The sequence below is a fragment of the Aythya fuligula genome, chromosome 2 (genome assembly GCF_009819795.1).
Source record: "Aythya fuligula isolate bAytFul2 chromosome 2, bAytFul2.pri, whole genome shotgun sequence".
Taxonomy (NCBI): Eukaryota; Metazoa; Chordata; class Aves; order Anseriformes; family Anatidae; genus Aythya; species Aythya fuligula.
The window spans coordinates 49,865,599-49,937,687 of record NC_045560.1 but is presented as its reverse complement, the minus strand read 5'-3'; the positions used below and the strand labels follow the sequence as shown (position 1 = coordinate 49,937,687).

Below are 72,089 nucleotides of genomic sequence, written 5' to 3'. Positions count from 1 at the left end.
CTACTTAGAGGATTAGGGGCGCAGGTTGTGTTTGCCTCTGTCCTTCCGATAGGGGGGATAGAAGCTGAAAGGCGTGCTGTTCACATAAACTCGTGGCTTCGAGACTGGTGTGACCGGCAGAATTTTGGGTTCTTTGATCACAGGAAGGTCTATGCTACACCGGGCCTGATGGCACCGGATGGGATGCGCCTCTCTCGGAGAGGGGTAAGGATCTTTGGTCAGGAGTTGGCAGGGCTGATAGATAGGGCTTTAAACTAGAGTCGAAGGGGGAAAGGGCTAAAACCAGGCACGCCGGTGAAGACCTAAGGGATGGTACGCTAGAATCAGAGGGGCTGTGTGCCAGTGAGGTCCTTCGGTCAGATCCACAAGGTGCTGAGTGTAAGGAGACGCACCTGAAGTGCTTCTACACGAACGCACGCAGTATGAGGAATAAAATGGATGAGCTAGAAGTCCTGGCCCAGTCCCGCAACTACGACATCATCGGCATAAGCGAAACCTGGTGGGATGAGTCCTGTGACTGGGGTGTTGCGATAGATGGTTACAGGCTCTTCAGGAGGGACAGGCAGGGTAGGCGAGGTGGTGGGGTGGCGATGTATGTGAAGCAGGGGCTGGACTGTGTGGAACTTCAGGTCGGCAATGGCAAAGTTGAGAGCCTCTGGGTAAGGATCAAGGGACGAACGAATAAAGGGGATGTCGTTGTGGGAGTCTATTACAGACCGCCTGGCCAGGACGATAGCGCCGATAAATTATTCTTTACAGAACTAAGAGAGGCCTCGAGATTAACTCCCCTTGTCCTTATGGGGGACTTCAACTTGCCAGACGTTAACTGGGAGTGCCACACGGCTGACACGAGCAAGTCCAGGAGGTTCATGAAGCACCTAGATGATAACTTCTTGGTGCAGGTGCTAACGGAGCCAACTAGGAAAGGAGCCCTCCTAGACCTGTTGCTAGAAAACAGAGAGGGTCTGGTGGGAGATGTGGTGATTGGTGGCCGCCTTGGTCATAGCGACCATGAAGTGGTTGAGTTCAAAATTTACGGTGACAGAAGGAAAAGTGCCACCAAAACCTCATCCCTAGATATGGGGAAAGCGGACTTCAGGCTGCTCAGGGAACTAGTCAGCAAGGTCCCCTGGGAAACTGCTCTTGAAGGCCTCGATGTCCACCAGTGCTGGTCATTCTTTAAGCGATGCCTCCTAGAAGCACAAGATCAGGCAATTCCTAAATATCGCAAGTCAGGCAGGCGGGGCAGGAGGCCGGCGTGGCTGACCAGGAACATTCTAATGGAGATTAGGCAGAAACAGAGAGTGTTTCACTACTGGAAGGAGGGCCAGGCGTCATGGAAAGAATACAGGGATGCTGTTTGTGTTTGTAGGGAGAAAGTTCGTGTGGCCAAAGCACACCTAGAGTTGAAGCTGGCTGTGTCTGTGAGAGAAAATAAAAAGGGTTTTTTTAGATATGTGAATGGAAAAAGGAGAACTAAAGAATACATAGGGCCGCTCCTTGATAGGGAAGGTCTCCTCACAGACAATGGCATAGGCAAAGCAGAGACGCTTAACGCCTTCTTTGCCTCTGTCTTCAATGCCGATGATGGGCTTCGGGACCCAGGGTGCCCTGAGCTGGAGGACCGGGACGGTGGGGATGACAAACTCCCAACCGACCCTGAACGTGTGCGGGATTTGCTACTCCACCTGGATCCCTACAAGTCCATGGGTCCGGATGGGATTCATCCCCGGGTGCTGAAAGAGCTGGTGGACGTCATCGCAGAACCTCTCTCAATTATTTTTCAACGATCCTGGGAACTGGGAGAGGTCCCGGTAGACTGGAAGCTGGCAAATGTTGTGCCAATTTTCAAGAAGGGTCAGAAAGAAGACCCTAGCAATTACAGGCCTAACAGTCTCACGTCAGTGCCTGGTAAAATCATGGAGAAGATGGTTCTCGAGCTTATTGAGGCGCACCTGGGGGACAAAGCAGTCATTGGTCCCAGCCAGCATGGGTTTGTGAAGGGTAGGTCCTGCCTAACTAACCTGATTTCCTTTTATGATAAGATCACCCGTATGGTGGACCAAGGGAAACCAGCTGATGTGATTTTTTTGGACTTCAGCAAGGCTTTTGACACGATTTCCCATAGGATCCTACTGGACAAAATGTCCACCATACAGCTAAATAAAAACATCATACGATGGGTGAGCAATTGGCTAACGGGCAGGGCCCAAAGGGTTATGGTAAATGGGGCTGCATCAGGCTGGCGGGCGGTCACCAGTGGGGTCCCTCAAGGCTCCATTTTAGGGCCGGTACTTTTCAATATTTTTATAAACGATCTGGATGTAGGAATAGAAGGTATTTTGAGCAAGTTTGCTGATGACACCAAACTTGGAGGAGTTGTGGACTCGAATGAGGGTGTAAAGGCCTTGCAGAGGGATCTGGATAGGTTGGAGAGCTGGGCAATCACCAACCGCATGAAGTTCAATAAGAGCAAGTGCCGGGTCCTGCACCTGGGACGGGGAAACCCTGGCAATATGTACAGACTGGGCGATGAGACGCTGGAGAGCAGCCTAGAAGAGAGGGATCTGGGGGTCGTGGTAGACAGCAAGTTGAATATGAGCCAGCAGTGTGCCCTGGCAGCCAGGAGGGCCAACCGTGTCCTGGGGTGCATCAAGCACGGCATCGCTAGTAGGTCAAGGGAGGTGATTGTCCCGCTCTACTCTGCGCTGGTGCGGCCTCACCTCGAGTACTGTGTGCAGTTCTGAGCACCACAGTATAAAAAGGACATGAAACTGTTGGAAAGTATCCAGAGGAGGGCTACGAAGATGGTGAAAGGCCTGGAGGGGAAGACGTACGAAGAACGGCTGAGGTCACTGGGCCTGTTCAGCCTGGAGAAGAGGAGGCTGAGGGGAGACCTCATCACAGTCTACAACTTCCTCGTAAGGGGGTGTCGAGAGGCAGGAGACCTTTTCTCCATTAACACCAGTGACAGGACCCACGGGAACGGGGTTAAGCTGAGGCAGGGGAAATTTAGGCTTGACACCAGGAGGGGGTTCTTCACAGAGAGGGTGGTTGCACACTGGAACAGGCTCCCCAGGGAAGTGGTCACTGCACCGAGCCTGTCTGAATTTAAGAAGAGATTGGACTGTGCACTTAGTCACATGGTCTGAACTTTTGGGTAGACCTGTGCGGTGTCAAGAGTTGGACTTGATGATCCTTGAGGGTCCCTTCCAACTCAGGATATTCTATGATTCTATGATATGATGGTGTCTAATGTGAAGGCAAGGCCACAGCAGAAAGAAATCTCCCATTTCAGGAGTAATTTGAAAGTAATAGATGCTGTTTCAGGATACTCATATTATCTATGATGAATTCCATTAATGTTAGGGTTAATTAATTCACTTTGTGGCATGCCTGTAAATATTTTAATGACTACCTGTGTGAAGTGTCCAATTTAGACATTAGTTTCTGTTGATGAAACCTAATCCACATGCTCAAACTAGACAGCAGCCAGCAGAGGAGGCTGGATATTGTGAGAGAGAAAAGCTATTACAATAGCTGATTCCCAACGTACGGGAAAAACATGTGTCTATAATTTGATAGGGAGTGGAGGCCTAATGGTTAGCAGCTGTGCTCAGCAATGCCTGTTACATTTTTGAGCCTCAAGATTCTTCTGATTTTAAGGCCCTCTCAAGTGCTGAACCATATATAGAGACCCAAGTTTGGAGTGATTACTCTGTGTTGACAGTACAGAACATTAGGGTATCTCTAGGATATCTGACAGCATCTACATGGCAAGAAATACTAGCTGGCCTTGGGATATCACTTACTCCTTAAACCTTCAGTGCCCATCCTAACAAGGGCTATCTAGAAGTCACAGTATTCCTCTAGTGTCTGCAATGTGCTGACATTAGGACCCATAACCTATTGAATTCATATTGCTCACACTCTTCTAAAACAAGATGTCACCAGCAAGGTAGGGAAAGAAAGTTAAAAGAACGGGAGGAATCCTGATGGGCAAAGAGGACTAAGTTATATTCTAGACCATGCTACTTTAATACCAGAAACTGAGCCAGAAATCTCATGTAAAGATGCTGTCAACTTCTGTTTCACCATGTTATGGTAGTCATGGTTTTGCATAATGAGCAAGAAGTCAAAGAATGGCAACTAGAGAACAGCTACTTTTAAGGTGTGTTATTGTGGCATGCAAGGAAGGAGGGAAGGAAGGAAGGAAGGAAGGAAGGAAGGAAGGAAGGAAGGAAGGAAGGAAGGAAGGAAGGCAGGGAGGGAGGGAGGGAGGGAGGAATGTTGATTCCCCAAGACTTGTTAAAGTCTGGCTGTCAGATTCAACTGCAGGGAACACATCTTGCATTCTCTTAAAATTCCTAACTGATGGATTTATTTATTTATTTATTTATTTTAAATGACAGCAAAGTGACTGAGTATATTTGAGACAGGGAAGCAGAAGCTAATGTGGCTCTGTCGTTTTGCTGGTTGACATGAGAACTGAGACCCCAGAGACTTTTCTTGTGTCTGCTTCAGTGAACAATAAGATTTAGAAAAAAAATAAAGGTATCATAGATGGAATCATAAATTAGACTAGGGGAAAAACTAAAAGGGAAAACAGATAAGAAATGGAGATAGAGGGAAAGGAGCAGAGATGGCAAATAATAATGCAATATCAAGTTGTTAGAATACAAAACAAAACACAAACTTATCATGTAAAGCACATGCATAAAGGTCCTGAATTAAATTTTCCAGACCTATGTACTTTTTGCTTTTTCTAAATATTGATCACTCAAATTTAAAACCCCAATGCTTCTTTTTTAACCTTTCATTCAAATCTTTGTAGGAAGTTTACTATATATACTCAGTGTTAGCCAGCAAGTCTTAGCCAGATCCTGAATTGAATACTTCTGCAGAACTGAATGGTTGCCTGGTTTGGGTAGACTCTAGTTAAAGATTTTGATCTTTATAACTTATGTTAAGGTAATTATATAAGGAGGTGGAACAGGATAATTATAAAGATAATTATATATTTTTATATTTTTATATTTTTTATTATATTTTTAAATTTTTTTACCTTTTTTTTTTTTTTTTTTTTTTTTTCCAGCTCTGGGAAGCTGAAACACAGACTAAGTCCTCACTGACTTGGTCTATCTTTTGGCTAAGAAGAATGAAGATTTTCAGTTGAATACAATGACATATGAATGCAAATTTTTTCCTTTCAGCTTGTCATGGAAAGAAGAAACATATTCCCTTGCACAAATGATAACATATCAGTTCATACAATAGTAATACCAGTAATAGAACCAAACTTTTATCATTAAAAAAAATAGTTTCTTTCTCTGAAAATATCTCTCTTCTCTTTTGCATTTTGCTTTCAGCACCTGTCTATTATCCAGCCACAACACTCAATTTCATTGACATTATCTCCTAAATTGAATCATAAATGTGGGAGAGATCTGTAACATAATAGACAAATTGAGTATAACTTTGAGTGATTTGAAGTGGAATTTTGGTTCCTGTCTTTGCTGACTGTTTTGTTCATTAAAAAGGAAATGTAGCTCATGTATATATGTAGATCACTCTTCTGTGAGAGGTAAGGAGCACCAGATGTTTCCATGGCCACCTGAATACTTTCTGTTTAGGATATCTCAGTCCCACACTCTTGTGAACCTGACTGTTGAGCAGGTTTAATCTGTCCCCACTATGAACTCAGATCAGTTTATATCAGATTTACTGTTTTGGTGGTAAAAAATATCTACAGCACAATTTCACAGTATACTGGAAAGATTATCTTTGGTTTATCCCTTGTTCATACTTCGTCTAATGACTTAGCAAGAGTGCACTCCGGAAATTTTGTAACTCAGACATCACCAAGAAAAATGACAGTTATCTGGTTTTTGATACTTGGATACTTAAATAAAGGAACACTATAACCCATAAACTTGTGAATATATGTTACAGAATGATTTACAGTTCTTCATGGTGTTCCTAAATGTTATGCAAATCTCTGTATGATATTAGAACCATCTCCAAAACAAAGTTTTTCTTTATTACTTGCCATATATAATCCAATAAGCAAAAAGATATTCTTGAAGTCATACAACATTAATCCTCCATTAGGTTCCTTGATATATTGTCATTTGATTAGAAGATTTTGGTGAGTGAATTGTAGCTATTGAATTTTGGCAGCTCTAAGACTCATGTCATCAGTTTTGAGTTTGTCTGGTATTTTTCCCCTCGTCACTTTTTCTAGCTAAAGACTACATACCTCAGTCTACAATGCTGTTGAGTTGATTTGAGTTTCTTCAGAACACATCACAAATTCAAAACTTGCCTTGCTCATTCTGCTTTTTAGCTTTTGCTTATTGAGTGTTAAATGAATGCATAAGAATTAAGTGACAGTAGAGGAAACTGGGAGGAATTGAGTTCCAATTAAGGCACAAGAGGTGTTCTGCTCAACACAGACGATCTATATAACCTGTAGCCAAAGGATATTATGAATGTTAAATATTTAAAAGGAAGGTGAAAATGGACAAGTTCATGCAGCAGAACTCTACTGAGGTTTATCAAATACAAAGAAACTCCAGTTGGCTAAGGACATCTCAACTGAAAAAGTTTGGTAGATGAGAGAGCAATCAAGGTGAACATCATATATGCTTGCTCTCTTCTTATATTTTGTATAAAACTGTTCATGGGCACTGTTGGAAAGAGGGCAATGAACTACCTGACCCGTTGGTTTACCCAGTGTGGCTATTGATATTTCCCTAGGTATCCCTAGATAATGATCAATTGTCACTTTTAATAAAAAAAAAATCATTAATTAGCATAATAACTAAAGACAAGGTTCTCCCTTACAAACTCTTCATCTGGATAACATTATGCATTAAAAAGATAATTACAAAGCTCTGTCTTATCTATAGCTATGTCCCTTATTGCTAACATTATTACTCACTTTTTCTTTATTTGCCTCTATACCTGCAAATGGCATGAAATTCCTAGCTATACTTTTTATCTTCAAGCTGATATATAAAGGAAAATATGTGTGCACAGCTTTTACCTGCTTCTAAGAAACACGGAAGAAGCAAGGAAGCCAAAACTTACTTGAACATAAAGAACAAGTGTATGACAAGATGACCAGAGGGAAACAATACCACAAAAAAACATTAGCTTTGAGTTAGATTAGGAAACTGTTGTGAAGAAATACTGCATAATTTGTATGTACAGTTGTTTTGCCAAAGAAGGCTGCTTTGGATAAGGAGTCGGTCCAGCTGGAGAAACAAATCTGCATAAAAATGGCTGTGATATGGCTTGTCCTCATTGCCTGCTTTCTTCTGCAACTGTTGTCCTACTGTTCACACCAGCATACATCAGTGTTGGAGTTGAAGCTTTGACGACTCCTTAGCTGTAAGCATCTATCCTTTGACAAGTGGGTTTTAGAAAGCACATATTTTAAATTTTACGTAAGTGTACATTAACTCTCTGGCTAGTCTGACCTATCTGTGCTTGATGAAGGCATCATTTCAATTCCTATTTATTTTTTCAGAGAGAAAATGGCATGTTTCTGAATTCATATCCCCTTAATGTAGGAAGGGGAAGAGAAGGGGGAAGAGAGAGTACAATGGGATGCCCATGGCCTGTTACATGTTACAATGTACAGGTTTTCATAAAGACAAGTAACAAAATTTAAATATGCTCCAGGGCATCTCTTAACCTCCATTTTAAATACAACCTTCCTTCTCCTTTGCCTTGGGAACTACTGAGGGAAATCCAGGAGGTGGAAGGCATGTGAAAATCAAGCACGTATTTTATTCCCGCCCCCCCCCCCCTCCCCCCCCCCCCCCCCCCCCCCCGGCTGTGAAAGAAGACAGAAGCTTCATGCAGTTTTTATTGTTCCTCTGTGCTCAATTACAGCTCCTGTTTTCTCACACTCCAGGGACTGCCTTATAGTCATCTGTGATAAAGAGCCTTTAGAGGAAGTATCACCCCCTCCAGCCAAGCACTGTAAAGGAATACCCACCTCCAAAAGCTGATAGGCTGATCCTGCTTGCTCTGATGAATGGGTTTGTTGTCATGGTTAAGAAGATGAGATGGGTAAAGGACAAACACTAGAAAAATAGTTTGTCTTTTTGTGTCATACTCAGATGAGAGCCCTCTCTGGGGTCAACGCCATTACATTTCAGCTATTTTTCAAAATACCCCCTTGCCTTTCTTTAAAATGGAACATATCAAGTTTGGAATCAGATTGGCATGTGGGGAAATGCTGTTACAGTTTTTATTGCATATAACAATATATCTGTTTTATATTATCTTCAAGTCCAGTGTAGACCCAGAGCTCTGCTGGCCCCTAACCCTTATATCCACAGGGGAGAAGGAAGAAACTTGTTTTGAGTTGAGGAGGTGGAGCTACAGCTTTATACCACTGTACGACCATTTAGCAAAGAGAACAGTCCAAATGTGCTTCATGAACTCTGAAAAACAGCTGTTGACACTGTAATATCAAAGCACTATGTCACAATTAAAAGGAGCTTTGCTCTTACTTAGCTGGTCTGCGCAAAATCTGGCTTAATGCTGACGTGTTTTGAAACTGAGCAAGGTCTCATATATGGAGATGGAATTATTCCTGCTCAAAGCTCATAGTAGGCTTGTGGCTTCTGTTGTTACATTTGTAGACATATTGGCTCCAGGCCTGTTCACAAGGGTGGTAAAATACCCAAGGGTTTCAGCAGGATCAGACCAACTGTAAGAGCTAGAGAGCTAAAAGCAAAACAACCCACCCTCTCTCTCCCACAGAAAGAGCTTAAGCTATACCATGCAAATTGTCAATAAAAAAGACAAAACAATTATTTATTTTACACATAAACATTTCATCACATCCTTTCTGAACACCAATCATTGTGACAGTCCATGACAATATAAATAATGACATGACTGAGGTGTTCTAATACACCAGTTTGCACTGCTGTAGTTGTCAAATAAATAAATAAACCCCACAAAAACCTTTAACCCCACAAAAAATACCCACAAAATCTTTAACCAAAACAAAACTCTGTTATGCTACCAATGCTTTCTAAAAATGGCCATTCAACAAGCTAGGCTCCGTACCATGACTTCAAATTAAATCATATGTTCATTTATAAAATGAAAAGCTTCTGGGATGAACAAACACTGAAAATGAGGATCATGACTTCCAAGATGATTTTCCCTAAAGAAAACCTTGGGGTAATCAGTATACCCATCATACAACTCACTGGACACCTATGATACTGTACTGTGAATTTTGGCTTCCTCATAAAGGTCCTCTGTTTTGCAAAGAAGGGCTTAGTATGTGGACTGCCAGCTTGATTTTTTACATTTTGACATTTGTTAAAAACAAGCTATGACATAATCAGTCACAGAAACGTTGTGGGCATTGTGGGGAAAATCTCTAGCATTCTCAGCCTGCAGCTCATGCATTTCAGCAGAGTCCAGACTTACCCTGCCTGTGAGATGAGATGGTGGCAAGAGGTGCTTCATGGTAAAGGAAACAAACAAAACTTCTTTCAGCTTACAGACAAAGCTTTAATTATTTTTGGCTCTTTAATAAATAGAAATAATAAAACCTACACAGAATTACAAGGAGGGTAAATCAATACACAGAAATTTAAACAGTACATTACTTCAAGATCCACCAAAGTTAGAGGAGGAGTATTTCTCCTTCTGTCACCTTGGTTTTAGTGGGATTCAAGGCAGGGACAGATCCATGAAGACACCAGGGTGCTCTTTCCCTCTTTCACTGGTGAAATTACTAAATAAATATTTGGGTAGTCCTGCTTCAGTGGGGTCACTGGGTATACATGGTGGTAAGTCAAGCTACTGTTCTGGTTGGTGTTGGCATGGAGGCCAGCACGATGTTTGGCCAGTCTCAGGGAAAAGATTCTCTAAGACAAGGTGAACCAACAGCAGGCCCAAAGCCACAAACCAGGGACAGTTTCCTCCTGCTGCATCGCCAGCTTCGTTTAAATTTGCAGTTAAGCCTGCCTGGTGTTGTCATTGCCTGTGCCTGAACAGTTCAGAGAAGGTCAAAGTGGACCTTCTGGGTGTTGATGAGTTTTTTTTTCAATCATATTTTATCTTCATGAGTTAATCTGATCATGCAGGTAAAAGGCGAGATGTCACTGGAAGACTGTCATGCAATGGTGGAAGTATGCAGTATATGGATGTCCTGAAGAAGTGGATCCCTTTATGTTACCTTTTTCCTAGACCATCCTCTAGCCCTCTACCTAGCCGTCTTGCCCATCATATCTCTATCTTGGACCTGTTTCCTATTCCCCCTATGCCTCCAGCCCCAGCAACTTGCAAAACAGGGCAAGCTCTGAGAATTAAAAATTCAGCTGCCAGAGAACAAGGTAGAAAAACATTGAGGAGATTGAGGAGCATGGAGCAGACCTGGGAGGGACTTCACAGGCTGGCTGGAAGCATGGCACTGAAGCAGTGGTGTCACAGATGACAAGATAGCACTGCTATTTAAGTTTGCTCTTACTTGATATTGCCTGCAGTTAGACTCATGACACTGCAGTGGTTTGAAGATAATGTACACCTGTGATGAAGGATAGACAGAAAGCACTCGACAGCATGAGGGAAAAGAAAAACGTGCTCACTTTCTGATCCACCTTGCAGTTTACAAGTGCTATTCTAGGCAGTTTGAGGCCAAATTTAGCAATGACAATAAATTCCCTTTTCATGATTGCCCCTCCCCTCTTCTATCATGCTGTGATGTCCTTACAGAATATTATCCATATTGCCTTCACAAAAATAAATTGCATATATCGTTGCTATATGCTACAGAAATGGAAGGGTGGTGCAAACTATCCTAACCTTAATACTTTTCACTTCTAACAAGGTGCTCACTGAGATGGCAAATGCTGTAGGATGTGTTTGTAGCTCACTCTCTGTGTTTCATATGATAATGGCTGGCAGAGTGTTTGACTTTTTCTTGCTTAGCTGATTCTTTCTACCATGCCAGAATTTCCCTAGCCTCAGGGCTGCTCTGGTTTCTGACTGGCTTCTCATGACCTTGAAGGCCCATTTGTGTTGTGTTTTCTTGGAGACAGCACATCCATACACTTCAGTCTGAGTGCTTGGGTGGCTGAAGAATTAAGATGAGAGCCCTGTAACGTACATAGATTCATCAGCCTTCATTAAAAAAAAAATGGGTAAGCATGCTTCTGTACCATGAGGATAAACTTGTGAGCATTTGTGAAAAGCAGACACTCTTCTGCTAGGAAGAGTGTCTGCTTTCTCAGACTAGGAAGCTGAGCAGAGAACAGCAGAGGCACAGCAAGCATTTGAATGCAATCCTCCACAAGTTGTTTACTTGCTGATTGGTGCTACAGAGTGGTGGTAGGAAACAGATTTGTTTTTTCAAAACCAGAACGTGCTGCTGTGGCAAGCCTGCCTGACCCCTCCACGAGGTGAAGTTTCCTCACCCCGCATCACGTGGCTGCACAGGTTCACCGGGGACTGCAGCTGACTCACCGTCTGGGAATTTAGAGTAGGCATGGACTTTGTAAAAAGCCGTCCTAAAAAACTCACTGTGCAAGATAAACAGGGAAAACATGCTACTTGGCACACGTAGAGTTCAGATGTTGACCATTGTGTTCCCTGGCAGTTAATCATCACAGGCCAGCCGTGCCTTTGCAGTGGGAGGTGTGCTCCACTGCTCGCTCAATGCTAAGGAAGCAGGTGCAGCAACAGCTCATTGTTATAAGTGTTTTGCAAATTGGGAAACCTGATTTATTTTTATTTTATTTTTATTTTTATTTTACCTCAGGTTAGCAGGGGCCATGCTGGACAACGGGTGCAGGTGGCATGGTCAGATGTAGGGCGGTGGGGCATGGGTGAGCATACGTGACCACCTCACCTAGTCACCTGATGTTTTTCCTTGCACCATCCCCCCCACAGTACTGCCCTGGAGGCTGACCTTCCCCTTGGAGGGAAAGGCCCTCTTCTGCCTAGCATGGTCACCTGGGTCTGCCAGCTTGGGGCCACCACCATGGTGGTTAGCCCTTCCTCTAATTACAGGCTCAACAGCTGGGAAATGTCCTAAAAATTACCTTTAGGAGGTATTGAGACAGGATGTCTCACAGACAGACTTTTTGTTTTATTTCTCCTTCTCCCCTTCTATTCCTCAGTCCTTTCATGTATTGAAGTTTCTCTAGCCAACTAGCTAATTACAGTCAGTTTATTAGGCCCAAGCTTCTGTTGGTTTTTCCCTTGAAGCACTGGTTGAGGGAAGGGGCTCGTCATCAGATTTTTACCCCTTTTGGTCTTGGTTTGCAGAAGCTGAAGGTGACAATAATCTGATAACTGCTCTTTGGCCTACCTGAAACAGACATGTTATTTTTCATTGTAATTTCTAAGGGATAGATGGGTGTGTTATGGGTGTGTTATGTTAGTTCCATTGCTACTTTTGCTAATCGAGCTGGCAGAAGGTTAGGGAAGTAATTGGATATGGAACTTATCACACAGGGATAAAATGGGAGGACTGATATGTTGATTACCTGCTCTGATCCTGTTCTGTGGTTGTAGGAAAGGCTTTGTTTCTCAGAGCTGCTCTTCTTGTGCTTTTATACAATGACAACATTTCAAGAAAGGGAAAAGAAGACAATAGAAGATAGCTTTTCAGCATTTTATGGATTTTGTTTTCTTTTATCAAGATTATTAGCTATTTTGTCCTTGCTTCCTTGCCAAGATAGTAAAGTCTGTGTGTATATATACACACACATACATATTTGTATTAGAGGAATTTCTGGAAAATTTAGTATGTGTAACTAGAGCAAAAAGTCTATATTAACTTCAAAAGCTTTGGGGATTGGGATTGTAGTAACTTTATATTCAGAGGGTAATTTCTTCAGCATCTCTCCTCACAGTAGGTCAAGAAAAGTCCTTTATATAAGGCTTTAATGTCTGTGGCTAATGTCACTGCCTTAGTAAATTAAAGAATAAATGTGGTAGTAAGATTAATGTAAAACTATGAGCTGAATATCATGGAATATCAGGAATGGTTGGTAATATAATACTACATCCTCAAAAAAAAAAAAAAAAGGTCATGGATGGATGGTCCCGTGGGATTTTTCTGTTGTCTTTCATGGAAGAAGATGTAGAACATTTTCTGCTGAATTACTTGCTGTACTGGCAGTACTGTACCAGCTACCTCTACTACCAGCTCTTTTCTGAGTATCCATCTAACTGCAATTTCTTCAGAGACTTTTAGGTGGTACTCAGAATGAATAACGATGACTTCTACATACCTACTTTTCTTTCAGACCTTATATTGTTGAGTTAGTTCAGACAGACTTATAAAGGACCTGAAAATTAAGGTAAAAGCTTGTCCCATGAAACACTAAACCTTGTTAGGAGTAACAGCCTTAGAGGTTGCAAAGTTTGTGTTAAAAACTAAGTTTCAGCACTAAAGAGTAAGCAAGGTGGAGGAATCAAGTTTCTTAGTTCCGTTAAAATAAAGTGTGTTTTTTTTTTGTTTGTTTGTTTGTTTGTTTTAAGAGGTTTCAGGGATATAATTTCTGTAGATACAACAAATGCTAGATGCTATAGAAAAAGCAAATGCTCTCTAGGTTCACCTGTCCATTTTGAACATGGAGCCATCTAGAAATCTGGAATTAGGTTAAGATCCTCACTGTAAGAGGGACAGCAAAACCAGTGAGCACAGAAGTGTGGAATATGGCAACACCTTTTATGGATAAAGGAGAAGCAGTAAATTTTCTGTTAGATCCAAATTCTCAGAGCTACAAAGTGCCAGCATCTTCAGCCCACTTAGCAACACTGTGGATGCTCAGGATGTGGCCCTTTGCAATCAATTCCACTTGTATTTTTTTTGTGCAGACTGAAGATCATTCGCTTTGTTTTCCAGTATTAGATTTTCCTTTTTCCATCCTATGTGGATTGAGGTGTCTAAGTTTAAACAAACTCAAAAGTCTCAGATGGGGCTTATTCACTGAAATAAACTACACTAACTTTTTGTTTTCAATGCATGGCCATTTAAGCAATTGGAATTTTACTGCAAAGTGATCCACATTAAATTGAGAAGATGTTAGCTGGTTAAGATCACTAAACAGGCTTTTTAAAGTAAAACTTGTTTAAAAGCAGAGAAGGCTGAAGAGTCTAATCCTTCAGGTTTGTCTGTAGGTGTAAATCAAAGCTTGACACTGGTAAGACAGAAATTGTGTTTATAAATGCTTATTAAACTTAAACAAGATTTTACCTGCTTCCCTGTTGTTTATTCATTTGGGGTTCTGCAGTCTGGACTGAGGGAAGCCTGTTTTTGTAATAGAGTTCTGAAGTTCTTTCATTCTTCTTTGATAAAAATTACACAGCCTTCTGAAGGATATTTTAATCTAATATTTTGATAAAAAAATAACATCTGAAGAAGCTGAGCTTGTCACAGAGAAAGAAGTATGGTGTAAATATAGATCTCATAAAGACATGGCAGATTTGGCAGATGTATATCTGTGAAAACTGGCAGAGAAAACATGTATCCAAGTATGAAAATGAGGAGTTCTTTCTCCCTAAGTTTCAGAGAGGTTCAGATGCAAGTTTTTAGTCTCAGTTCTTCTCTATTTAAAATTTAATAACAAAAAGCTTATCTGGTATGTCCTATACTCTGAAAGAAGAAATAAAGTCTTAAAGAAATAAAGAAAAAATACAGATATTTTCAACTCTGTATATGCAGCATTCTGCTACTTACACTGTGAAAATAAGGAAACACAGCTATAACAAAATAATAATAAAAATAAACGGATCAAGACACAATACAACCTGAAGCTATCCATGAACATTTAGGGGACAGAATGGATCTTTAGATGCCCTTAGTTTTTCTTTATCTGGGTCAGTGCCCTGAGTAGAAATATGTGTCTCCACTTTGATTAGAAAGGTCTATCAGCTGGTCAGGCAATTAAATGGAGAAGTTGTTATTGAGATGATTGATTAATGGGTCACCTTCAGTAGATCCTACAGCAGTAGCTATTGCAGCCTGTTCCAGGAGTGTGTCTCACTCTGAGTGTGAGGGGACCCCTGACTGCCTAAGCTCTTTCTACCCTTTTCCTAGGAGAGAAAATCTGTTCAAAACTATATATGAGACAGTTAGTTTAACCTTGTGCACTTGAGAGATACTCAGTTAAAATATCTAATTTCACAGCAGACCAATCTCATTCTTGGTAAACTTACCAGGATAGTTCTTGATATTCTGACTTTGCTATTCAAAATGTAAAAATCTTCTCAAATAACATCCTTAAAGCTAGCTCTTCTATAACTTACTCTAGAAAATTTCCATCATTAAAAATATGTACATACATGAAAACACACAAAAAATATCCCATTTTAATGTTATGAATGAATATCCTTTAAATATGGTGGCTGCAACTTGCATATGAAGTTTTTTTTTAAAAGCAGTCTACCCTTTAGATTATGTTGCTCCTGCTTGTACTGCTCACTATAAAGACTGTCATTTTCAAACTACCTCCAACTGTCATATTAGTGCTGTTACTTTGTAGATTTTTTTTTTCTATTGTGTGTGGGAGTACATTAACCAAAGGCTCAAAAGAGCTATTAGTAGGAATATTTCATAGCAGCCTTCCAAAACCCAGAGCTGACAACAGGAAAAATAAATAAATAAATAAATAAATAATAATAACAATAACAATAACAATAATAATAATAATAATAAAACAATACACACTGACAAACCATCTATGGATTCATTTATAAACCTCAGCAAGGAAAACAAATTTGTAAATTCAAATCAACTCCTGAGACAAAGACAGGATGTAAATTCCTACTTGGCACATGTTTCTGATGAGCTCAATCAGATTGCTGCTAACGGAATTTCCTTCAGAAAATATATGGGGAAGTGTGCAATTACCTAGGACACTTCAGTTTAAAGAGGTACTGACCACAAGTGTTACTGTCTACATTATGAAATATTTGCCTAGGTGAAATTCAACATAAGGCAAAAGCTAAATTCTTTGTCAGTACTTGTTCTTCAGCAGTTTGCTAACAACCAGGTTCTCAAGAATTGTAGAGTAGTCCTTTAACTTTGAAAGCATATTCAGAGATGTATATTTCTAACATCCTCCCATAAGCACTCCAAGTTATTTGAACTGGACTATTTCCAGGCAATTCACCTCAAATACTCCTTGAAGACTTGAAAATCTGTCCCTCTGTGAACTTTGCTGAGAAATGAAAATGGTTCAGTTCAGAAGCGTAAAAATGTTTTATCTTCATGCTTCTGACATTTTTTTCTGCTTTTTCAAATTTGGTTACAGCCATTTACCAAATTCAGGCCAAAGTATTCACTATTTTGATAACTCATTGATTTCATATGCCCTTTCCCCCTCCAAAAAGAGCATCTGCCAAAACAAACAAACAAAACTAAATGCCTAGTAATGAATAATAGTAATTCTAGTAATGAATAATATATTTGCAGTGGATCATGTTCTGTCTTATTATTTCTCAAAATGGATGTGAGTCCTGAAGTAGACACTGAAGAATAGCAAAGGAGAAAGCACCCATCTGTGCTGCAGAAAGTATAATGTTACATCCATTCTGTCTGTATTACTGTCTCCTAAATATATAAGGTTTGGGCTGAGAACTAATCCAGAGCTGTCTTCTGGTAGTCTTGGTCTTGGTTAGCAAGTGATTCTGTTACTCCCACATTTTTAATTGTCTTGATTACAAAGCCTTTTTACCATTACAGAGATGTTTCTTTGGCTGTATGATAAAACATGATAGAGATATCCTACTAGAGGATTGCTTGTGGAGCTCCAAGTCTCATTTATTTTCATCATGCTTTTTGCTACTCCATCTCCACAGTGCTTTGCATGGAACACTTAGCCTTTCAAAAAGTGTAATACAGCTACAACTGTAGCAATAGAAAGTGCTAAGAGCAGAGACATAAATTAAATGTTAATCACACAAAAATGATTACAATTTGATAATATACAAAATGAATCCATCTCCCTTGAAATTAAATCAAAATTATTTAAAATCTCAATATGCAATCACAATCAAAACAACTTATAAAATGATATTTTAATTTAAATTGCTTAAATGGAATGCTTTAGTGTATTCAACTGGCAGATATGCATAGTCCCAGTACTTGTATAATAAGCTACTTCAGTTAGATAGCAATTAACTTTTTAAATTTAGTAAGTGTTACAAATTGCCAATTGCTTTCTAAGAAGTGTCTAGAGAGGAGATCAGGTGATCTCCTGATTTTGCTGAGAAAATTTTGGCTGAGAAAAAGAAAAATGTAATAGTTTTAACTAATACTGAAAGGTTTTCTGTATTCAAAATGTGATAAAGGTAATGGCTATAAATATTAGTGATGGACAATTGCTCCCTATAATTTTTTATAATAGTATATAAATTAAATGTTGATTTGTGGCTAAATTTAGGTTTTAGGCTGAATCTGTTTTCTGCAACGTGCTATATGAATAGAAAGTCTAGTCCTTTTAATTTATAGTCCAAAAGGGAAACAAAAGCAAGGATATAAAACTAAAATGAAAAACAAAACAAACAAAAAACCCATAGCAACAACAACAACAACCACTTAGAGAGCAGTTTAGGGAGCAGTTAGCAGCTGAACAGAGAATTTGAGAAGTAGTTTGAGAGCATTAAGATAGTGCAATCAACTTTCAGGTGCATTTATATTTCTAATTCCCTTTGTATCCTTTGCAGATTTTGTCTTTGGTACTCTTTTGAACTAGAATGCATTGCAAATGGGAGAACAGAGAGAGACTTATGATGGAAGATCTGACAGGCCTGATGTGCAGGGCTTTTAGAAATAACAAAGAGTTTCCTGCAAACTTGAGTGGGCTCTTTCCTGTCAAAAACAAACAAACAAACAAACAAAAACTCTTCTGTTTCTGTACTCATAGTGCCTGAGAATGCATTATATGATGTGGATTTAAAACTATGTTATCCCCACTTTGAAGAATTGTCAACTTGAGTCCTGGCTGATAGCTGATAGCATGTGAAAAGGGATAATCCATCATTAAAAACCAACGCCAAGGTAACAGTTAGATGCTTATGAGGGAAACAGAGAGTGTGACTGTGTAGGCTTTGTTTCTTTGCAGGTAATTACTTTCTTACATGCTGTGACTTGTGGGCCCCCAGCAGCACTGAGATGTGAAGGCAGTTGTCTCAAGTGGGTAGGCTTCCGTCTTCAGTACCTGCTCGGTTGCTTGAAGTACTGAGTTGTTATCTCCCCACCTTGTCATTAGCATTCCTGCACACACTGAAGCTGGCCTCCTGGAGAAAGTCTTATTTAGCTAAATGCTCATTAATCTGATAAGCAATGGAATAGGTATTCTCACTGCATAAGAGGCAGGCATGTTCTCAGGTGTAACACTGCTGAGCTGGCAAGTTGAAAGATTTTTACATATATTACCCTTTCATATATAAGGACTGGGAAAGAGCAGTTAGTTGGGGAGTTGCAATAAGCAGGCCAATAGTAGAAAAGAGCTAGTATACAGAGTAAGGGGAGCAGGTAGATGCTGGAGACAGGCAAATGAACAGTGAGAAAAAGTAACCAGAAGGAAAGCGGGCTGGCACACAGTCAGCAGTGCTGACAGGCAGAGCACTGTGTAGGTAGGTGGCACACAATAAGGGAAATCCATGTAATGAAGGAGGGCAGATGAAAGGAGAAAAGACTCAGCTTCCAGAGTTCACATGGCTTGCCAGCAGTGGTCTGTAAAAGCGTGTGAAACAACCATGGCTAAGAGGTTGTTTCAGTCCCGCAAGGAATCCCAGTAACGTAAAGTAGAATATCAGGCATGTTGCTCCCTTCTTTCTCTGTATATCTTGAATATTTATGCAAGCTCCTGAATAGAGTGCAAACAAAATACTAGATGGTTAGCATATTTTTGGAACAAACATTTATTTTAGAAGCAGGGGACAGAGGTCATGGCTGTCCATAGAAGTCAAATAAAAGTAATGGGAAAACTTTTTTTTTTTTTTCTCCATATATCTATAATTATTTATAAATAAAGGATTATAAACAATGGAACAATGGGTCACAAGTCAGGTAAAGACAGGCTAAACTCAGTTTCTTTTTTCAACTTCATCAAACTTTCAAATGGAAAACATTAACATGATGGAATAATGAGGAAGAAGAGATGTAAAAAAGCAAAAAGAAACAATTATTTGCGTGTATGCCATTTCAATTATTTTTATTTATTTATTTGAAAGAGAAATGTGTTTCTGTTTCACTGGAAGCACAGTTGGGTGATTTGTCCTATGAAAACATAATTTAAATATTTTCAGGAAGACAGGAAGTGTGTATGCCTAAAAGATGAAAATGGTTTTAATGTCTAGTGTAAGTAACTTTCTGAAAACAGTATCTGTTCTTTCTGATTTTAATACCATTTGAACATACGTATAATTTCAATTACATATAAATGCCGCAAAGTAATGATCCATCTGAGTACATCATCCAAAGGGAGGCATAAAGGAAGAAATTATTTCCATTCAAAAAACTGTAAAGGTGGAGTTCTCTGCAGTGTTGTTTCCTGAAAATTAGGAATAGCTAACTTCACAGTGACCTGAGCAAAGTGTGTGTTCAAATATCCTTTTGGTGACCAATTTTATGGTCCAGTTGGGCTACATCCTTTAGAGAAGACAATGGAAAAACAGATCATGCACATTAATTTTTGTTCATTCCAGAAAAAACTACTTTCTGTTTGGATCCTGATGCGACAAGTTTTTTAATGAAACAGTTTTACATTATACCTGCTTTCTAGGTGTCACACTGCTTAAGTACAGTGTGTCTGAATTCTTGCTAAGTACTATTCAAAGTGGCTTCAGAAATCAAAATAGAGATGTCTTTTGTGCACTTCAAAGGCTCAGAAATGGATTTCCTTTAGAAAGGATTTGGCTGCTGTCTCTTTTGGAGATGCCCATTCTAATTCATACCTTCAATTCCCCCACAAAAGATAGCATTTTCAGGATGGTTTTTACTGTGGGCTTCTTTAAGAATTTCTTTATCTTTTTTTTTTTTTCCTTTTTTTTTCCCCCCGTTTCTGTTTGTTTGTTTGTTTGTTTTGAAGTATTCTTATAAAAACTGATAGAAGAAAAACTATCCAGATAAGACAAATCTTCCTATAATGGCAGATTTACCCTCATTTTCAAATTTTCATTGTGTGCTGCATTATATTGTGCCATCAGTGATCTCACTGACAGTCGCATGACTTCATAGCATGATAACTGTAATTCAATTTCTTGGTGAAAGCATTCCTTGACATCACTTGTCTTCATAGTAAGACAAGATGGAAAGCATTTCCCATTTAGCAGATGTTGTGATACTACTCTTTATCTTTACCTAAAGAAAAGCTGCTGCTGGTTCTGAACAGATGGAGATTTCACATTGTTTAGTGATCACTACTCCCCTAAGTGAGTCCTCAATACCCTTTTAGCTGGTAATGGGAAGACCCCAATAATAAGTGGGGAATTGCAGTAGTTTTATAAACACACTATATAAACAAGAGGGAGATGATAGGAAATGTATCTCTACTGTGGCCCTGCCTAGTGAAAGGAAACTCTCTTGTTAACACACACTCTTGCTCTCATTTTTTCAGGGTATGGAGATTCAATCAGATGATCTGTTCAGTTAAAGGTCAGAATGGAATTCTTTCCCACCCTCTCTTGTTTTTCCAAGCCGAAGATTTTATTGGCTATAGTACACTAAAAAGAGAATAAAAAAATAATAATCTTGACTAGACTAGGGGTTATCCCTCTTATTTTTAAATAACTTACTTTTAAATAACCTTTCCAGCATTTTAAAATTTACCTGTTTAGTTGGTTGTTTTTAAAAAACAGTCAAATTAATTCAGATATTTTAATTGTAACTGAATTCACACTGTTTATTGGACAAGTGCTACCAGGACTGACTTAACTGGATAAGTTTGTGCTGACGCACTTAGAATTGCATTGAAACCAATATATAGTATAAATATATATATATATATAGTATATATCTGCAGAACAGAGTTGAGTGAATCAGTTTGCTTGCTTTGAACAAATGCGCACATTTTTAATCCTTTGAAGGCTTTTATTTCAAGGCCTCACTTAATTTCAATTTACAGCAAATCTATCCTATTTCAGTAAATTTATCATAATTCCACGGCAGCCTGCACAAAATGTGTGGGGTCAATAGAACCAGCTGATTTAGTTTGCCTAGGTGCCAGAGGTGAAAGAGCATGAACAAAAAGTTATTCCTGATAAATGAAGCCTGATGGTGCTCCTTCCATTTTTCTGTGAAAGTCTGAGTCAGAACTGTGTGTGCAGAATGGTAGAGTCGGAACTGCTCTGTAAGTCATAGAATCATAGAATATCCAACTTGGAAAGGACCCACAGGGATCGAGTCCAACTCCTGAGACCCCAAAGGACCATAATAAATAAATAAATAAATAAATAAATAAATAAAGTAAAATAAAAAATCAGATCACGTGTCTGTCCAAATGCTTGATGAACTCTGACAGGCTTGGTGCTATGACCACTTCCCTGGGGAGCCTGTTCCAGTACACAACCACTCTCTTGGTGAAGAACCTTTTCCTGATATCCAGCCTGAACCTCCCCTGTCATATCTTCAAGCCCTTCCCTCAGGTCCTATCACTGGTCACCAGAGAGAAGAGATCAGTGCCTGCCCCTCCGTTCCCCCTCATAAGGAAGTTGTACTGCGCAATGAGACCTCTCCTCAGCCTCCTCTTCCCTAGGCTGAACAATCCAAGTGACTTTAGCTGCTCTTCATACATCTTCCCCTCTAGATCCTTCACTATTTTTGTTGCCCTCCTTTGGATGCTCTCTAACAGCTTTATATCTTTCTTCTACTGCGGCACCCAAACTGCACACAGTAGTCAAGATGAGGAAGCACCAGCAACAAAGTAGAGTGGGACAATCACTTCCCTTGACTGGTTAGCGCTGCTGTGCTTGATGCTCCTCAGGATACGATCGGCTGTCAAAGCATACTGCTGACTCATGTTCAGCTAGTTGTTGATAAAAACCCCCAGATCCCTTTCCACGGGGCTGCTCTCCAGCATCTCTTCCCCTTTTTGTACATATAGCCAGGGTTGCCCGTTCCCAGGTGCAGAATCTGGCAATTGCTCTTGTTAAACTTCATATATATTGTTGGTGATTGCCCAGTTCTCTAATTTTTCCAGTTCTCTCTGTAAGGCCTCACCACCCTCAACAGAGTCAATATCTCCACCCAATTTGGTATCGTCTGTGAACTTACTCAAAAAGCCTTCAAGTCCTTCATCCACATTCTTTATGAAAACACTGAAGAGGACTAGTCCTAAAATGGAGCCCTGGGGAACCCCACTAGTGACAGGTCACCAGCCCAATGTAACCCCATTTACAAGAACCCTCTGGCCTGACCCAGAGGTCAGAGGTTGGACTCGATGATCTTGAGGTCTCTTCCAACCTAGAAATTCTGTGATTCTGTGACCCATCAGCCAGTTGTTCACCGATCTTATTATGCTTTTATCTAACTGTATTCTGGTCATTTTTTTCCCAGAAGGATACTGTGAGAGACAGTATCAAAAGCTTTATTGAAATCCAGAAAGGTTACATCAGGAGCAGCAGCAGATAAGGAGAAATTAATTAATTTAATATCATCATCTTATTAATCCATTACCTGGTGGCAGCTGCATTGAGGTTGATCACAATTTGCAAAGACTCACATATGGTTGCAAGAAGTCTTATTAGTAATATCTGTGCAATATATGAATGAATCCAATCTGAAGTAGTATATAATAATCATAATGGGATTTGCTGGCAGGTATTAGCTCTCTCCCTCTGATAAGCCAAAGAAATATATATTTTTTTCATTATTCTTTCCAGCTGTAAACCACTATGAAATACAATGTGTGGTAGAAAAGTAATACTTTTTTCTTGTTCTAACAATTGAAACATATAATACATTTGGACAATCCCTTGGTATTTATGGGTTACACTTAACTGCAAGCAGTAGAACTAGTGTGGGGAGGTAAGCTGTTTTTGTTGTTGTTGTTTGTATTGTTAACTACAAGAAGTTTTATAGATAGACAAAATTTGTCTATAGGCATCAGTTATTTTACATACACTTCTCAACAAAACTCTTTCAGATGAATCCTAAAGCATTTGCTTAATGCATGGGACTGCACACTTAAGTCATAAGAACAAAGAATACATATTACTCAGCCTGAGGAAGGGTGCAAGATTCGGACCTTTGATTTTGACCAAATCATTACATATAGAATGTTTCCAAAGATGACAGATGATGAGAGCAGACTCGATGGTGGAACCATCATGCTTTGTTGGTACTCCGAGCTGGTGGTCACAGTACATGTTTGACCTTGAAGCCGTGCTAAATTTAGAGCATGGTTAATAAGCCTCATCCAGGATGTGCTCATTTTGGCACAGTGATGCTGATGTTAATCAACCTGTGACTTCAGCTGCCTGTGAATCTTAAGCCCCTTGCAAGGTAGCTCCCATGACAGTGCTACATACATTTCAGGCTGGATAACGGGAAGAGGTTCTTCACTGAGAAGGCTGTCACACACTAGAACAGGCTCCACAGGGACGTAGTCACAGCACCAAGCCTGTCAGAGTTTAAAAAGCACTTGGACTATGCTCTTAGTTATATGGTCTGAATTTTTGGGTAGACCTGTGTGGTGGCAGGAATTGGACTCAATGATCCTTACGGGTCCCTTCCAACTCAGAATATTCTATGATTCTATTATTCCATACATCATTTCACCAGCAAAGGGGCTGTGCTAACACAAAGCCTCTTGGCAAATTCCGATCTCTAGGAAGATCAGGACCTCTACAGGGCCTCTTTGTCACACTACCCTCACACTACCCTGGTATCCAGTTTTGGTAGAGGAGAGCAACACCTGGAGGCCAATGTCACCTTTTGCCTTCCTAGTGGCAGATGTGTAGTTCATTTCTAGGGGTGCCTAGCTCTACAGGCCTCTGCTAGAGCCAGGAAGTATGCCTATTCCTGTTGATTGCATGCTTGTTTTTTTTGATTCAGAAGTGCCTGGCTCTCTCCGCCCTTTCTACAGGTGTTCCAGGTGCAGAGCACAGATTTTAAGATGTCATATGAAGAATCACTTGGCAAAAACTCTGAGGAGCTGAGTCAGAGCGATCTTCTTCATTCATCATGAAGATGGCAATACTAGCACAAATTTCCTAGACAGTTGGTGGAGTTTGCCTCCCTGGAGGTACTCAGAAGCTGTCCTGTGCAACCTGCTCTAGGTGACCCTGCCTGGGCAGGGGGGTTGGACAGGATGACCTCCTGAGGTCCTTTCCAATCTGATATTTTGTGTTTCTCTGAATCATGTGTTTCCACAGACCCATAATTATGTATGTCTTACAAAGAAAGGTAGAAAGATAGGTGATAAATAAAAGGGGCTGTATAATGAAAACACACCTTTTGTATAAATACTTTGAAAACACTCTAACTTCAGTTCAATTCATGAAAATGAGAGCGTTTGGGGTACGAAGTGGGTGCAAATAAGGAGTTTTGTTGTTATTGTTCTTTTGATTAGGATTGAGGGTTTTTTTGTCTTTTCTTCTTTTTTTTTTTTTTTTATTTTCTTTTTTCTTCCCTCCTCAACCCCACCTCCACCTCCCAGCTCCATACCTGAACAGTCAAAAATGTTGTTCTAATTGAAACTGTGAGTCACAAAGATTTCCTACCACTACAAACACAGTTAAGAACAGGTCAGATTGACCCAGTGCAATTCAGTGTTGTGAGGGGTTTTAAAAGAAAAATGTACAATTACCAGATGCCTGGAGCTTATTTTGCATTGCTAAGTCATTTTGTCTGTGTCTGTTGCTTACTACCTGCTGCGTGAGAATAACAGTATTGTTTCATGAGTACTTACATGCAAAGTGCCTTTAAAACCCTTTTTTCTCTTCCTCTCAGTGACAAATCTGATATAAACATTTACCTTTTTACAAATTATAGAAGTAAGGAACCAACCCCCCTGCCTCTATTCCCACCACGTAACAGAGGGTACAGAGCTCCAGCAAAGGTTAGGAAAATAGTCATATAATAACCCAAGGAATCTTGCAACTTCTGTTTTTCTTTGATTACCTACCAGCAGTTGGCACCCGCCTTATGTGGCTGGCAAGGGGGGTTGATACCCCCAATGGGGACAGCAAGCAGGGAAATAAAAGCTTGTAGTGTGTTGCCAATAACTGCTCAAGACACTGTAGTTCAGCACCAGTAAAACTGTTCCTTGAAAGTGACTTCCACCCAGGTCTGCTTTACTCTCATCCTTTCCTAGGACTGTGTGTTAACTGGCAGAATACAGAAACCAGGAACAAGGGGAAAAAGCAGAATATGTTTTTCCTTCCATCTCATTGTGTGGAAGAATGGCTCAGGTTGCACATAAGGAAAAGCCCAAGGAGGGCAGGGAAAAGTGCATGTTGGACAGCCAAGGAATGTTAAACTGCCAAGGGACAGACTCTTCTGCAAAACATTCCTCTTTCAAACTTCCTAGTTAATAATTAACTGTTCCCTTCTGGCTGCAGCACTCTCTTTTTACCTACGTTGGTCTGTCTTTCCTCAGGAGCAGTCATATTAATAGATGATGGAACTAGGAATGTAATATTCAGTAATTTTATGGAATATATAATTTCACCTCCTGGCCATAGGCTGAGGTAGGACAGCTTCCAGAGGCAAATGACATGCAAAATGTCATTGATGGATTTTGTGATGAAGAGAACAAGTGAGAATAAGCAGTCTCAGAGTAGAACCTTGTTGTGGCCCCCTTATGAAATATGCACCAGACATGGCTTCCTGGTAGGAAGTCTTTTAATCCCCACAACGGACGTTTTAAAACCCGCTGTCTTAGTACCTAACTCCAGTTAGAAGGCATGAGCATCTGACTTTCATTTGAAAATATTCCTTGAGACAACTGAGGGGGGAATAAATTAAAACAAATTATTAATTTACAGGGGTGCCTCACTGAAGTTATTTTTTTAATACTATAACATTCACGTCAATCAGTGTATCTTCTTTTCAGATTCACATAGTCCCATTAGGTAATGTGTTGTCAACAAAAAGAATATAATTTCAGCACTAAGGGCTTTTGCTGTGATTATCCAAATCCTATTAATAATGCCTAAGGAACAAGTTCATTATTGGGTTTTACTGTTGTAATATATGTGAAGGCTTGGGGCATACATTTGAAATTCCTTGATCTGTATTACCTTTTATATTACTCAAGGTACAGCTAGATGAAGCAGGTAAGGCTTGATAGCAGTTTAACAAGGGTCTAAATATCTACAACATCTCTCCATTTAATTTGTCAATGTAGTATTGAATAACCGAGCATTAAGAGATTATCCTTCCAATAATACTCTTAGATACTGTCCAAACAGTCACAAATTAAAATTTCAAGGAGATGAAGTATGGTTATAACCATACAGTCTACAACTATAATTTAAAAGCATAGCACCAGCCTAAACTGCATAATTAAGGAAGAAATTATCTGCTCAGAGGATGGTGAGGTGCTGGAAAAAGGTGCCCAGAGAAATTGTGGATGACAGGTTGGATGGGGCTCTGAGGTATCCCTGCCCACAGCAGAGAGGTTGGAATTAGACATTTTTAAGGTTGCTTCCAACCCAGACAAATCTACGATTCTACGAGTCTATTTCTTCTAACAAAATGAGGCTCAGAAATAACGAATATCTACCTTATCTTTTTGTTTGTTTGTTTGTTTGTTTGTTTGTTTTCCTTCCAGTTCAGCCCATTCCTGTTTATCCCTGACTCTGATATCCTCTGTTGCACTAATGATCTCAGACAGTCACTCTCTAAGGATACCTCTGAGGAGCTGCAACAATCTCCTTCTTGTTAATTACTTTTCTCTTATTTTTTCTCTACTTTTGTTTCATTGCCATTCATAGAAAAGCTAAAGCAGAGAGGGTAAAAGGTCAAGAAAAAGGAAGCACTGCTGGGAGAGAAGATGTTACAATAGCCTGAGTGTATGGAAAAAGAAATAGAGGCAGTAGCTCATAACAGGGTCTCTGTTTCTGTGAAGTGTATGTAGAGAGCTGCAGTTCAGTACTGCTATAAGCACCTGGACTAATGCATACAGTGTGTCTGTGTATATGTATGTATGTACATTTTATATATATGTTTTCTAGCATCATTTACATTCTGACTTTTTCATTGTTTGATAGCAAAGCACCTGATGGAGGCTAGAGGAAGAATGAAGAATTTATATTGCTTCGCATTCTGAGTCCTTGACTTGCAGCTGTTTCTGTGGGAGCTCTGTGGGAATAATGGAAGGTATTGTAGATGCAGTCGAAGAGATTATTTTAGTTTGGTTTCCTTTAGCTGCTGTGTATGCACTGCAGAAATACTGGGTACTTAATTTGTCATAGAAAAGCTTTTTTTTTTTTTTTTTCCCTAGAATGAGAAGTATCACCTCTAGCTCAGTGAATAGTATGAAGGTGTACAGTGGGCACTAGTACATATGCTATAATTAACACCCAGATAATTATTTGAAATTGCTGTTACATAGCTCAGGATTGTCAATGATATAGCTGTTCAGACACAAAGCTGGAGGTCCTCAATGTTGTTCCACATCCTAGCAGCAATTCCAGGTATCAATGATCCCATTTTCAGCATGGTGTGTATAAAAATCAAAGTGCTGTGTGTCCTTTATTGTGTTGTAAAAAAGAATCCATATATAAGCAAGTCATGTGCTTGAGGTAAAAATGACATTTTAAAATTTGACATTCATAAAAATGTTTCCATCAATTAGGCTCAGGAGCCATGCCTGACATTTCTAAAAATTATTGTTAAATTCACATTAAGATCAATGCCTGAGTCTGCACCAACCCCAGTGAAGCCAGGATTTCATTCCTTGACTTAAGCTTCTTTGGCTATCTGCATCTCAAACTCAGTTCGCTGAGTTACCCTGTAGTCACAGAACATTTTCAGGTGTTGAATATGAAGGTTGCCCTGCCAATACAACAATCCAGAGGTAAATATGTATTTCTACCATCTCCAGAAAAATAGCGAAAGCCTCTGAAACATTTGAGTGTCAGTGTGGAAGTGTCCTGTGTTGTCACACTAATGCTTATCCTTGTTTTGAGAATAACCTAATATCCTTGTTTTGTGAAATAACTAAATACAGGGAGGTGGAAATGAACATACATATCCCTTGCACAACCTTTGAAAGACTGAAAGCATTTGTTGTGGATGAAGGTTATGTTGTTTCATCTAACCCTTAACCTGTCTGTATCAGCACATCACATTTTTTCACTTTTAGTTTAACCTAGTTCTTTAGATCTTTTCACAAATTTTCTAATTAAAAGGACATTGCCAAGGAGCCCAAAGTGTCAAGTATAAGCATAATTAGAGTATTTTGATTCCTGTATTACAGTTACCAGACAGAACCCAGTAGAGTTGGATGCTGTTGACTGGATATGCTAACCAGCTTTGAAACATCCTCACTCCAGTCCTGAATAGAAAATTTGCCTTAGATGTACTGCACAATTTTCAGCTTCAGACTGTCAACTGTAGACCAGAAATCAGTTAGTTCTCATTTGCCCCTCTTGTAATATTTTCAGTGGATATTTTTGGCACATAAGACGCATGTGTATGTGTCATATATATACATGTTTATGACTGTAATATAGGGTACTTTCTCCTTGGAAACAATATTACAATACATTTTTCCCATTGAATTGAATCAATGCTGTTGTTTTAGAGGTTTCCATGTCATTCTGGCTAATTATCAGCTTAAAGGGGGCAGGGAAATACGCAGACGGAATACCAGCGGAGCTTTCAGTCTTAGTATTTTAACAACTTCTGTTTTCCTCCTTTTTCTTTTCCATATCCTTGGCTTTTCTCTCTGCTTCCTCTATCAGACTCTCCCAGCTATGCCCAAAAATATGACTGATCATCTTGGCAGTTCAGTACAGTCTCAAGGTAAATTCCTGATATGATTCCACTAAGGTTTGCTTTACAGACACCATTGTTTCTCTTTTTTCTTTCCTTATTTGGCTGAGAAAATGATTGGTATCATACATGTACCTACTTCTGAATTTTATCTCATCATATGAGCTATCACCAACAAATGCCTGACAGCCTTGCAACACAGTGTCAGATTTTCTTGTAGTTCAAGGCCATGGAGAATATGTTGCATCCCTCTGAACACAGACAAAGAACTCTCTCTCTTAATTCCAGTCTAAGGTCTTTGGAAACAACACAAACTTGCACTTTTGTACATACATGAAAAGGTATACATTACAAAAGATGTTTTTTTGTTGTTGTTTTTGTTTTTTCATTTTTTTTTCTCCCAATGAGCAATTATTAAAGACATTCACTTGTAAACAAGGTTTCTGTCTTTGTACCATTCTTGAACATCTGTTCCAACTTCATCAAGTAGCCTGGTGATATACTCAATAGAAATGTCTATAAACATATAATAATAATAATAATAATAATAATAGTAATAGTAATAGTAATAGTAACAATAATAATAATAATAATAATAATAATAATTCTGCCTACATTTTTGAGGCAGAAAAAGAATATTTTAAATGAAGTAGCTTAAGTCAAATGACAGAACCTTATTGAAGAGAAGAAACAGATGTATTTTAAACCACACAAATATAGTCCTGATCTATAGATATGTCCTTGTATAAAATCTTCACTTGAAGTCTAGAGTCTCTAGGGAAATTTTTACTAGAAAGTAAAAAGTAAAAGTAAGTGCAGTTAGTCAATCTTCAGAGAATAAGTATTTTATACTAGAGAAAATAAAATTTTGGTTCTTTCATGTCATTATTATGTTGTATGGTATTTTGGTATTGGACACAGTATTTTCATATCAGTGATGGTGTGATTCTGCAAAGCACAACTGCAGTGAGGGCAGAGTAACCCAGCCAATATGTAAAATAGGAATTCTGTCTGAAGAAGCTTGTTTGTGAAGTGTTGATGAAAGAGGTTTTGCAGTGGTACTGAGGTATTTTGACATGAAAGTTTGTGATCAGGAGGTTCCTCCTAGTCCTTTATTCTTGTGTCATTCATATTATTTAAGACTGGGACAAAGAGGGGTAAAAACAATGAAGAACTGTATCCATTAATGTATTTCTTCCATTCCATTTCCATAATACACATATCCCTTGCTGCTCAGCACATATTTTCAAGAAAACAGCACAAGATAGGAGTGGGAATTATTTTTTCTCAGTACAGGTTACTATGCTTGTGCTTAAACTGACTTAAGCATATTGATGAATCATGACTCTTCCATGATGGAGCCAATGACATAATGACAAACTCTATTGTTTAAATTGGTAGCAAGAGAGAAGAAAAGGGAGAAAAAACTGTTTTCTGCCCGTTCCATGTAACTAAATTATTTTCCTTTGCTGCCATGTCTTTAATACCTTTTGAAGGTGTTTGCAAAGTGTCTCCAACATGCATCACTGAGAAGCAATACAGTCCTCTTTAGTAAAGCAAATACAACCTACATAAGAGGGGACTGAAGCTAAAAACACCCCTTCTGATGGAGAGAAAGATAGGTAATGGACAAAATAGATATGATAATTACACTCATAAACAGTGCAATATCATATATAATTTCTATGTGATGTAGCAGTAAGTATTCCCCTAACAATACACAGCACTCCTCTAACAAATGTAACATTTCTTGCCCATTTTCATGTATTTTTTTTTCTTCTGTCTTACATTTTAGATAGTTTGTACTTCCTTTTCATCCAATAAATATATTTGCAATTATAGTAATCTATATTCTTATATTATTGATATATATATATATATGTGTATTATAATATATATGCATGTTATTATAATATATATGCATGTTATTATATAAATATATATCATTTATATAGTCTTGCTGACTTTCAGACATAACTTAAAGTACACGTAACAAAGACCCAGCAGCTTAGGATCAATGATGTAAGGATCTGCTGAGACCAAAAGCCACTTTTCTTTAGCAAAGCAAGTGCTATTCAACTATAAGTATTTCCCAGAGTTCTTTTGATGTCCTTCTAGACAATATAAGAAGATTCCATATGAGGCAGTGTACAATTTTGATTCTACATAATAAGGAAAGATGTATTGAAATAGAAGAGGAATAGATGCAGAAAAGAGCTGAAAGAATTGTAGAAACTGACAGAAAGCCTAACCTGTTTGGATGTTTTGGACTAGCATAATGAGAGCTGAGGAAGAACCTGTGGCAGTGGCACAAAAATAAGTAAGTACACACTGTCTATAAATGAATTCAGAGTTGAAACGGGAAAAAAATATATATACATATAAAAGGGAAAAAATACATATAAAAAAAAAATGAACCTACAGACCAGAATATTACCCCAAATACAGGCAAAACTTGTAAATTGTATTGCTTTAAATTTGATCAGTTTATGCATGAGATCATATGATACAATTGCCTTGCTTTTCACAGAATGTATCAATCTTATTAATAGTGTGGCACAATAAGAGGATTCATTTCAGAATGTGACCACAGTAAACAGAGGATCCATTTTCCTTAGTGGTCAGCTGCATTAATGCAATGACAAATTGAACTGTTACTTTACCATCTTTAAAAAGTGACTGCATTCCATGGCCACATCTTTTATTTTTTCATGTCCTCTTAACTGAAATGGAGACAGTGTTATCCTCATGGATCTCTATTCTGTAACGAAAAACAGAGTATTAAAGAATCAGTTTTTCAGTTAAATGGGACTATACAATATCATTTCCCATGTTTGAAATACAGTAGTTCTGTAAATTTGTCACAATTCATTAACTTTGCAATAGCGAAAAGAAAGTATAAATTCAATGCTCCCTGTAATGTTCTTTTAATACTCACAATTATAAGTACTAGAGATATATTATATGACAGATTATGACTCTTGAATATAGGCCTCCAAATTGACAAAACAGAAAAAAACTTGCAAAGTAAGCACTACTTAGTTCTGCTCTTTCTCTTTTTCAAAGAAGTTCCCTCAGTCCAGCTATTAGCCTTACCAGAACTGGAAGTCAAGTGCATATATATAGATATGCACAAATGTTTGTGTTGAAACAAGCACAGAGAGATATTCACATTATTAACTATTCAAACACTGCATACATATGTATGAATTTGACAAGATCTATTTATTGATTGGGGGGATGGAGGGGGGAGGGGCAGAATATAAAGGCTTACACAAATAACAACATAGTGTCAGGAAAGCTGATTTTGCAAACGCTTCTCATGGTCACTACTCATTTATTCCTGAGAAAAGCAGTGCAGATGCCAGTACTGCAGAACAGTCAAGAACATTGCCACCTGGTTCCCACGCTAATCCCATATTTATCTGAAGTCTTGTTCCATCTGCCTTAACTGATAATGTTATCCTGCTTTGTAAAAGCTATTGTCTCCAAAGAGAGTTTGGCTACCTATCCCTTTGTGGAAGGAGAAAGCACGAGTTGTCATTGCAATTTAGTCAATTTAAGGACTTGCATACAGTTGTCTTGTTAGCCTCCTAATCTGCTAGATTCTCCAGAGTAGTGTGTCTTTTTTTGCTAAAACATTCCAGTGCAATTGATGTTAGTCTATATTAAAACAAAACTAAATAATTAACCTTTTTTTCAGTAAACATATTTGCACTTTAAACAGATTTTGTATAGGTGCTTGCAGACACAAAACTGTGGTTGCAAACCAAATCTCAGGTGTGGGATGCACATTATTGCCTTTTTTACAAATGGAGAAAAGAAAACCCAGGGGGGCTATATTTGTGCCAGCTGTCAAATACCAACTCATTCATGAGCTCAGTCAACTTTAGGTCTTTTTTACAATCAAGTCTGTGATCTGTTGAAGCACATTATTTCTTTTATGCTGCTTCTCTTAAAACAACAACAAAATTGCGTAACTGTATTTTCAGTTTAAAATAAATGGACCTCCTCCTCCTCCTCCTTCTTCTTCTTCTTCTTCTTCTTCCTTCTTCTTTTTAATCTACTTCTTTAACATTGGTTAATTACACTCTTCTGACATAACCTGTGTTTTGAAAGCCCATTACCAGTAACTACTCTGTTTATGCCACACTGAGGAAGAGAACAGAATTTCTTTCAGATTGTAAGATCACATGAGCCAACTCTTAGACACGTTTCAGCTGTGTGAATTATGAAGTTAAAGAAATGCCCATGTACAACATGGCACCAGCACAGTCCTGACAGATATAGACTGCTATTTTATTTTTGGAAAATCTGCCTGGGGTTATTGTATCTGGCTTGCTGACAGACATCATGTATTGCTATTCACACAGATAAATGTTTGCTATAAAATCAAGTAACTCAAGGGTTTGGAATTATACTTAAATTTTTAATAAGTTGTCAAAAGCCCACTTTACAGCATCCATTTAAAATTGGACTGAGCTGCTTCACTGTCACTTAATATGCACTTACCCACAGTAAAAACCAGGAAGAGGAAGGGGGCAAGGCTGCAAACCTCCTCTATGAAAAGCATTTCTGCTCTCTATTTCATTCCATACCATTTTGACTGCACCTGTGTATCTGCTCCAAATGGTCAGACTGGGTCACCAAATGAATATTCCCATCCATGTCTTCCCTCCAGCATTCGGTTCCCTTCAGTGTGATCTATCTAGTGGTTTCCATACTGAAACCTCAATACTATGGCTGCATTTTCTTCCTTCTCTTCTTTTTCATTTCTCCATGGATCTTTCCTGGCCTCCAAATGACATTTGCTTTGAACAGCAATTTCATCCCCCACTTCAACAGGGCTTGCAGCATAACTCTCAAGCCCGAACACAGTGTTTTATGGCCCTGGAAGGTTTCTTACTCCACAGACAAGGGGATTGTGGCTTACACCTCTTCAGCAAAAGGGAAATCAGTATGGTGTGCTTTTTATATATCTGTTCTCTGTAAATAGCTAAAGAACAGGTATGCCAAGATGGATTTGTTATGATTCCATCATTGCTGTAGGACTACTATATTCATTATCCTTGTATGCTTCATATACTTCTATCATGCTTTTGTAAAGGGGTCTGTCCTAAGCAGGTAATGTGTAGCACTTGGCCATACAGGGAGGTGCAGAACAAATTTCATCAAAGAGTTCTGTCTCCGTAAAACAAACTATACTTGTTTTTACAGGCTTCAGTCCTGCAAACAGTCTGAAGTACCCATACTTGTGGCCTTTGTCAAGAAAACACACTAGCTGTCTTCTACTTGCTGATGCTGGGAGAAGGGAGGGAAACAACCAGGACCACCTGAAGAAATAAAAGAAGTTGAGTGATTTGGTATGTTTCCATTAAAATTCTTGTGGGAACTGAGCTATTTCCCAAGCCATTCTTATAAAAACAGGTGAAAAGGTAGACGGTAGATGGTAAGCCAGATAATCAATGGCTCTAACCAACGTCTGATGTCATTTGAAAACTGAAAAGTGGAGGTTATGGATTGCAAGGGCTTTCTGGCCATAGCTAGGTCACGGCCACAACAAGCTCCTTGGTTATGCCATTGTGGTTTCCCACAAAGGATACAAAGCCACAGGAGCTGTTTTACTATTAACAGCACCTTGTTAAAAACCCCAGTAAAAATAGTGATAAGTTCTTCAAAGAGGAAGACAATGGAGAGGTAGGTAATGAAAAATTGCACACAGCTCTTGATGCTTCTGTCTCCTGTGCAAATACACCTGTAAGAACCACAACCTGAAAAGTTTGCCACATTTTGTGTTGGCTTTTCTTCCTTCCTTCCTTCCTTCCTTCCTTCCTTCCTTCCTTCCTTCCTTCCTTCCTTCCTTCCTTCCTTCCTAATGGCTGCTATCAAAATTGACTTCCCCACATAGACTAACAAGCAGTTCTAGCTTAACATGCTCAATCCAGTGATTACTATTTAATGTGGAACCCAAATAACCACAATGCTGAGTATTGAATTTGGAACTCAGAATTTGGAACTGAAAACTGTACCTGTTCTGCACATATTTCTCTCTAAGGAGCCTTGTTGCAAGATTAGTTATATGGTTATGTACAATTACATATTATGAATAGAAGGATTGATTAGTTTCATTAGTGCCCATATGAAGTCAATTCAACAGTTCTATGATTTTATTATTGTTATGATATATTATTGCCACAGCAGAAATTGTAGAATCAATAGCAAAAGCATCCAAAGCTATCATTAACTCTTTTTTTCTAAGTATATAACAATGCCACATGTAATTATTTTCTTCTGTTGTATCTGTAAATTTTTTATCTCCATCACCCATTGTCTTTATTATGAGTCTTTTCTGTGGGAAGATGTTTCCTCTGGGAAAACAGACTGTGCAACTGATGATAGCATTCACCAGTCCTAAACTTCCACTTTAATGCTGCCACATTAAGTTTAAACAGAACAGAACAGAACAGAACAGAACAGAATAGAATAGAATAGAATAGTTCTGTCGGAAGAGACCTACAATGATCATCAGGTCCAGCTGCCTGACCATTTCAAGGCTAAGCAAAAGTTAAAGCATATTTTAAAGAGCATTATCCAAATGCCTTTTGAACACTGACAAATAAGGGACACCAATCATCTCTCTAGAAGGCTTATTCTAGTGTTTGACAACCCACGTGATAAAGACATTTTTCCAAATATTTAGTCTGAACCGTCCCTGGTACAGTTTTGTGCCATTTCCTCATGCATTATCTCTGATAACCAGAAAGAAGGGATCAGCACATCCTTCTCAATTTCCTTTCCTCAGGAAATTGTAGAAAGCAATTACTTAATTAACTAAAAAGCTTTCTCTAGGTCTAGTATTGAGATGAGGCTACATTTGCCAGATGACCTGGTGCCAAAGTTGGACAGTGCTACCTTTGCCCTCTCCATCTCTTTGGATGTTTTTAGGGGTGTCCCCTACCCTGCACATTTTAAAGAAAAGATTTCTAATGGTCAGGGTTTACCATACCATAAAACTTAGCCTGAAGCATGAATAGACCAGGCCAGACATAGAAAGCAACCCAGCAGTGTTGTTCTTCGTTTTGAATTAGCAACATGTCCTGCCAGAAGATCTAAATCTTGCTGTTTGTATATTACATATGTGTCCATCTGTCTGTCTATCACCTATCTGTGATATTATCAAAATGAGCTTTTTTTAAAAAAGTGTATGATACAGAATTATTTGTAAATAGGAATATGTCAAACATTAAAGTGCAATGTGACTGTGCAAGAGAAGGGGAAATATTAAAATAAAGTTTTTTAATTCTCTAACATTTAAGGCCTTTGACTCATAAATTTAGCATATATATATTTTTTTAAATTTAGTCTTCTAATAAGGGAAATAATGGTTTCTCCTCTATATGGCATTTTTCCCCTTTAGATGAGGCACCTCTGAAATAGTGATTGAATTTTCTAACTTGAATTTATTTGTATTCTGAGAGGCAGGGGTAACTATGTATCTCTCTGAAGAGAACAGCAGTGGAAAGAACTTTCATTTGTGGAGGACTTGGAGGAAAGTGAAACTGTACAAGCCCAATGAGCAAGGAGGCATCTGGAAGCATAAAAAGCAATTACAGGCTGCAAAAGAGGACAATGGCTGGCAGCCTGGGGCAAAAGCATGTATGTATGTGAGTCACACTGTGACTCTTCGAGGGAGATGCAAAAGTACCTTTTCCTCTGAGTTGTTTCCACATTGAATATTTTTTATTCATTAGGATTCTGTAATTATTAAAATGTAACCTGGATTTTTTTTCTTAATAGGGAAAATACATTTTTCTTAACTACATTTTTCAATTTATTTATTTTTTTAAACCAGGTAGAGAAAAAAAATTCAGCCACATGCAGAGATCAAGACTGAAAAAAAAAAGCCTCCTGAAAGGTGAATGTATCAGAAAGTGATGAGCTGGAGAAGAAAGGTATTTGAGAGGGAACATATGGGTATCAGGACGGGTTGCTGAAACTTACAGGACAGAAGAGATGAAAGTTTGTGCCTAGGATCCTAAAGGCAATCCAACCCATTTGAAAAGTCATTACCAGATTTTTGTGATAGGTTTTTAAATTTTGACTCGTTAAAACATCAGAAAACATAAAGAGGATCAGATCTAGGAGATTTGTAAACTGCTTGAGTATTTGCTAATATGCAGTCAAGCTGTGTCTCATGACAGTGACTTCTGACTTTTCTTTGAGGCACTCAGCTATCTTGGTTTATGTCAGATTGCAGTCTCAGACAAAGCAAAACACAGCAGAAGAGGAAAAGGTGGGTTGAAGAATGTTATGCCAAGTACTAACAGCTGACAGTAAAACATTCTGGTTTTAGCATGTGGTTGTGAAGAAGAAAGAACAAAGATGCTGAGACAAATTGCTGCCCATCCTTTTGAAATTTGAAATAAGGAACTGAAATGCTCTCAGACAAACAATCAGACTGAGATTCCCACCTGACAGCCATAAAGCTAGTGATGTGCTAACAGGAGATCCTCAGGGCTCCTCATTATACTTGGCCAACAAACATGAGTGAAAACTTGGAGTGAATTCTGTCTCTGATGTTGATCAGTTCTGCCATCAGGTATAATCTCAGAAGCTCATTAAAAACACATTATAGGACCCCACCCCCTTTTTGACATTGTGAATTTCTCAAATCTTTGTTGTGAATGACAGGAGGTACTCTGACTTTCTCTTGCTATACACACCACTTCCCTCATAGAAAGTAAGCATAATAAGCACCATTGACACACGGAGTAAGCTGCAGTTCCTCAGGTATATTAAAAATTACTCACCTTCCCCTAGTTCTCAAGGACAGGAGTACCCTGGAAGAACAGGACTGGAGATATTACCAGGACAGCCAGGGACTTTTTCTGTTATTGTGCAGAGAAGCAGCTTGTACTTTGGGCAAGAGTGAAGACCTTTGGCTATGCAGGTGAATGTCTCTGAGAGACAAGGCTAAGCATGATGCTTTTGAAAGGGATCTCTGGAACAAAAAAAGGTGTTAAGGTGAATAAACCTCTTTTTGACCTTTTTCAGCCTGATATTTTGCTTGGAACCACTAGATTTTAGTTGAGTAGATCTGACTATTACCTGCATGCTGGACTTTTCAGATTTATTTTACCTTTGGTCAGAAGAAACTGATAGTTGTGTTAGCAAACAATATCTGATGTGTTGTCTCTATCTTGCAGCCTAGGTCTCCCCAAGCACAGACTGATTGGCAGCATCATGCTGACTGGGCCTGTTCCATCATTGCAGCATGAACCCATGTCTGAAAGGAAGTACTTGTTCCATTTTCCCTGTATTTGTGGTCCACTGTGGAGCCTCTGCAGACAAAAAAAAAAAAAAAAAAAGAGAGAGAGAGAGAAAAAAGATGTATAGGCTCCTTACATCTTGCAGAGCTTTCCTACAGTGAGCATCATGGAAAAGCATCAAGCATCAGTCAGCTGTACTACATGACTGTCGTGGTTTAACCCGGCCGGCAGCTAAACACCACGCAGCCGTTCGCTCACCCTCCCCCCTCCCTCTCTGGGACGGGGGAGAGAAATGGAAAGTGAAGCCCGTGAGTTGAGATAAAGACAGTTTAATAAGACAGAAAAATAATAATAACAAAATAATAATAACAATAATAATAATAATGATACAATGGTGATAATAGGAAAGTAATAATAATATGTACAAACAAGTGATGCACAATGCAATTGCTCACCACCCGCTGACCGATGCCCAGCCTAACCCCGAGCAGTCCGGCCCCCTCCCCCCGGCTAGCCACCCCTATATATTGTTGAGCATGACATCAGATGGAATACCCCTTTGGCTAGTTTGGGTCACCTGTCCTGGGTCTATCCCCTCCCAGCTCTTACTGCACCCCCAGCCTGCCTGTTGGCAGGACAGAGCGAAAGGCTGAGATGTGCTTGGCTTGGTATAAGCACTGCTCTGCAACAATTAAAACATCGGGGTGTTATCAGCACTCTTCTCATCCTAAGCCAAAACACAGCATTCCACCAGCTACTAGGAAGAAAATTAATTCTGTTCTAACTGAAACCAGGACAATGACCTACATGTACATGCTTACACCAGAGATTTCTGGTAAGTCAGACACACGAGGTTCATAATTGTGAAGGCATTCATGCATTGCCTAAGAAAAAATAAATCAAGCCTGCAAACTGATCCCTTCTATCTCACCAAATGGATTAGCTTATTGATCAGAAATCCTCTTGCTTTGGTTATTGAATTGTATTACATCTGTTATGTTGCTTTCCACCATTATTTACTGCAAAACATTAGGACTCAGTGTGATACAATATGCATGTGAGCCAAAATATTAATCAATGGGACTACATCAGACATGCAAAAAAGTCATTGATCATACAAACTAAGTGTCTGAGAGCACAAGTGTGCTTTGAATTATAGCTTAATCCAAGGAATGAATCTGTACCTGACCTAATTAGGAGTAATGTCTTCATAGAGGAGTGGACTGGGGATAACACAAACTACTGAGCCATAATACCCACTGCTAACATCATGTGCGTCTTCTTATCAAATATTGAAACTTATTTCCTACATTATTATCCTGGATTATTGCAGATACAGGGAAAATGGAACAAGCATTTCCTTTCAGACATAGGTTCATGTTGCAGTTGTGGATGCTGTTTTACCTCTAGTTGGCTGACACTGCATGTAGGTTCTGTTTCAATTTTTAACCACCCCTATGCGTGCACTGCCTCTGAAAGCATGCAATGCAATGAAGAAACAGAAGGCCTATGTTTAGTTGGAGGAAATGTTATGGAATTTGTCCTGGAGATGTGACAATCTACTGTTTGAATCTCAAGTCATTCCCACAGATAGCAGATAGTTGCATCACCTGATTAATTTTATTTTGGACTGGTAAGGACCACCTACTCTTAATGCACTCAGATTTACTTGAAACAAAATGGAATTGCAGTAAAGTTGTTAGTTTAAGTTATTCAGCCCAGGAGGTTGTTATTATCATCCATAATTATCAGTACTCTGTTGCACTACATATATTATACTGTAGAGGACTGAGTCAGTAGGGGTTGGGCTTCCACCATGTAAAGACTGGCTAGAAGCTGTGAAGCTCTTATGTGTTGTTAACCACCGGCTGCTTGGACTAGAATTAGAGTAAAGCAGATCTCTTGTAATTTATTAAGGAATACCCAGTCACCGTATGCTTCACAGATTTATGTGAATGGTAGTTCAGCTAGCAGATTATATATGAGGGTGAAAGTGGAGCCAGAAGAGAAGGATTGGATAACAGAAAAACATGCTAGGATATTAGTGTTAGGTCAGAGTTTGGACTCAATGATCTTGAGGTCTCTTCCAACCTAAACAATTCTGTGATTCTGTGATTCTGTGATTTCAGTACAGCATGAAAGAAATAATTCACTGCTCCAGTATAATAAACTCAAAATTCAAAAGGGTGGAGTTATATATTACACAACTGTATTCAAGCCATATCTAAACTTTCTGGTATCCCCTTTTACTTTTGCTCTCATCAATTATCACCTTTAAACTACTTTTCATGTCTCCCCTTTATCCCTCACCACTCCCCACTTCCTCCAGACATCACTCAAAGCTGGAAGAGCAGAGCACAACGAAGGAAGAAACTCAGCAGGCATCTGGATAAACTGGTCTCTTAAAGTGCTCCTTGTTTTTTGATTTTCTTTCTCATTCTGTAACCCTAAAATGTCATTTTCTTGTGGAGTAACAGCAAGAACACACTTATGCTATGCCACAGGACGATCCTAACTGTTGGAAAGTTCCAGAGCGCAGGCCTGCTTCAACTGTCAATGTCCATCTTGTTCCAGACCCAAAAGCTTACCTCACCCCTTTTATATTGTTTCTCTCAAACATTTGCTGAAAACTCTGTGTTCTCAAATATCAACTGTGTAGTTAGTTATACCTTACAAATCCATCAGACCTCAGAAAGTTTTCATGCCAGAAACCCACAGGGAGATTGCTTAGCAGACTGCACAAACTCACTGCTTTCTTGGTGAGGACCATACTGTAGTTAATCTTTAGGCATACCAGAGCAGCATTCAGGATGCACAGCACATTCACCCTTGCTATTGATCCATTCAGAATTCACTGTGTAGATCACAAGACTTCATGACAAGAAAATCTTCATTCCATCACGCATGTGTTGAAAGGATAGCAGCAAGGTCCTTACCACATTGTGAGAAATATGTTGGCATTCTTGGGACATGTTAAATGGGAGTAATGCACAGTGTAGGTCATCAAGAGTGTACCCTAGAGCTCACCATAAATCTTGTGTGCTCCTGAAATATCCATGTTATTCCCAATTGCCCTAAAGATACCTGAGATGGTATACCAACAATTGGTATGGGGATGGATTTCCTTTCTTTTTGTAACAAAATGTTACTTTGGTCTTGATGGGTTTCAAATGTTTTGACTCTTTTTGCTTCTTGTATTCAGAATGGAAAAAAAAAAAAATCAAATACTTTGGTCTTTCAAAGCTTCCATCATTTTGAACTCAGATATATGATTTTCTTTTTCTTTCTTTCTTTCTTTCTTTCTTTCTTTCTTTCTTTCTTTCTTTCTTTCTTTCTTTCTTTCTTTCTTTCTTTCTTTCTTTCTTTCTTTCTTTCTCTCATGTGCTTTTTTCTGCCCAGGTTTTTCCTAAATTTTCCCTTGATTTTTTTTGTGTATCAATATTAAATGGATCTGAATGCCATTTTTTCCCCTTTTATTTTTATTTTTTTATTTTATTTTAAGGAAGAAAAAGAAATACATTAAACTTTGAGGAATCAGTTGCAAAGCATTACGTTAGCTTCCCAGATCTATAACCCATCAAATAGCTGAGTGATAGCTGTGTCATGAATGGTTTTAACATTCTGTGAAGGAACTTGATATTAATTTTGGAAGTAAAATACAATACCTGGAAGATTTCTTGCCTAAGGATATTTTAGCATTCAAAGTTAATGAACCATGCTGTGGCTTAGTGGAATAAACCTATCCTGTGTGTTTTTTATGGATTTTATCTAGAAGAGTAAGTTGGGCAATATGTGTATAGCAAATACTTTGCTGATTGTAACCTGAGGTCATAATTGAAAATATATCTTTGAGTAATTAGTATTTATAGTCAAATTAATACAACAGGCAATTAAGCTGTAGTGGGTTTACATGGCAAGGTATTGTTAGTAGGGGGCCATAGGGGAGGTTTCTGTGAGAAGGATCTAGAAGCTGCCCCATATTTGGTAAGGGCCCCACTGCTGACTAGAGGCGAGCCAATAAGCAATGTTGTTTTGCGCCTCTGTGAGAGCATATTTAAGACAGGGAAAAAAAACGCTGCGCCACACAGCAGCTGGGAGAGTGAAGGGAGTGAGGAACAGACTTGCAGGCGCCAAGGTCAGTGAAGAAGGAAGGGGAAGAGGTTCTCCAGGTGCCGGAGCAGAAGTCCCCTGCGGCCTGTGGTGAGGACCATGGTGAAGCAGGATGTCCCCCTGCAGCCCACGGAGTACCACAGTGGAGCAGGGTTCCACGCTGCAGCCCATGGAGGAGACCACAGTGGAGCAGGTGGCCCTGCACCAATGGAGGCTGCCGCCTGTGGAAGACCCCTGCCAGAGCAGATTCTGGGCCGGACCTGTAGCCCGTGGAGAGGAGACCACGCAGGAGCAGGCTGCTGCCTGTGGGGGAGCCAGGTTGGAGCAGTTTTCTCCTGAGGGATGGACCCCGTGGTATGGACCCATATCTGGAGCAGCTCTGGAAGAGCTGCTGCCTGTGGGAAGCCCATGCTGGATCAGTTCATCAAGGACTGCATCCCGTGGGTGGGACCCCACAGCACAGGGGATGAGAGTGACTGAGAAGGAGCGGCAGAGAAGAAGCGCTGTAGGCTGACCATAACCCCCATTCCCCCGTTCCCCTGCACCACTCGGGGGGAGGAGGTGGAAGAGGGTGGATGGGGGGAGAAGGTGCTTTTGGTTTCTTTCCTTTGTTTCTCACTTCTCTAGCTTGCTAGTAATGAGCAATAAATCTTACTATCTTCTTATGCTGAGTCTGTTTTGCCCGTTACAATAATTACTGCATGATCTTCTCGTCCTTATCTCAACCTTTGAGCCCTTTTCATCATATTTTCTCCCCATTCCTCTTTGAGGAGGGGGAGTGAGAGAGCAGCTGTGGTGGAGCTCGGCTGCCCACTCGAGCGGAACCATGGCATAAGCCCAATTAAGAGGCTGTCTATTGGAGGAGTAATTGTGCTTTCACTTTATTCAGGGTGAAGTGTAAAGGGAAGTCTAGTTAACAGAGAAGACTCTCCAACACTGCAGTCATCACTATAGTTCATTGATCTCTCTGAAGAAGGGCATTTTTATCTATAGGATGGAAATGCTCATAAGATCTAAGTGGCTATTCTCATCCTAGACCTAGTCAGATTCAATCACTTAAGCAAATACATATTATTTTTTTTTTGACTCATTTAAGAAAAAGTATAGCAATTTCAGGGCTCATAGAACCTTCCATGTGTCCTTAGTTAATTTTTTTACTCAGTCATTGCCTGATGATTAAATCAATCGTGCTTTATCTAGACATTCTTTTAAACAAAATTAATCCAATCCAATGAAAATGAAGTTGATTCCCACTACTAAGTGTCATTCCTCTTCCCTGTCTTTCCTGTGTCGAGCTTTTCATCCACCGGAACCCTCAAGTCCCCAATACACCCCAAGAGCAGACCCAAGCAGGGCTGCTCTCAATGATTTCTTTTCCCACTCTGTACTCATGTCTGGGATTGCCCCATCCCAGATGCAGCACTGTGCACTTGGACTTGTTGTGTAAATTAAAGAAATAAGGAAGAAAGGTTGTTGTCCTTGTAACACAGAAGAAAAATGAATAAACATTTTAAGCTCCTGCTACATTTCTTAGCATGTGCAAGTTTTGTACGTAATTTTCTCAAGCCATAGGCTGGCAGCTTAGCTAGAGTTTGCAGTCCATGTGGCATCTCTTACCACACTGCAGAATGGTCAGGATGCTTTTGACATTGCTCTTTCCAAAAGAAGTAGCTGCATGTGGTTCTGCATTTTGTTGACAGCATCTGGGCAGGACATTGCTTCCCTTCAGCAGGTTCCTTGCTTTCAGTGAAAGCATCCCCATTTGTGCTGCCTTTTGAACACCCTTTCCAGATTCAGAGCACAGTGAAGACTTCTGCCACCAAATAGCTGTAATTTTGTCAGGTTAGCTGAGTCTGTCTGCAGATTACAGCTCTTTCAAAAGACAAGGTCCTTCCATGAAAGGCTGTGCAGTTCACTCTCTCTGGGAAAATGCACACAGGACCTACAAATAGTGCCCCCAAAAGTCATAGAAGAAACTCCAGTTATAATGAACATATTCTTACTGATTCCTCTCATGGCAATTACTTCAGAATCAGGACTTTTTACTGACAAGTATTAGTGAAAAAAAAAAAAAAAAAAAAAAAAAAAAAAAAACGCATAAACGAATGGCATTCCCCAATGCTGTTTCACTAAAAAGCTAAGCTGCTGTTATATTTTCTCAGGATTACCTTTACTTCTAAATTATCCATGTCCAGATTAAATGTGGGTCCTTATTTCTTAGAGGTAGTATAAAATGTCTCTGTCTGGAAACTGTGCTTCTATTCTTTCAGGCTAGTCTCATGGTATGAAGTCAATAAACCAAAGAGCAATATCCACCCAAGTGCAGATGTTCAAACAGTCAGAAACGTAATCGACTGACATTTGGAATTATACATTAGAAGCAAAGTTTTTACTTTATTAGGTGTTAGAGAGCCAGATATGCAAATGTGAGGTAACACAGAAGCAGTGTCAAGAAAACTATTTTGCCCCCAGGATCTGGCACCCAAACACACCAAAAACTACTTCTTTTTTTTTTTTTAAACAACTAAAAAACAATTTAAAACAAGCTAGTGGATCAGTGGTTCAACACACAGTGCAGGTGTAGACTTAAACATTCTCCAGACAAGTTAATTGATTAAGGGAAGTCATTACTTATATCTCTTGAGTTTACTAATGGGAGACCTGAGGAGTTTAAAAGCATATCAGGTTTCTAAAAGACTGACTCTGGACTGCATTTCAAAGTACATCAAATGCTGCTGTACCTTGACTGGATATTTGATACATACCATGCAGCAAATAGCTAGAGCTGCATTACGGCAGCAATGGGAGGTGGAGGAAGTGCCTTCTGGACATTGCTACATAGGGGGTCTGGCTGGGCTTTTCCTCTACACTACTTAAGATAATCACGCAAAGCACCCAGACAAGAGCCATCTGTGTTTAGGGTCACATAATTCCTCTTCCTTTGCTTAACCACAGCCTCTCCAGTCCCTAAGCCCCATCCTGGGTGGGCTGGATCTGTCCCCAAAGGGGGAGGCACAGACTGCACCTGCTGAACTCAAACTGCAACTACTACCCCAGCATGAATTTGAAAGGGTGACGGTACTTCTGCAATCCTCCAGCAGACTTAGGGTGGGTGTTTTGTTTGTTTCTTTCTTTTGACAAGGAGTGGTGCTGGTGGGAGAGTGTGTGGAAGAGAAAGCTTTGAATTTAAACTAGACATGGCAATATTTGAGATGTAAATACATTAGAAAAACACATAGGTTGGTCTTTCAGGAAATGTAAAAGATGATGCCATGGGTATTTGCTATCTCTAATCTTTATTATAAGCATCAACACTAGATTAAAGACAACTGCTGTGTCCTGGTCAGCACACATTGGCCAGGCATATTTTGGTCAATACCAAAATTTTAAAGTTCTGAGTGTAAATACTATCCATATTTTATGAACATACTGTATTTTCTGGTAATCTCTAACTATCTTAGCTGTATTCTTATGCAATCACTTTGTAATCCATACATTTTTTCTTTTAGAAATAGTTACTGTACATCTTCATCTTATATGAAGTATAGAAAAGTATATGAAATATAATTGTTATGCAGCTTACAAGTTGTATTTGTGGCTTATTATATTGAGAATTAAATGTATAAAGTTTCGTACATCAAGGTGAGATTATATCTCACACTACATTTAAGGACAAACTAAATATCTCTGATGTTATGTGCCAAAATATAATATTTATGTTCAGCAGGGATTGTGATCTGGTTATGTTTTCAATGGGAATTCATCTCTTTTGTTTAGTTGTTTGTATGAAGGAATGAGGGATCAAGAAAACCCAGTCTCTGCACTGTCTGCTGGGGTGGTGTGCTCATCTGAAGCTGCCCTTCTGTGACACTGCAGTGTACCTTGTAGGTAGGGTTCCTGTAGAAATAGGTTCCACTGCATATTCCAGGAATTTCAGGTTTCTAACCCTGAAGGTCCTTGGGAATTTTTTGTTGTGAGAGTTGTACTGGGAGTTGCTCATCTATATCATTCAATACTACATTTATATTTCAACTTGTATATTATAGTCATCACTTTCTTACGGTCAAGAGAAGTTTCTTTGCAAACTTACCCTGTATGATCTCTGCCACCCTTTGTGCTTTTCAGAAACCTTTCTAGTTTTGCTTTGTTTTGTTTTGAATTGAAGTGACAAGCACTGCACCATTATTTTGCACAAGGCTGCATCACTGACTTACATTATGGCATAATTCCTTTTTCAGAAGAGAATACTGGAAATTTACAATAATGTTACCCACCAGCTTGACAGAGAGCTATAAATGGGACTGACGCATCTCCCAGTGTGTATATCTAATTAATTAATTAACAAGGAAACTATAAAGAGAATTAAAGAATATGATGAACCAGACCTTGGTTTTCCGTAGGAGAAATGGAATTTAACGCTGCCTTGTATGTAATTCCTTACTCAACTCTTATCCATAAGTGCCAGAGAATTACTAACCCCTTGTCCCACCCGCAAAATACAAATGCTAGAACAATGTGATCCACAAAAGTATATATGATTTTCTTTTAAGTGTCCAGCATTGGAATATAAGACATGGGATTGCTTTGATGGCACCGTATATCAGTAGAAAATAGATGATTTCCAAAACACTATGCTAAGCCTGTGGCAGAGAGGGTAGTTAGTTAACTAAAGCATTAAAATGAGATTAAAATAAGTTAAAAAAAGTCCATCTTGTGATTGGAGTAAACATGAAATTATATATGATAGTTGGGTTTTTCAAAATGTCACTCAGCTGTGTATGAATGTAGCAAACCAATTAGATAAAATTAAATTTCAAGCCTGATTGACTTTTAAATATTCAATTTGAGCTCTGCATTTTGTGTTTATTGCATTGCTCAGGAAACATCTAGAAATGGCTGTTGAATCAAGGAATTAAATGAAAGTTACACTGTCAATAGTCTAGCTGGGGTTTCTTAGAGAGCATTATGGCAGTTCAGTTTTATTCAGCACCATTAAGTGCTGAATATCCACAGAAAACAGAACTATAAGTCTGGAAAAGGACAGACTGGCTGCTGCAGTGCTTTGGCATTTATATCTGGATAGCACTGGCAGATAACGAGAAGTTTGATACTATGGAAATCATAACTATGAAATATATAACAATAGTAACTCATGAAGACGGAATATATATCATGAAATATTGGAGGATAATTCAAATCTGCAAGGCAATCTGCTTTTCATTTCAAGTGTTGAGCCTATGTAAGCCATAACTTATCCAGGTATTACTCACGTGGGAAATAACTACAGATTTAGTACAGCCCTTGGAAAAAAAAAGAAGAATCCACAAAGGAAGAACACCAAGGATGTAATGCTCTTTTTCTTTCCACCTCCACTGTCTGTGAAGAAGAAAAGGACTTCTTGTAGAAAAACATGCTCACTACTTGTAGAGTGAGTGAAAATCCTATTGCAGCTGTCAAGGGAAATGTCTGCTGGAGAGAAAAATCCTGACAGCAAGGACAAAGCTACCTCTTTTTACCACTTTAAGAAAGAACAATTGGCATGTGATTGGCCCCAGATCCCCCCTCCCCAAACAATCTTAATGCTCTTTGACCACCCTAGTATAAAACAGAGAATGGTGTTCCACGAAGTGCTTCATTATGGCCAGCATCAACTTGGTCTTCTTTCCCCTGAATCAGAGGAGTCATTACTGCCTTTTATGATATATTTAATGCTCTGGGAAATAGGCTTTGGACCAGAGAGAGAAGAGAGAATCTGTCTCAGTGCTGGAAGGTTGAGTCAATATGTCATATGAATATTATTTTTTCATGCTTTTATGACAACCCTGCTCTCTGTCAAAAGGTCAGAGTTTCCCATTATCTTGTTCTTGTGTTATCAAAGCCATGGTAAGAAAATGTCTCACTGAAAAGCTACTGGTACCTTTTTCTTTTTCTTTTTTTTTTTTTTTTTTTTTTTTTTTCTTCCTACTAATAAAACAGAGCAGCTACAGGCAACAAAAAGTGAAAAAACAGTAGAGCCATTTCATTCTTTTAATTTCCATTTTTCTGCTGTAGTAACCTTTATACCAGCATCTTTTCTATTCTCCCAAGGCAATCTTTTCTTATTAAAAGCAAAATATACAAATGGTGAATGAAACTATTGCAATGTTACTTCCACAAAATATTTTTTTTATCTCTTCTTTTGGTCACCAAGTCCACAAATATTAGCAACTAGAAGATGCTGTAGAAAGGGAGCTGTGCCTACTCAGAAGGAGCAGCAATCTGTCATTCAACAGATAGTTTTATTTTCTTTGATCCTACTGGTAAAATCTAAGCAGTTTCATTAACAGAACCAAGTACAAAAGAAGTGCCTGTGTTTCAGTATTACATCATAGAGAACCAGCCCTCTCAAAAACACCACCCAGGGTAGTTCCTGCTAGAAAACAAGATGAAAAGGATCACTTTGACACAGTAGCCAAACCCAGCCAAGCCTTTGGAACATTCCCAGAGCTCAGAATTAAATGTGTCTTTGAAACAACCCATTCTAGAAAATGATATACAAATGAGTATAGCGTGCATCCAGCTTTGCTTTGGCAAGTGTCCTGGGCCATGATTTCCTGTGTTGAGGATCCCACCCTCAGACAGGAATAGCCAGATATTCAAATACAGGGTGAGGAGCAGCTGACTGTGTAGCTGTTCTGAACAAGGCATCTGGGTTTGTCATGTCTCTAACCAGATTGTGCTGAGATGTTGTGAAAAAAGAAAAAACAATCATAAGGCAAGCAGTGAAGTCTTGCCTACAGAACACATGAAACAGTCCTTCTTACTCTCAGCTCTGCAACACCCTCGGCTGAGAGCTGTGCTTCTGTGTGGGTCAACTGAGCAGAACGCAAATTAAGTGGTAGTCTAGAAAACATGATGTGTGAAAAAAAAAGTTGAGTGAGTTGGAATTATTCAGTGTAAAAATTGGAGGAATAGCATGAAAACAGCCTCTAAACAGGTAAAAGGCTGCTACAAAGAGTGGGAAAGGCAGGAGTACAAGAAGCAAGATTAAATTACAGCAAGAAAAACTCAGGAAAGAAGTTAAAATATTACCGATCTGTAGAGCCACTGGGCTATTTTGCCCTCAGGGGCAATTGCAAAGTTGCCAGCACTGGAGAACTTTAAGGACATATCAGACAAACACTGATCAAGAATAAAACAGATTTTTCAGCCCTTCCTTAGGACTGTGATGTACTAGATGGCCTAGGATGCTACAAAATTCTCTAGCAAGTATTACTGATGTAGTTGCTGGTCACTTGCAACCCATACACATAGTGCACCATCCAAATTACTTCTGTTGAAAGCATGCATGGCTTGTATGGAAGAGGTTTGTGCCAGGTGACCATGCTACGGGCAAGGAATGCCTGAAGCAATGATGCCTTCACCTCTGGTACCTGCTACTGGTATTTGGAAGTTGTTTCAGGGGCTACTTCCATGCATGTTGAGTGGATCCTCCACTGTTTCAGTAAGAGTCAGTGTTGTAGAAGATGACCTCCCCCTGTCTCTGTACTATCTTCTGAAAGGATTTGAAGCTCTACTGTGCCTTCTAGATGGATGGCAAGGCAGTTGTGCTGGTGTTCAGCAACCTCTCAGTTAACCAGTGTGCAAGGGAGTACAATAGGGAATTGTAATGGGGGAAAACAGGGCTTTTCATGATGGATACATCCCAAGGTATGCCAGGTCATCCAAGTCATATGCCATCCAGCATCAGGGCTTCTTCTTCCCCTGAGATACCTATACAGCAGTCAATACATGAAGTCAGAAAAATTTCATGCCACTGTCAGCTAATACACAGGAGGATGTAATGCTACAGAGTAGCAGAAGGAAGGTGGTGCACGCTTGACTGACACAGGCAGCCTGACATTTGACAACTGAATTTTACACAGGATTTTGCTCTTAAAGATAGGAAGTGCTTTACAAACATTCATTAAACTTCATGATACTTCTAACATCACCTTCTTTTTACAATTGCAGAAGATAAAGCTCTACGGTTCAGCTTCAGTCCTGGCACTAACAAAGGGTGACATGGTATTGGCTGCACAGTGAGAGTAACTGGTTGGCATTTTTCACTACTCTGCCTTCAGAATGATGTCCTAAGCAGGTCTGGATGGCTCCACTGTGATACAAGTCCTGCTGTTCAAGAGCTGTCACCATTCCCACCTGGCTGGCTGGCATGCAGATGCTTGAGGTACAGCAAGCAGTGCTTTTGCTACTTTATCGGCTGCAGAGCCTTCCCCTGTGCTGCACTTGCTCAGAGTTATTATGGAAATAGGCAGGATGGAAACCCTGGCAGAAAGGGACAACTTCCAGAGCCCCATCTCCAGACAGCCACAATCTGCATTTATGTACTCCCGCTGCCATCCATTACTCTTGCATGTTCTCACAAGCCTACAGAATTGAAATAAAAAAAATACTTTGTGTCTACCAAATTAACCAAAGTCTCTTCCTTAGGTATAATTAAACACAGATGTCTCATAAGCTAGGACAAGCCTCAGACCTGTATAAGTAACTGTTGTACAATGGCAGCAAAGAGAAGCAAGTCCAGAATTAGCAACTTTTCTGTGGTCCCAATTTGGCCATTTGCCACTGAGACATTATTTTTTCCTCTTCTTGTTGTTGGCTTTTGTTTGTTTGTTTGTCTTCCTGAAGACCAGCTGAAATGATTACAGGAATATTTTCCTTTCATTTGTGAGGTGCCATTGGATTCCCAAGGCAGCCAAGAACTTTGTTTTATTTTTAAGTCTTTCAAGGCTCATGTCTCCTCTTGGTGAACGCTGCACCTTGGATAATCTCCCCTTTAAACTCTGAAATGTGCTGGCTGGAGTAGCTGAGTCCAGTGCGAGCATAGGTCTGACTGTGGCTGCAGTTGTCCCTTACCCCCGGCTGAGATGGTTGCACCAGCAAACTTCTGCCCAATGGCTAAAGAAAGCAAAACCCTGGGCTCCTTTCCTTGCAGAAAGCCTCCAGTAGTGACACTTTCGTAGTATGATATACTTGCCAGGCAGTAAGTGCTTTATCAGAGGTCAAGATGCAGGAGCAGCCTTTGAGAAATGATTCTGCTTCCTTTGAGTCGCTGGCGGCTGGAAGACCAGTGTTGTGGGGGCCCTGCCAAACACCCTCCCCAGCTGTTAGTGTCTGTAAATGCAGGGCTTTTCTTGGCAGGGAGCAACAGAGCAGCATACAGGAGCCAGCAGTTCAGAAGTTCTCGTTTCCCTTTCCTCCTTCTGCCTGAGTGATGTGGTGGAGTGCACCCCTACCCCCACCCCCCAATTTTTAAACTGGATGTACAATGTGTGCTGCACCTAGGATGAAATCCAATGTGGAAAGAAACTGGGCTCATGGAAGCTGACGAGTCGCAGTTGTATGCCTGCAGCAGAAGCCTGTTTTCCCCATGAGGCAGTGGGATGAGTGTCAGCAATGAAGAACTGGTGAAAATCAGCAGTGCTTCACATGAGTGATGCTTTGGGATCAGGGAAAAAGCAGCTGTGAATGATTAAAAGCCCTGAAAACTTTCAGCAGTTAAAAATCCTACATTTTTAGGGAAAAGCTTTCCACTGCAGAAGGAGAGCCTAAGTTTTTTTAAGGTATTTGTGTGCTATCAGCTCAGCCAGTGGCCTGTAGTTGGTTTCAACAGGCCCTCTCAAACATTGTACCCTTCCTTGCTTGTTTGTAAGTACCAATGGATATGGAGGACTTAACACAGACTCAGGAAGGAGTTTGAGTTCCTTAGTGATTTCCACAAAAACTGGGAAATTCATCAGAGAAGATGTTAGGAGAGAAAGCATACATCTTTCTAGTTACCTGTAGACAGGTAACTAAAAATCCCATCCTCATTATACATAGTAACATATTGGCCTCATTTTTCAGGGGAAAACTGCCCATTGCCTGTGGGCAGAATGAGAGGATTTGCCTTGTCTTTGTGTACATTACTTACTTGAAAATACAAGTTACACAACAACTCTACATGCCACCAGTTAGAGTTACTTACATGAAACTGCAGTGTGAGCAAGTCCTGAGAGGTAAAAAACACTAAGCTTGCGGGAAAATACAACTTAACATTATCACAAGTGATATGTTGGGGTAATCCCTAAGCCTATTGCTCAGAACTGTCATGCATAAATTTAACAAAAAAATTCAATCCAATAGCCAACATTTATTTTTAGAAGTGATTATTTAAATTTAATTGTGGTTCAGTTTTTCAAACTTGAGTCTTACAGTATTGTAAACAGGTTTTATTGAGTCAGACTTAGCCTGCAAGTTGATTTTTTTGAGGATGTTTCTGCAGAATCTAAAAACAATCAAAGTATTTCTCTGCAGTTTATTTTTTCCATCAGAAGTGTGCATTTATTTTTAAATAGAAACAGTTCCATATAGGGTTATCCGCCCAGCCTACTGGCAAAAGAGAACTGGAAAAATAACAAGACGTAGAGAACCAGTAGAAAGACTGAAAGTGTTCTTCCCAAGCTATGAGAAATGTAGATAATAAGTAAACAGTGTAAGTGCTTGAAAATAAATCACTATTTAAATGTTATAAATAAATAAATAAATAAAGGACAACTTCTTTCCCATTTCAGAATGAAGGCTCTTTTAAGAAGCACTTTGATCTGAAGAGGAGTGCACTTGCATGGATCAGATATTAGCTGATTTGGGCATAGGAGATAGCAGCCCCAAAGCAAGCTTCACTGATGCCATCAGCACAATTTTGTCTGTTTCAAGAACCCAAGACTTCATCTCCGGATTCTCATCTCAGCATGGCTGGTCACTGGGTATAATCTTATGCCTTTGGGCATAGTCTTCCACTTCTTTTGGGCTCTGTCTCCTTTCTTCCATCCTTCCACCCAGGCCAAAGATTGCCAAGTACAATGGGTTTGCTCATAGCCTACTATGATGAAAGAAATTTGGGGTGACACTGAGAACAGCTATCATGCTCCTGCCATTATAAAATGCCAGATAAATAATGCAATATTTCATTTTAATCACAGTTCATCTCATATCTAAAGAAATTCTAGAAGGGAAGGAACTTTTAAAATGAAGAATGTGCTGTGAGGAAGTCTGATTTAATTTTGTAATATGAATACTAACCAGAACAACCCTAAATCACCAACGTCTATACAGTTATTATGGAAGAAAAAAAAAAAAAAAAAAAAAAAAAAAAGAATAATAATAATAAAAAAGAGGAATCATTTAATTTTGTAAGGCATGCATGAAAGCAGAATTTGCACAGCAGCTTGTAGCACCCAGTGTAGGATTTCTGCATTTCTTGCAGTATTCCTCAGTCCTTTAATGTAAGCTATGAATTGTTGTAACCTTACAGTATAAACCTGCCTCTCTGTTTTTTGTTCTGCATGCTAATGGTGTCATATTAATATCATTGGTATTTCACCTTGACAGTTGTTTCACAATAGCAGTAAACCCACAAGATAGTGACTACATAGATATTTCCAGGAAATATATTTTACACCCTGGAGATATGCTTTTACTCCTGAATGATTGTGAATCCTTTTTTAAAACAAACAAACAAACTATGGAACTATGGAGAAACTGTAGCCTTTGTCACTTTTTTTTTTTTTTTTTTTTTTTTTTTTTTTTTTGTTAATGGAAGTAAAACCTCAGCAGTTTGAACTTCTGTCTTGAGCTCTATTTCAATAAAGGAAAAAATGCTCAGTAACTTTTTGTAGACCCAGTGTGTCTAAAATATTAAATACATATGACAGCCTCTTTTCTTTTCAAACTACACAAAGCCTTGCTCTCTCTTTAGACATCTCAAAGCAGATGTTTGCTTATGAGCTCCATTTGGTGTTGCCTGTAGGACTGGCTTCCCTCCTGCTTCTTGTTTTCCCTGTTTTCCTCCCTCTCTCCCTCCCCTTCCTGACTTCCAGCCTCTGTGCTTATTAGCAAGCAATATGTAATCAGTCCAATGCTGATTTTCTTTCCAGTTTCACTCCCTCTCCTCTTTCTCTTTCCCTTTCACTTTTTCTCTGTGAAGTGTTTGCAATATTTACTTTGTTGTCAATTGGAGCATCTGCAGAAGCCTTGGAATAACAGTGACACACATTCTGGCTCAGCAGGGAATATAGAGGGTTACACAGCTGATGGAAGAATTAAAAATTGCTTTGGATACAAGCCAATGACACACTGAAAGGAAACGTAGGTGTCCAGAAATCTAACCCAGAAACAGGTGGGTTACAGGAGATGGGCCTCCTTTCTGGTTTTAAGCCTAATAAGCGTAGGGGTGCTGCTAATGCCTGTGTGGCTGGGAAGCTGCTAGTATTATTTTGTGTTGCACTAAATAAAGTTCAGCATCTCCCTGCTCAGACTTTATGAGGCAAGGTTGCTCCCAAGACAGCAGGCTCAGTGAGGCGTGATGGTAGGACAAGAGGACCCACTGTAGCAAAAGACTCTCAGACTGGGAAGTATTCTGTTAGAGAAAAGGGAGAGGTTGGGAGAGGGCAGAGAGGGGAGAGTGGGGCGGAGAAGCGGAAAGGGACAAAGCTGGCTGGTGAGTATTCACAGCATCCTATACCCATCAATGGGGTATTGTCCCTGGGCAGAGGTTATGCTGATGGTGGGGGCCAGGGGCTGCTTCTCTTAGAGGTGGCCAGCTGGTAGGTAGCCTGGGGGGCCTACAGTGGCCCCAGAGGCTAGAGAAACGTGTCTTCCCCAAAATCAACGTGGTGCTGGCTGTGTTTATTCAGAAACCAGCGACCAGCTGTCAGGAGCCTGTGAATGAGGAGAGATTTTTTAATGATGGTGCTTTCAACCATAATGATCAGTTTGTGTTGTTTTCCATTTTCAAAGCTGTTTTTTGTAAGGAAAAAGGCTGAAACCTTTCTTTAATGAAACATGAAGCTCAAGACTCTTCTTTGCATGTGGGCCTCTCTCCACCCCAAACTGGAGAAGCCATTATCATAGTACATAAAGGCTCTGCTCATACTCCACAGAACCTTTCACGTGTTCATTTATGCCTTTATGAACTTATTTTTTTTTTCAGTCTAGCTTCAGCAAATGATCTGGCGGGAGGATTTCTGGTTTGGAGTTTAGGAGAGAGTGAAGGAGAAAGGGAGATTGTTTCTGATCAAGGGAAGTGATAAAGCTTTTATGTAGCTCTAAGCACATGAATAAGCCTGAAGTCACTGGTGATACAATATAAATGCCATGGCCTTCTTCTATCTTCCCAGCTCAGTCATTCCAAGGTGCAAGTACCACACTTCCCCCCTCCCCCCCCACCCTTAAAATAGGGTGAGCAGGAATTGCTTCCTTTTCACAGCATTATACACCTTAAAATAAACTACTACTAATAATAATATTAATAAAAAATAAATAAATAAGCTGGGTAACATTACTATCCATAGCTCATCAGTAAGTTCAAGGACTTCAGAGATGGGTCAGAAAGGGAAAAAAGTAAACTGAATATAAACAAACCATTAAAAACATATTTGAAGTAAATAAAGAGAATTTTGAAGCAGGTATCCTGACTGCAAGCATCAATTCCAGAATTTATAGTAGGTTTGATAACATGGGACTTCAGCAGAACACCACTGAAACTGAGGAAAGGACACCCATTGACTTCAACTATTAGACAACACCAGTAGAGCCTGTTCCACCAAGATAACCAGTCACTGGTATATAATAGATAAATGCCTGATATGAGATGCACAAAATCAGAAGCATTTCCAAAACAGGGGCAGGCCAAGGCAAATAGGTCCATGCCCTTATTGGTAGTAGATCCTCAAGTTAGATCTAAGCGCTTAACAGTTGGTCCTCCAGCACCTCAGTACCTTGCTCCTGGTAGGTGTTAAGCACTTCAGCAGTACATTTAGTAAAAGGAACTGGGATGACTCAAAATAAGACCTGAAAGAGCTGAGCAAAAAGAAACCTAAAAAAGATACCGAAAAGGGCAGGAAGAACACTGAACAGGATGAGAGTGTGACTTCCAGTTGGAAAGACTGGTTAGAAGGGTCAGCTCCTGTTGTGTGAAACAGGAGAGGTCAGGCAGACAGCACAGAGCCATAGTCACTGTGCATCTGATAGCTGGTTTCATCTGATGGCCCCCAGTCAGAAAGAAAAACAAAACAAAAACAAATTCACCTGAGTAGTGGACATCCTTTCTCATTTACAAGAACTGCTATCACTTTTCATCATGGACAGATTATGTTGATCTGCTGGTCTCACTTCTGTAAATGAAGACTAATTAAACACTTATTGAGGCAGAATGGTTTTGATAGGGATGTTCACATGGTTAAAATTTGCTATCCGTTACTAGGTTGCTGAATCACAGTTGCATACAAAATGAACTGAGACAAAAGTTGCATCTGGCTGTCATCCCACTTCCCTGTCTATGGCCCTGGTACAAATTCAGCACAGCTTAAGATTGCTTGATTTTATGACTACATTAAGATTGACTGAATTTAACAAAACCTTATATACGCACATAGTATCAACAGTATTTTTTGTTCCAGTTGCACTTTCTTTTCTTCTACATTAAGTCTCTAATCACATTTCCCTTACCATACTGGTACATCATAGAAAACTGTCATGTTATACGAGAGAATTGAGGTTACCGGTTTTACACTACAAAAACTTTTCCACGGTTACAGCTTTATTGGCTTAAGTGACTGTTTTTCTTATTTCCTTTTTTGGTTTTGCTGTTTTTTGCTTTTGTTTGGTTGGTTTTGTTTGAGAAATAAAATAAAAAGGAATGTAGAAATGTGAAAGATGAGATGAACTTTTCTCTGGATGAATAAGAAATGTCACACCAAGAGACAGCAAAAAGAAAATCAGCTGTTGGACTCAGACAAAAAGAAGGAGTATCTGATCAATTAGATGGGAAGGTAGAACCCAAGACTCATGGCCACTTATTATTTTTTTCATATAAAATATTTGTATACAGGATAATTCTTTAAGAACTTGGAGCAGAAGTGGCTCTTGGAAAGACATTTTTTTCCTGACAACAGTGCCCCTAGATGAGAGACTGCAACACATGGAAATAAATTAATCTGTGCCACACTGCTGCTGCTCAGCAAGCTATGATGATGTGACAGGGAAAGTGAGGGAGAGGATGAGGGGGTGCACGGGAGAATGGAGCAACCAGGGCCTGGCTGGGGAGCTCAGCCCTCTTCCCACCTCAGCATCAACAGCTGGAAACTAAATATCCCAAATACAGACTGACTGCCTTAGCCTGCTTTTCTCTTGTGTAGAAAACACATAGGGCATGGTCTGTCCTACAAAATTAGAGATTCAGAAGACCATTTAAGTCATTCAGTTTGACTCCCTGAGGCCAGTTCCAGGACTGCTCTCTCTTCTAGATACTCTGTTGTGGGCTTTCATTTTATTCAGTGTAATTTTAAAAGTCCCAAGTGACAGTGCTTTCATTATTTCCCTAGGGAGACTACTCCACAGTCAAATATATTTCACTGTCAAGTTTTTTTCTTGTAATTCCTCTTAAAATTTTATTCCTAACTGCATTTCATTTACTCAGACTTATATGTATTATGCTATGTTAAATGACTATTAGTTACACTAAAAATTAATCTCTATTTCCCATATGTTAGTAGAATGTTACAATATCCCGTCTTTGTCATTATTTAGACAGAGTTTTATGGTAACTTTTTTTAAGCTCATGGCCCTTCCTGAATTACATTGATCCCCTGTGGGCACCTTTCCTGTACACAGTATATCTGTTGCAGTGATGCAGTATTCCAGATGATAGTTCTTACACAACCTTGATGCATACAGTATTTCCCTTGCCTCTGCAACAGACTGTTGGGAGTGATTTTGTTTATCACATGTCAGCTTGAATGTGAAATGGACTTGTAATTTCAGCGTTCATGCTCACCAGCGAGTCTCTGCCATTAGCACCATGCCCCAGCCCTTCTACTGCTGTTTGGAATTATATTTCCTACTGTTCAACAGATGACATATTTCATAATTCAGTCTAATTTTCTATTTTCAGGTTTCTAAAGGATCATAATGTATACTATTTTTTCTGTCTTTAATTCTCCTTCAGATTTGTAAATTGCAATAGTACCAAATATTTTTCATGGATAGCGGCTTTCTCTACATCCAGCAGTGTTGTGCAGGATATTAACAATTCACTGCTTAATTATTTGTCATTGTTTTTTACCTATTGTCTTTTATAATTTCTGATATAGATTGCATTTTCTGCTTAAGAATACTCAGTTATGTTTTAGAAAAATATTTCAGGAAATGCATTATAGAGCATTAAAACAAATTCATATCTATTCAAAGAAAGCAATAAAGCTTCTCTAGTAAAACTGATTTTTCTGTTTTCCTCCCCTTCCCTTCCCTTCCCTTCCCTTCCCTTCCCTTCCCTTCCCTTCCCTTCCCTTCCCTTCCCTTCCCTTCCCTTCCCTTCCCTTCCCTTCCCTTCCCTTCCCTTCCCTTCCCTTCCCTTCCCTTCCCTTCCCTTCCCTTCCCTTCCCTTCCCTTCCCTTCCCTTCCCTTCCCTTCCCTTCCCTTCCCCTTTTATTTATTTATTTATTTTTTTTTAACAGATGCAAAGTATTTGGAAATATCTTTGATTTTTAAAAATGTAAATGTTATGTTTAGCTTTCCATTAAAGATTTTTTTACCCTCTCTCATCCTATACTTTTCCAAAAGTAGTTGTCCTTTACGTAGTAGCATTATTAGGTAATTTTCTTAATTTGCTAAGGTATATTGTCATCAGAATTTGAAGATTTGTTGAGAATTGTGTCTTCATAGACTTTTCCTATCTTACTTCATAGAAAATGTTTGTTGTTGCTGTTGTTTGTTGTTGTTGTTTTGTCGTTGTTTTTTCTTGTACTAGTCTAACAAAGTTCACCCCTGCATTCATGCACAGGGCCAGTGCTGATATTGTAAGCATTACAAGAAAAAAGCATGTGATTAACACCAGATTATCCTGATTTTTTGAAAAAAAAAAAAAAAAAAAAAAAAAAAAGGCATTGATATGTTGCTATTAAAGTCCGAATTGGAAAAAAAAAAAAAAAAAGTCACAAAAGTAAATGAATTCTAACAAAACTGTGCTTTGGCAAATGTCTTTCTGGATGGTGGGTTCGTCATCTCATATCCTCATATCTGGCAATAGACTGTGTAAATATGAATGGCTTTACCTTTTATAAATGCCACCCAAATTATCAACATTGATTTGAATGTGACATAATGCAAATCCTGTTAAGTTTTTATGCTCTTGGCGACCAGCCGTGCTTTGATTATTAGACATAGTAACTCTTCTTTTAAGCAAGGAACCTCAGATAATTGCCTTTACTCCTATGTCCAGGTTGCAAAACTAGATATAAAATAGATAATTTAACTTTAGTCTGTGCTAATGATCTGATGTCTCTTCCCAAAGTTAGCTATTTAAGCACAACACTTTAGTTACAGCTATATAATCATCAATATCTTTAATGACACATTGGGGGTGGTGCTGTCAAACAGGATAAGTATGTTCCTGATCTTTCAGAAGATAGAGGTGTATGGGATTTCTTAATGTATACAGAATGTACACATACAAAATTCAGATGTCTCTTGTTGTAAGCAGCAGCTGAGAGAACAAGCTGAGGATCCGTATTTTAATTCAGTCACTTAAATTTCACTTTAGGTAGCTAAGTTCTTTTATGGCTGTGGCTCTGGTTGACTAATTACACAAGACAGAGGAAGGAAGTATTACCCTCATTTTACAAATGAGGAATTCAAGTACAGAGAGATTAAATGTTTTGCCTAAGGAAATGTATGAAACTTGAGGCAGAGTCAGGAAGGCCCACTGGAGCTGTGCTTAAGATCAAGATCTCCTTAGTCTCTGATCCCCGTGTCTTAACAAAAAAGCCCTTCTTCTTCACTTCTCTTAGCTATGTCAGCTCACAAATGCTGCTGAACTGGATGTTTTTGAGACTGTAACTGTTTACTTCCTACTTTCTTTATGCGCTTTCCGGTGAAGTGATTAATCCTTCTCTTTTACATAGGTTTTTGTACCATGACAATCCTCCCCCGTTTGCCAGTGCCATCCAGAAAAGCCCCTAGAAACACAGCTCACATTTGTCACTGGCCATTTGTATCTTCACTTTCCCTCCAGACAAGGACTGTTGTTCTTGTATGATTTTTGCAAATGCACGTTTTGCCAGGTATTTGCGTTAGAGGAGACAGGCAAACGTGAAAGCACATCCTGCACTGCCTGCTGTGGCCATGAGGTTAGCGAAGGCCTGCGGATTCCTAGGGGGTTTGTTCCAGGCAGGGCTGACTCAAGCCTTCACAGAGTACATGTAACATCTAATTTTGCTCTGCTGGGGAAGTGGTGTCAGAGCCAGGCTGCTCCTGCTACGGGAAGGGAAGGCAAGAGAAGCAGAGATGGGAAGCTGACCAAGGCAGGCCACAGAGGGCTGGCATGGCTTGCCCTGCCGCTGCCAGGCAAGGGCGAGGAAAGAACTACCACTGCTGGTTTTGGCCTCACCCCTCTGGCAGTAACTCCAGTTTCCCATGGGTCTGGCACAGGGGGGAATAAGCAGTGTGGCCACAGTCGCTTTGCTGCCGATAGAAACCTGCCGCCCTAGGCAAAGGCCAGGTTTGCTCTCCTCCCAGCCACACTGGCTCCAGCCTCTGCCTGGCCTCACAGTATCCCTGTATCACAGTATCACAGTGGCAAGCTTCCTTGCCACTGGAGACAACTCCTTGGAGAAAGAAGAGAAGTCATCGCCCACTGCCTTCAGCACCAAGATGCCAGCAGACTACTGAGGGCCTGTGCTAGGGACCATCCGGCCAGGCCCTTGGGTAGGATTTAAAATCCCCAAAGCAGCCAGGGCAAACAGCTGAGGTGAAGGCCTGATATGCTTGAGGTCACTTGTGCTGCTAAGGAGACACACTGTAGCTTTTGCTGCTGGTTGTTGTTTCCAAGGTGAATCACATTGCTGCTGCCCAGCCAAGAAACAAGGAAGACATAAATGACTGAGGGTAGGTCACCACCTGCCAGATGGCAGGCTCTCCCAGTCAAGCTGAGATGAAAGAATATATTACTGACAGGAATGGGTGTCTGCAGAGCAGTGGAAAAGCTGACAAGTACACTGGTCACTTCCTGTGTGTCAGGAGCAGAGGTACTGCCATCACTGAGGCAGGACACGGGGTGTTTGGCACCGCACTGTGCACAGGATGGGCCTGATGGGGAGGTGCACCCTAGGGCTCCTGACAAACACTCCTTGGAAGACTTGATGGCAGAATGTCTGCAGGTGCATGAACCTCAGCAGCAGCCATAGCCTTGTAGGATTTACAGGCTCACCAGGAAATCCAGGATCCAATGGCCCTAGGTGGCTCCTTTGTTTTTAGGTGACAAAGTCCAGAAAACATATTTAGGTAGGGCTGAGAATCCAGACTCTGCAGCAATCCACCACATGTGGTTCCTTACAAGCCTACTGACCATTCAAGCAAAGTTTGGTCAAACTTGTTTCTTTTCATGGAACATCTCAGGTTTAGTTAAAGAGTGCTTTCTAATTAAATATATCTTTATTTTTAAATTGTCCATCCATCTCTGCCTTGACAGGACCCCTTCTATGAAGCCAGCTTAAGCAGCCCTGAAGCTGGCTTTTCCTATCTTCTTTGTAAACTCAGAGCTACAAGACTGGGTGCCAGCTGGACAGAAATGAGGTCTACAAGGTAGATTTCCTCATCACTGAACTAACAGATGGCCAGAGAGAGGAGGGCCCTCTGTTCACATATCACATTGGCAGCTGCAGTCAGGAGTGGCACCAGCTGTTGAGCATTTTCTTTCACAGACTGAGGAAGGGCAGAGGCCACTTCTCAGGGTTCAGGTTGCAGCACTTTGAGGGTGTCTGTTACTTCCACATCTCTTGATGAGATGAACTAAAGTACTGGATTCAGGGAATATAGGTGGGCTGTTTATTGGTAGCTCCCCTTGTCAGTGAGGAGAAGGTTTACAACATTTGGAAAGACCCCTGAATATGCATGATCTCCTTTGGCAAAGTAGAACTGTCCTTTTGGTTTGTCTAGCATTAAGCTTGATTACAAGCCATGGTCATCCAAGTCTGATAAAGTATTTTCTCAGGGTGTACTGCAAACTGGGGAAGTATTCAAAATTTCATTAGAGGCTGACGAGGAGTCTCTCTAGGATGTCTAGGCTTATTCTGTCACATCCAAGATAATACTTTCCTTCCTGCCCTCCTGGTTCTCTTTGTGAAATGTGAATTCTGACAGCCCTTCAAGGTAAGCATGGCAGATGTGCGCAATGCCAAGATACATGGGAGACAAAGGTGACCCTAAATTTTCCTTACTGTTTTACTTCTATACAGGAGCTGATATTTTCCAAATGCCTGTAAGCAAGTCAAAAATGGTAACATGCATAGGTCTAATTTATTCCACAATTCAAATAGGTCAAATAAATCTAGGCAGACTGCTTTTGTCTGAACTGAAGCAGAGGTCTGCAGTATTAATGCTGCGATATCAAACTTTCTTTCTGCTTGCTAGGAAAACGGAATGCCAGCATTTCTGCCACAGATAAATCTGTGCAGGTGTTCTTCCTAATATGAATTCCATCAAAGCTTTGTACAGAAAATGTGCTGTCTCGATGGCATGACTTTGAAAAAAGAAATGTTTTCAGAGGCAGTGCTTTTTTAATTAAAAGAAGTCCACACGACAAACTTGTCCATTGTTCCTCCCCAAGTCGAACACAAGCTGGTGCTTGAAGGATTCAGTAGGTGATAATGAGCCTCAACTTGATCCCACTCTAACCAGCACTGAGCCTGATGCTGACATAAGCTCTATGTCAGAAATGCTTCTGCAGACGGTCATTGTGAAGTAATGGGCTCCTTAGAAGGACTCTGTGACTCTGGGGAGACACTATGGCAAGGGCACTTTTTTATGGAAAATCCATTATTCTTAGAGAAAGAAAATAGATTTTTTTTTTTTTTTTCAAATAAACCCAAAGACATAGTTATTTTTTCATTTCTTCTTTCATTATCATAATTTGAAAAATATAACTAAATTCTAACCTGGAGAGTCCTGGAAGATCCTAAAGATTCAGAAACAGGAAGATCTGTTAGCGTTGCAGAAATCTATACTATAGTCACTAGCTTCTCCTCTCCTCTTTATTCCTGTCACCTCTGCCATTGGAATCAGATACTCTCCAAATTGAAAACAGGTATCTGATCCAGAAGAGTGCATTTCCCATTAAATGCAATGAATCCTGATGCAGCCTGATTGGATACAAATGAACTGCAGAAAAAGAAAGAAAATGGCCAGTTTGCAATGTAGGTGCAGTCTCAATTTATCTAACTGAAGATCCAAGGGAAAAAAGGCCAATCAACTGCTATTACTGCAAACACTCAACAAACTTAAATACCTTCCTGTCTCTGCATCATTAGATGTTATGAATCTTACACAATCAGTTATTTACTGGAACTACTATTGATTTAATAAGGACTGATAACTGTTTAGAACTGATTTTTTTTTTTTTTTCCTTTTGAAGAACATTTCTGCCCTGTATTGTGGGCTTGACCCACTTACCACCAACAGTGGTAAAAGTCATCTTCAGCTGTGCTGAAAGCAGGAGATATGCTTGTGCCCAAGAGAGGTATATGTGAGTTGAATCAGTCCCCATGAGTGGGAAAGCAGGCCATGGAAAATCTATTGCTTTAATTGCCTTCTAAAAGATTGACATGGTCTAATTTGCTTATGGTTAAACACCATCATTTATGAAGAACAGGATGATTACCTTGCACATTCAGCACCAATTACAAATACACACACCCACACACATGTCCCCAGTATTCTTTTTCTTAATTCCATTTGAAACAACAGCAACAATCTCCATCTCTCAGAATATCCCTGTGCTTTAATATATGTATTATTGCTACATATATATATATATATATGCACATATATATATATATATATATAAGTTAAACCAATTCTTGGGCAAATATCTATTTCTTCCCACATATACATTCCATATTTCAATATGGAGCTATTCCATATTTCAATATGCAGCACTAAACCTCTGGCCATCACAGCAATTTACTGTTTCTTAGTAGTTGGAATATTTCACCTCCCTGTTAAATATCCCCTTGCCCTTTGTTAAGTTTGCTGCCTATTAAATTGCATGTCTAGCTTTGGAGCTTATGTTGCTGCACCCCTGCTGCTTTAGCTCCTTATCTCCATTGGATTTTCTGTAGCACACACAGACAGTGGATGAATTTGCACATATTTGCAGTGTGAAGCCTTGACTTTTACTGCTTGCATGTAAATGAGAAAAAAAAAAAAAAGAAAAAAATCCATTTCCTTTCCATGATCACATGATCAGCAATTCATCATCACTAAAGTACTGAGAGGAAAATAGTTATCAACTTCCCATTTTAGGTTATAACTTCAAAGCAAACCTTTGATTTGAATGCCAGACTCTGAATGCTGGGAAAAAGGGAGGGAATGGGAAGGGGCATTAGGGGAAGGAAGCAGAAGGGACTAGACCATCACCTTGTGGTGGTGACAGCACCCACTATCACAAAGAGAAAAACAGCTTGTTATGGTACCAGAGCAGCCACTGGTTTGTCGCTTGCCTTGTTTATGCTTATTCAGGAATTAAGCATGTCATCGCAGAAGCCCATATGCAAGGCCATTCTCAGAGTCAAAACTTACTCCAATTCTTGTGGAAACAATCTGTCTCTAGGAAATGGAATACCCACCTAATAATTAAATGAAAATGCCTACATTTTCACAGACTATTGGAAGACTGAATGTTGTTCTCTCTTGCTTGCTTTTTTCACTTGCAGCACTTAAATTCAGCATCCATTCATGGAGGTACATGTTTCTGACAAATTTCAATTAAAACCATAGATAGTCTGTGTCATAAACAGCCCATTTTATTGCTACATGTTTTTACATCAAGGTAGAGAATTTAATTCCCTGCAGAGCTTGTTCAAAGGCTTTAAGTGCCTGCCTGAGCCCCGATCCATCTTTTAGGAACCTGTTTTTCTGCTCATAATAGAGCAGTCCCTCTTGAGCTCCTTCTTCCCTTCCCCCTGGCCCCTTCTTTTTTTCCTTTCTCACTCTTTCTTTTAAAATTTTATTATGCCATAGCTAGCACAGTCAAAGGATATTTGCAGAACCGATACCCTGGTACCGTAGCACTGCATTGATTATGGTTGGAAATAATAGCAGGAAGCAACTCATAATTCCTACCCCTTGTCCCTTATGCAGTGTAAGCACTTTTTTTTTTTTTTTTTTTTTTTTTTTGGCTGAATGAAAAGAGGATGTTCTATATACAAGCTATTTCCAGGCCTTGAAAATGTTCTATATAGGCACCTTTGAGGACTTTCTTTGGCCTATTTTTGTGTCACTCTCCTACAACTATCATATATCAAAAACCATGTTATTCCTTCATTCAGCTCCATTGTACTACAGAAAATGCTGCTTAATCCATTTCCTCTGAAGGGGGGAAGTGGGCTGTTGATTTTTCAGATGTGCATACTATTCTCACGCATTAGGGTATTCAGTGAAAATTCCTGTTGAAATACCATTAATATACATGCACTGGAAACACCTCTGCAGAATTCTCCTAGGCTTTTAAGGAGAGCAGGGAGAGCTCGACTCCAACGAGCATTTTGTCATGAGTTTCCATCAGAGTGCGGCTCAGTGCCAGGTTACATCTTGCCTCATTGTTTATTTCACAGTAAACAGATATGCCTAGCGAGACACTGGTGAGATTTAAACCTTAAAACGCAGGCTGCCCCAAACCTCAGGCTGCCTGTTAGGCCCCTTGCTCATTCCCGCATGGTGCCATCTCTGGCCGAGCAGCGCTTCGTGCTTTCCTCTCTCCGCAGAATGTTGGTTTTGGCAGCGGGGCGGTCGGGGTAATCCAGGGGCCAGGCTGCGGTTCCTGCCCGGCTGTATGGCCGGCAGCGCCGTGTTTGCAGCCCACTGCTGCTGCGCTCCGCTGAGGGAGAGCTGGCTCCATAGGCCCCTGGCTCCCTTCCACCTGCCGCCGCTGCTGGGATACAGAGAAAAGCAAGAGCTCCCCCTGCACGCTGCCATGCCGCCCGTCCCCGCCTCTGCGGCACCTCCCGACACTCGTTTTTTAATTTTTGAGCGGGGAGTACTGCATATGTAAGGGCGATGACAAGCCTGAACTGGCGTCAATAGGGCTGAGAAGTATGTATCTGCCATCCGCAAACAGGAGGAAAAGAAGGAAGAATTACTGTTTTGCTAGGGCCATTTAGAATTAGTGGGGTCATTAAAAGCTTTTATTCAAATAAATAAATTCATAAAATTGCCTTGAACTCAATAGTGCAGGATGTCTAATCAATAGTAATTCATTTTCAGAATTGCCGTCTGTTACACAAGCCAGGAATTGCAAGAGGTAAATCATGACAAACACTGCATGCACAGACAGGATCCATTATATCACAGCAGGGGTCAAGCTGGAATCACTTCATCTGTTTTTAAGGTTTGAAAGCCCAGGATGCAGCGGATTTTCAAACAGGCCCATCTGTGTGACATTTCTGGCCACAGATCTCTAGTTTCCCCACCAACGGTGGTAACTAAATCTCTGTGATGTACTCCATGCCATGGGATGGATTATTTGTATTAGCAGTAATCTTCTGGTGACTCTGCAGGTGTCTGTAGCTGGCAGAACAAATTGCAAGGCTGTGCTTAAGCAACATTGCTACTGAACATGATTGAAATTTGAAAATGATTTTGAATTGATAGCTGAACTTTGGGGACTGTAGCCTCTTCCCTGTGCTATAATCACTGCCTAATTTCATATACAAAAGGGGTAAGGCTGGAGTGGGGCCACTGTTTCTACAGTTTCTCACTGAGCTTTCTAACAAAAACAGAAGTGAAAAATGAAAACCCAAAGGCTCTCCATTGCAGGCTTGCTATTGCCTGCTACTCACCTAAATGGAATTTTCTGACAGTAAATTCCAAGTCATTTAAAGTTCTGGTTTTAATTCTGTCCACAGATGATTGTGAGAAATTCACTTTTATAGTCTGGAGACATTCCACCTGGAAAAAATTAGCTGTGGAAAATGATATTTCCATCTGTTAAAAAAGAGGAGGGAGTGGAGGGGGCAGGGCAGGGCAGGGTAGGGTGGGGAATAAATGATGGTCTATGTAGATTAGGGCAAATGTCTCAAAAAACAGGAACTGAAGTTAGCCTTGTGTATTCATACTCAGACACAAATAAATATACGGTACTTTGGGAAATTGTGCTAAGCCTCTGCTGGCTCTGTCTTCCTTTTTTTTTTTTTTTTTTTTTTTTTAAAGTTGTGTATTTATTTTTAACCTGACCTCATCTTTTAAGGCCATAGTCAGCTGCCCAAATGTAGATGAGACAGAAGCTTATGCTCATCCTTTTGTGTGACAATTTCAACCTATGTACCTATGTCCCAGGTAGCAGGGTCTATCTTTCTCCTTGTCTGTGAAGAAGTGAAGGGACAGACCAGGCTAAGGTCTGTGGATCTATTCACAGAGAAAGGTTAAATAGTCTGGTTAGCCATGATGTTGAACTAGTGTCTGGTTACATTTCCTTTAACAGCAGCTTCCACAGGAAAATTACAAAACCACAAATTTCTGCTTAGCATTTTAATTGTCTACATGAAAACACATTGTTGGGATCTACAGTGAGTTTTGTAATCAGCATATGTAGCTTTGCACTGAAAGACCAAAATAACAGCAAGTCTAGTTCAAGCATAACCATTTAACACAAAATTATGTTCTGCTAATTCCAGTCAAGGGACATGGCTCTGCTTTCAAGCCTTTGTGAACAGAACACAAATAATTTTTAAAAGTTATTTGGCTGCAGTGTCCCCTCTTTTTTATTTATTTTATTTTATTTTATTTTATTTTATTTTATTTTATTTTATTTTATTTTATTTTATTGTTAAATAAGACACAAGGTACAGTCAATACTGCATATTACCTCCCTCTAAGTGCGGGATTACCGGCAGCTGACAGTCTTTTGCCTTCCTTTCATCCCCATGCACAGTAGCAGATTACACAAGTGCTTGTGTCTCCTCATAATATATTTCTGTCCCCTTAAGTCAGGACTGTATTTGCTGTGGCCTCTTTCTCCTTTTTGGACCAATGTTTCAATTATTCTTTATCCTCCCTGTATCACAGAATCACAGAATGGAAGTTGGAAGGGACCTCTGAAGATCGTCTAGTCCAACCCCCCTGATGAGCAGGATCACCTAGAGCACACTGTGCAGGATGGCATCCAGGTGTGTTTTGAATATCTCCAGAGAAGGAGACTCCACAACATCTCTGGGCAACCTGTTCCAGTGTCCTGTCACTCTCACAGTAAAGAAGTGCCCCCTCATATTCAGATGGAACCTCCCGTGCTTCAGTTTGTGCCCGTTGCCTCTTGTCCTGTCACTGGGCACAACTGAAAAGAGACTGGCTCCATCTTTTCAACACCCTCCCCTCAGCTGTTTATACACATTGATGACGTCTTCCCTCAGACTGCTCTTTTCCAGTCTAAATAGGCCCAGTTCTTTCAGCCTGTTTTCATACAATAGGTGCTCCAGTCTTCTCATCAACTTCGTAGCCCTCCTCTGGACTCCCTCCAGTAGCTCCATATCTCTCTTGTACTGGGGAGCCCAGACCTGGACACAGTACTCCAGTTGTGCCCTCACCAGGGCGGAGTAGAGGGGGAGGATCACCTCCCTTGACCTGCTGGCAACACTTTTATGAATACACCCCAGGATACTGTTGGCCTTCTTGGCCATGAGGGCACATTGCTGACTCTTGGTCAGCCTGCTGTCCACCAGAACTCCCAGGTCTCTTTCTGCAGAGCTGCTCTGCAGCAGGTCAGCCCCCAGATGGTACTGGTGCTTGGGGTTATCCCTCCCTGTGTGCAGGACCCAGCACTTGCCCTTGTTGAACTTCAACAGGTTCCTCTTGGCCCAACTCTCCAGTCTGCTGAGGTCCCTCTGAATGGCAGCACAGCCCTCTGGGGTATCAGCTACTCCCAGCTTTGTGTCATCAGCAGACTTGCTGAGGGTGCACTCTGTTCCATAGAAGAACTTTGCACAAGTTCTTTTGCACAAGTTTTCTTGTGTTTTATGTCACCTTCTATTTACTGGCTCATGTTTTTCAGCTCTAAAGTGCCAATTAATGAAGCTAGACAAAAATACTTGGATCTACCTAAGCTTATCTCTAAGTTTACCCATTTAAAAAGATTCATGGAGGATGGTGAGGCAGCACAGATGAAATATGCCCTTACTGAAGTGTGCACAGAGCATGATATTGCCTGTAGTGTAACTTTGGCGGACATGGATTCATACTGTAGTCTTTTCTCCAGAAAAACTACTAAATTTACTAACTTTCCTGAGAGGATTAAACTTCATGACTCTAAAAGCATACCACAAACAATTTTGCTTTGCACTTATGTGAAAGAAGTATAACTGCACTCCATAAACACTCATCAAATCAGACTCACAACAAGTAGGTATACAGATATTAATTTCCCTGCCTGTGCCTGCCTATTCAGGAAAGCTTCTCTCATTCAGGAAGGATGCTGAAAGCTCCTCTCAGATTTAAACACATCTTTGACTCTTACAGATGTGGAAATTAACGCACAAGAGGAAATCCTGACCCACAGAAGCTCTTTTAATGCAGCACTTCTAGTTAAAAAGACAATTAATGCAGCTTAATTTATGAGCCTGGGTTTGTAATAACCTTGTGCTATTGAGACGAGAATTTGTCCTATCCAGCCATCTTCTGGACTTGCATGAAGCACACATTCAGGAATTCAGTGGTTTTGTTGCTATTTGCTCTTAGCTGTACCCATTTCATATGATCTAACAGCTCAACATTTTTGCCTAATATCAAATTTCAGAAAGAACTTGCAACTCTTCCCAACCAACTGAGAAATTAAACTCCAGTGTAGGATTTTCCAACTGCTGGATAGGACTTTCCCATGGGACATACTTTAGCAAGGCCTGTGCTGAAGCATGTATCAGTCTGCAAAATGGGAGTTCCTCCTCTCAAGTGTTAGGGCTGCTCTAGTGTCTTGCCAAATCAGGGTGTTATTCCTCACTTTGGAGTTGTAAGGGGACAGAAAAGAAATGGGCTTAACAAGAATAGGATCACAGATATATACAGCAATCAGGGGAATATGTGTGCCATCAAGGAGGAAGGAAGGAATAAAGAAGCAGAAAAGGGGAAGAAAAGGGAGAAAGGGAACCAGAGAGACAGGCATGGATACTGCAAATACTGAAGCTCAGCTGGTTTGCAATTGGGACATAAGGACATAACAAGAACAGTATCTGTTTGGCCCAAGTTACTGAAGAAAGACCATGGAATCACAGAATCATAGAATCATACTGATTTCAAAGGGACCCACAAGGACCACTGAGTCCAAATCCTGGCTCCACACAGGACCACACAAAAATCACACCATATTTCTGAGAGTGTTGTTTTGTCTCTCACTTCTCCTACAGTACCTTTGTCCTGAGCCTTGTAGCAAACACCAAACTGGCTATTACACAGATAAAATGCATGAAGTAGTAGTTTCACTTGTCTAACCCTGCACTGTAACCAAAGAACTAGGAGAGGATTGATTCACTTAATACTGCACTGATGAGATCACTGTATCGGACAGGATAAATACATGTAAACCAAACAAATCTAAATCATTGTCATTATTTCTACTATAGCCAGACTAATGCTCTGGGCATAAATACCTCTACACATTAACAAAATATGAATAGCCATGTGAACTTAATGGTCCAAAACTACTTGGACTTACAAAGATTTCATTTGCTAAAGTGCCATAAATACAAAGCTAGCTATGTTTTGAGTAGGAATGAGCAATAGCCCATGAACGCCATGGTGTCTCAAGATATTTGGTGACTTACAAAGCTGATTGCTAGCAGAAGATAAAATATTTCTTTCTTATGTAAAGATAGGAAATGAATCAATTTGGAAGCTAGCAGGTCTCAGAATATCCAGTTCCGTAATCTGAGGTGGAAGGAGATCTATACATGCTAAGTAAACTTCAACCTGGAAAGCTTTCAGAGAACCACTGTCTGTTACTTTGGAAACAGCAGGGCATTTTAGATGATAATAATAGCTGGGCATTCATTGTAATAGAACTATTGCCACATTGCTATAACATCCAGCAGTAATATAGCCACATGTTTTACTGGATCCTGAAATTATTGTCAAATTTTTCAGCACACTTGTAATTGGGTCATGATGATGAAAACACTTCTTTATATTAGGGTTCATTATGGCTGGCATAAAATCAAATATTTAGTTATCTGTCTTCCATTATATACTGAAACATATGATATTTATGATGTAATGAAATATTCAGGCTCAATGCTGAGATACTTATATCTCAGCCTCAGAATTCAGTCAGCTCCTGAAAATGTACTTTGCATACACAAAATGTATATTTCATATAAAAAGATGTGCACTGAAATATTAATAACATTTCCCTGAACTTTCTACATTGTATTCTGCAGGATATGACATATTTAAATACAATCTTTACATCTTGAGCTTTACCAGCTCTCACCAAAATGTGCTGTTTCATTCAGCTTACTCATGCCATCCATGGTCTGTCATTCTGATTTCAGCCCATCCCAGGTATTCTGCACCTTCACCAGTTGCCCAAACATATGTGTTGATCTCTAACAAAAAGCTCTGAAATATAGTTCATCCTGCTTCTGTCTCTGAAAACTACTTTTCCCACCACACATGCACATATCTTGCCAGAAGTGCTTTTACTTCTAACAATAATG

At 39.8% G+C, this 72,089-nt stretch overlaps 2 long non-coding RNA genes across 2 annotated transcripts; one reads left to right on the top strand and one right to left on the bottom strand.

Annotated features, from left to right (window-relative positions):
• Window positions 1–18,646: 18,646 nt before the first annotated feature.
• On the bottom strand, window positions 18,647–38,275 carry LOC116486366. The gene is made up of 4 exons (XR_004252946.1): window positions 38,085–38,275; window positions 37,756–37,946; window positions 31,609–31,706; window positions 18,647–18,866 (listed from the first exon to the last, which is right to left on the bottom strand). It is a non-coding gene; the product is annotated as an uncharacterized LOC116486366 (long non-coding RNA).
• A 6,935-nt stretch (window positions 38,276–45,210) lies between these two features.
• On the top strand, window positions 45,211–53,438 carry LOC116486367. The gene is made up of 3 exons (XR_004252947.1): window positions 45,211–45,432; window positions 50,317–50,530; window positions 52,917–53,438. It is a non-coding gene; the product is annotated as an uncharacterized LOC116486367 (long non-coding RNA).
• The last annotated feature ends 18,651 nt before the right edge of the window (window positions 53,439–72,089 follow it).